Genomic DNA, 57,222 nt, shown 5'->3' with positions numbered 1-57,222 from the left:
GCGACTGTCGGCTGAACTGATGCAGATGTGGGGAGGCCAGTGGTTGCGTGCAGGCAAAGCACGGTCAGATGGGCAGAGGTGATGGGGATAGAGGGGTCATGGGGGTCACGGAGGCTGGACTGACCAATGGGGAGAGGAGGAAGCAGTCAGGGAGCTGGAGGTGGGTGAGCTGAGAGCACAGGGGTTGTGGACAGAGAGAGGCTGATGATGATGATGAAGATGATGATGATGTTGATGCTGATGAAGATGATGAAGTTGATGATGATGAAGTTGATGATGATGATGATGATGATGATGATGATGATGATGATGATGATGATAGTGGCAGCTAATCTCCACCGAAGCCCTGTTCTGTGCCAAGTTCTGGGCCAAACACTTTATGTGCATTTATAACCCTGGTACAGGGCAGGTTCTATGCAAGGCCAGCTACACAACTTGTGGAGTCTGGTGTGAAATGAAAATGTGGGCCCCTTGTTTAAAACAACCCACCAGAAGAACAAAGCTTTCCCCTTTCTTCTCTAGTCTCTCTCTCGATTTGCCCTGGTGTCTTCTATATCAAAGTAACATATTCACCTTTCCCATGTCATCCAAAGTATTGAGGACTTGACATGTTCAAATCGTAGCATGAGTTTTACCATTCACCTTTATGTTGTCCAATGACGGTTTTAAATGCAAATGGACGAGCATTTAACTTGTTTGTGACATCCACTCCACTGTACGATTCAGATGTTGTAGCTCGTCTGTGCACGCGGACTTTGTTCTTACCAGAACAGTGGAAATGCCTCCCAAAACATTCACTTTTTCACTTGTGTTTTTTAGTTTGTTTTTGGGTTTGGGGGGAAGGTAATTAGGTTTATTTACTTATATTAATTTTTTTTTCGGTGGAGATACTGGGGATTGAGCCCAGGACCTTGTGCATGCTAAGCATGTGCTCTACCACTGAGCTATACCCTCCCCCCTGCTATGTTCACTTTTTGATACACCCACGTTCTACCCACAGTCTCTCCTCTCAGCTGGTGAGTAAGGAAGGGCTGAAAGGAAGTGGAGCTGTGAGTTGTCCTGTCACTTGTCTAATTCTGTGTCATCCTACGCTTCAGTCGTTGGTTAGTATAGGCCAGCTTCACGAATAAGAAAAGCTATAATGAGATTTCTTTTTTTTTTAATTGACATATGATTTACAATGTTGTGTTAGTTTCTAGTGTACAGCATGGTGATTCAGTTATACATATATATAGTCTTTTTCATACTCTTTTTCATTATAGTTTATTATAAGATATTGAATATAGTTCCCTGTGCTCTGCAGTAGGACCTTATTGTTTAGGGTTTCTTCTTTTTTTAACCATTTAAAATTTTTATTTTTTGTATTTATTTTACAATATCATATTTTTATAAATTGAAGTATAGTTGATGTACATTATTATGTTACAGGTATACATTACAGTGATCCACAAATTTTCAAAGGTTATACTCCACTCATAGTTATTATAAAACATTGGCTACATTCCCCGTGTTGTCAATACATCCTTGTAGCTTATTTTACACCTGATAGTTTGTACCAATTAATCCTCCACCTCCATCTTGCTCCGCCCCCTTCCCTCTCCCCACTGATAACCATTAGTTCCTTTTCTACATCTGTGAGTCTGTTTCTTGTCTGCTAGATCCACTAGTTTGTTGTATTTTTTTTTAAGATTCGACATGTAAGTGATATCTTACAGTATTTGTCTTTCTCTGTCTGACTTATCTCATTTAGCATAATACCCTCCAAGTCCATCCATGCTGTACGCCAGAAACTAATACAACATTTTAAATCAACTGTACTTCAATTAAAAAGCAAACAAATGACCACCCAAGCCATTTAAAATAAGTGCAGAAGAACTGAACAGATATTTTTCCACAAGAGGAAATGCAGACGGCCAGCAGGAACATGAAAAGTTGCTCAACATCACTAATATCAAGGAAATGCAAATCAAAATCACAATGAGATATCATCTCACACCTGTCAGAGTGGCCATCATCAAAAAGAACACAAATAACAAATGTTGGCAAGGATGTGGAGAAAAGGGAACCCTTGTACACTGTTGGCGGGAATGTAAATTGGTGCAGCCACTATGGAAAACAATATGGAGGTTTCTCAAAAACCTAAAAACAGAACCACCATATGGCCCAGCAATTCCACTCCTGGGCATGTATCTAGAAAAACAGAAATATGAATTCAAAAAGATACATACACCCTGCTATTAACAGCAACATTATTTATAATTGCCAAGATATGGAAGCATCATAATGAGCATCCTACTGTTTAGGGCTTCTTGTTTCTTAGAACACTATTGCTTTCTTTCAAAGTTAGAAGCAAGTTCTGATTTGCATGGAAAGCCTTGTCCCCCGAGGCTCTCAGTGTCTCCACTTACTCAGTACTAGATGTCACACCTCACGCCCACTCTGGGTCTTGCTGAGCTGTCGTGGGTCCACTGAAATTCTGGGCTCACGGGGCATCACAAACGGTGTCAGTGGATCTCCTCTGCTCACCCCATGCTCTGCTGCCCCGTCATACTTCATCCACAGAGCACAAGTTCAAAGGTAACATGATTAAAAACTTCCAGATGGAGGCATTTATGCTAAGTGAAATCCATCAGGTAGAGAAAGACAGATATTGTGTGATCTCGCTTATATGTAGAATCTGAAAAAAAGACAAACTCAGAAAGAAGCAGAGAGTAGACTGGTGGTTACCAGAGTCTGGCGGTGGGGGACATGGGAAGATGCTGGTCACAGGGAAAAAAACTTCCAGCTGTAAGATTGACAACTTTGAGGTCTCATGCAGGACATGGTGATTATAGCTAATACTGTATCACATGCTTGAATGTTGCTAAGAGAGTAGATCTCAAATGTTCTCACCACAGAAAAAGAAACTAAGGAGGGAGGTGGTAGCCAACAATGCGGGGGTAATCATTTTGCAATTTACAACTGTAGCGAATCAACAGATCATACACCTCAAATTTACAATGATGTATCACTTGTATCTCAGTAAAGCTGGGGAGGAAAAAAAATTTCCAGATGGTAACTGTAGAGCATTAAGCCAAGTGGAGGGCTCTTCTGAGCGCGTGGCCCTGGGCAACCGTACAGGCCACATGCACGCATGCTGTAGTTTACAGATGGTGAAACAAGGAGGCGATTTGGCCTAAGTGTGCCCAGCTGGCAAGCGGCTGAACCACCAGCACACACTTCTCTCTCGTTAAAGCAAAATCAGGCAGCATTGTGGAGGCTGGAGTGAGGTTCTTCAGGCCAGTCCTGGGCATCCAGTCTCCGTGGACCAATTCAATAATCACAGCTTATTCTGCAACCACATGTGCTTTCTTTTTGTAAGTCACGTTGTTGGAATTGATGGAGAGAGGGCGTGGATGTTGGTTGGGATAACCTGGGAGCGTTTGTTCACGCATGGTTTTTTACTAGCCTTTTTTTTTTTTTTTCCAGAATTAAAGAGAAAGTCTTAACGAGGTAAATGAGAAAAATCTTATTTAAAATGGAAAAAACTGAAGAGCCACAAAAATGCCTGCCTTCAGGATGAGCGGTAGCTGGGTTCCATGTCTAGGTTCTGTGGCTCGGTTTCACGTTGGGTTCTGTATCTGAGTTTTGTGGCTGGGTTTTATACTGGGTTCCTGGCTGGGTTTTATGGCTGAGTTCTGTGGCTTCATTCCACAGTGGGGATTTGAGACTGGGCTCCATGTTTGAATTCTGTGGTTGAGTTTTGTGTTGGATTCTGTGGCTGAGTTTTCTGTTGGGTTCCATGGCTAGGTTTCCTGGCTGGCTTTTTATGACTGATTTTGAGCTTTAAGAACCTCTAAACCTTCTGCTCTCTTGCCTGGGGAAGTTTCAAGTTCATGTGAAGACACAACAAAGACACTTTCCCCTCATTGAAAGCAATAAATTAATGAAGATATTCACAGGCCGGATCGGATTTGAACTAGGTTAATAGTGACCTCTCCTGGGAGTAATGCCTTCATCTCAAGGGAGGAGGCAGGTACCTTGAGTTTGAGGCCAGAGACTGGACACAGAAGCCAAGAGAGGTTTACCTAGGGTAGACTGGACCAGGATGACCGCTGGCTTTGTTAGTGCTCTGGGCACAAAGTGCTGTGGGCTTGGGTGTTCTGCCCTCAACCCTATTTCCCGCCAATTATTTTTGCTATTAAATGTAATATTTGATTTTCATGTAACATAATGTTATTATAATTAATATCCTCTTATAATATAAACGATGATATTTATGTTATAGTATATAAGGATATAAGTAATATCCTGTTATTTTGGGAGTATGACTTTTCAGAACACAGGCTTTTTTCAGGAAAGCACTGGAATGTTCTGGAAGAAGTATCTGATGTGTGAGCATCTGTGTGCCAGGCACTTTCAAGGTGCTGAGGTCACAGCAGTGACCACCCTGAGCAAGGACCCTGCCCTCCTGGATGTGACACTCCAGGGGACATGGGGCAGATTTTATTTTCCAAAAATAGTGGTAACAATCTCTCCCATGACACTTGCTCTTCTTCAGTGTGACCTTGACACCCTTGGGCAAGAGCTGAGGTCTAGGTCTCCTCCTCTTGCCCCTGGGTGGACCTCTGTGTCTACCTTAACCAGTAGAGTGACATCACACCATAAGGCTAGGTCGTCAGTGGCGATGCAGCTCCTCCCTAGGTCCCTCTGGGGACACTCCCTCTTGGAACCAGCTGCCATGATGGAGGAAGCCCCAGCCACATGGAGCCCCAGCCACATGGAGAGACCATGTGGTAGGTGTTATGGTTAAGAGCCCCCAGCCAGCAGCCAGCATCCATCACCAGACAGGCGAGCCAGAAAGCCTGGAAATGACTCCAGTCCCAGCCTGACTGTGACTACATGAGAAACCTTGAGCAAGAACCACCCAGCTGAGCCCAGGCAACCCCTAAAACTGCGAGAAATAATAAGTTTGGGTGTGACTTGTTATGAAGCAGTGGATAGCTGGAATCGGGAGAGACAGTAAACAAACAGGAGAATGTAAGTCGGTGATACAGAGACACAAGCAGAGTGATGTGACTGCAGGGGGCTGCTTTAGTTGGGGGCACCAGAGAGGGCCTCTTGGAGGAGGTGACATTTGGGCTGAGTCCTGAAGGATGAGAAAGATTCAACCATGATAAGAACTAGGAAGAAAGAAGAGCAAGTGCAAAGGCCCTGAGGCAGGAATGATCTCGGTGCATCGAGGAACAGCAGCGAGGCCAGTGAGGTTAGGGTTGGGGTGGGGAGGTGAGTAGCCGGGAGGTGATGGGGGCCTTGGCTGTGGTCATAAGGACTGAAGTTTTTGTTCTGAGTATGATGGGGACTTGCTGGGGGGTTTTGAGCAGAGACAGGATGGGACCCAATCTCTACACATGTGGCGGTGACAGGTGGGGCTGGGTTTTTCCTGGGAGGAGCGCTCCAGGGTTGCATTAAGGGACCCTAGGCACTTCTGCTTTCATGGTCCCCTTCCTCCATTAAAAAAAAAAAGTTATAATTATATTTAGAACTGCATTGGTATAAAAATGAATATAGTCCAGGCTGCAGAAGGAATGTTCCAGGTTGTCCCTCTTTAAAACCTAAAGAGCTTATCTGAATTGATTTTTATGAATATTCCAGCCAAGAGATGGAGACGAACAAAGCAGTCACTAGTGTCCTGGTGAAACAGTCAATGCCGTGGTGATACACCAGGGGAAAGACATTCCACTTCGTGAATACTCAAAGATCATTGCTGATTCAAAATGAGACATCTTTTTGTCGATTTAAACCATGGCTTTGAAAAAAAAATTACAGAATCTTGCTTTGGCTTGCCGCTTTCAGCATATATGGCAGCCTTCTGGAAAACATTTGGCAACATGTACCAAGAATCAAAAAATGTTTGTCTCTTTCTGGCTAGTATTTCCACCTCCAAGAATTCATTCTTTTGTTAAAAAAATTTTAATTTTTTAAAATTTATAATGTTGTATTCATTTCTGATGCACAGAATAGTGATTCAGTTATACATACATATATATATTCTTTTTCATTACAAGCCACTGAACACAGGTCCTTGTGCTGTACAGTTGGACCTTGTTGTTTATCTGTTCTGTACATAGCAGTTTGTATCTGCTAATCCCAAACTCCCAATTTATCCCTCCCTTCCCCCTTTCCTCCCTGGTAACCATAAGTTTGTTTTCTATGTCTGTTGAGTCTCGTTCTGTTTTATAAATAAGTTCGTTTGTGTCACAAGAATTCATTCTGAAGAAATATGAGAAGTAGGCAAATATTTACACACAACCGTACTCATGGTAGCATTATTTTAATATTCACTGAGCACAAAGCTTAAGGTGGACAATTAAGTAAACTGTGTTACAGTAACACGATCATATCAGTGAGCCAGTCATTACAAATGTTTTTAACACTTTTAACAAACTGGAAAGATTTTTCTAATGCTACAGAGTTTTTTTTTAATGATATGGAAAGTGTTTTTATACAATATTCTAAGAAAATAGGTGCATACAGACGGAATCCAGTATTTTTTTCTAGATTTTTCTATGATTAAAAATCTTGGCAGGGAGGGTGTAGCTCAGTGGTAGAGCATGTGCTTAGCATACATGAGGTCCTCGTTTCCATCCCCAGTACCTCCATTAACAAAATGAAAATAAAAAATAAAAATCTTGTTGCCTATGGAAGAGCAGGACCCTCATTCAGTGCTGGTGAGAAGGCAATACGGTCCAGCCACTTTGGAAGATGGTTTGGTGGGTTTTTTAATAAAGTTAAACATCCTCTTGCAATATGATCCAGCAGTCACCCTCCCTGATATTTACCCAAGTGAGTTGAAAGCTATGTGCACACAAAACCTGCACATGAATGTTTACAGCAGATCAAATCATAACTGCCAAAATGTGGAAGCCATCAAGGTATCCTTCAGTAGGTGAGTGGATAAATAAACCATGGTGTACCCAGGCAAGGAAATATTGTTCACTGAGAAAAAGAAATGAGCTACCAAGCTGTGAAAAGACACAGAGAAACCTTAAATGCACATTATAAAGTGGAAGGAGCTGATCTGATAAGGTTACATTCTGTATGATTCCAACTCTGTGACATTATGGAAAAGACAAAACTATGGAGCCAGTAAAAGGATCAGTGGTCACCAGGGGTTAAGGAGGGAGAGATGGATAAAAGGAGTGCAGGGGATTTTTAGGGCAGGGAAACTATTCTGTAGGACGCTACGATGGTGGATACAGGCCATTATATATTCATCCAAACCCACAGCATGAACCAAACCAAGATTGAACCCTGTTGTCATCTGTGGACTTGGGGTGATTATGATGTGTCAGGGCAGGTTCATGGATTGTACCATATGCACTGCTCCAGTGCCATGTTGATGGTGACAGTTAATATGCTGTGCGTGTGTGGGGGCAGAGTGTATATGGGAACACCCTGTAATTTCTGCTCTCTTTCACTGTGAGCCTATGACTACTCTAATACATAAGGTCTACTGAAAAAGGAAAATCCTGTTACTCTTATGCTGAGTGAAAGAAGCCAGTTTGCAGACACACACTACTGTATATAAAATAAACAACAGAGTCCTACTGTACAACACAGGGAACTATAGTCAATAGCTTGTAATAACCTATAACAGAAAAGAATCTGAAAAAGAGTATGTGTGTAGAACTGAATGACTATGCTGTACACCAGAAATTAACACAGCATTGTAAACTGACTATATATACTTCAAAAAAAAAAAAGAAAGATAATGCTGAATGAAAAAAAGTTGTGTGATGATAGTACAGTGCAATACTATTTATATAAATTAAACACACACACACACACACACACACACACACAGGTGTTGTTTCCAGATACACCTCTGCCTGTGAAAGTAAATACACTTGTTGGAAATGGCTGTCCCTGCTGGAATTGCAGTGATTTTGTTCTGGGTACTTGTGTCTTTCAAGTGTGTTTCCCCACAGTGGCCAGAGAGATCAGGTCACTGTAGATCAGTGACCCCTGGAGTCCACTGGCCAGAGTGGAATATGTAACCTGATGGTCAATGCAGCTGATTGCATCAGTGTGCTGGAGGTGGCCAAAGGGCCCAGAGTGAAGATGGCCCTGATGCCACCATGTGTCCAGCATATATAAGGAGCTCTTAGAAATCAACAAGAAAAAGGCAGAAATGTCATAGGAAAAATGAACCTTTTATAAAAGATAATCTCCAAATGACTGATCACTGAAAAGATGCTTGACACCATGAGTCATCAAGGAAATAAAAATTAAAACCAAAATGTAGTGGGGAGGGTATAGCTCAGTGGTAGAGTGCGTGCTTAGCATGCATGAGGTCCTGGGTTATATCCCCAGTACCTCCATTTAAAAAAAAAAGTATAAGTCAATAAAACAGAATTTTAAAAAATAATAATAATAAAATGATATAACTAGGTTAAAAAATAAAAAAGCCGTGACACCTACTAGAATGGCTAAAATGACAAAGACCACACCAAGTGACACTTCTACTCTGCTGGTGACACTGTAAAATGACACAACCACTCAGGAAAGCCTTGGCAGGATCCGGAAAGCTGAGTAAACACCTAGACTGTGGCTCCCAGGAATAAACTCAAAGGAAATGTGGACTTCTGTTTACCAAAAAGCCGGTAAGAATGTTCGTAACAATTCTGCTTTCAATAACCCCAAACCGGAAGCCATCTAAATGCCTGACAAAAGGGTGTGTCAATAAATTGTGGTGACTTCACAAAATGGAACACTCTACAGCAGTGATTCTCAGCCAGGGGTGATTTTTGTTTTTTAATGGAAGTACTAGGGATAGAACCCAGGACCTCAGGCTAAGCTTGTGCTCTACCACTGAGCTATTACCCACCCCTCAATCTTTTATTTATTTTAATGGAGGTACTGAGGATTGAACCCAGGATCCCACAGATGCTAAGCATGCGCTCTACCACTGAGCTTTATTACCCTCCCCCCTTGATTTTTACCTCTAAGGGGACATTTGGCCATGTCTGCAGATGTTTTTGGTTGTCAGAACTTGGGGAAGGGGGTCAACATCCTATAATGGACGGGGCACACCAAGAAGTATTCAGCCTTAAATGTTAATGATGGTTGAGAAACTCTGCTATTCAACAATGACAATGAACAAAGATTATAATCCAGAACAAGGAAACACACCAACCCAATGCTGCCCGAGAGAAACCAGGTGGAAAGAGAACATCCTGCCTGCTTCCATTTATAGTAAAGTCCAAATGACAGGCAAAGTGATTCTACGCTATTCAAAGTCAAGTCCGGGGTCACCATGGAAGGGAGCGACAGGAGAAGGCATGGCAGAGGCTGCTAGGGGCTGAGATGTTCTGTCTTTGATCTGGGTGCTCTATAAGCACGTTCAAGTTGTGAAAACTTCGTGATGTACATTTGTGACTTGTGCACTTTTTTGTGGACTTGTGCATTTTTTCTCAATGTGTGCTATTTTTTAAAAATATTTTTTTAAATGGAGGTACTGGGAATTGAATCCAAGACTTCGTGTATGCTGAGTATGTGCTTTACCACTGAGCTATACCTTCCCTTCATGCTATATTTGAGTAAAAGTTTCTAAAAGTTAAAAATCTTCCCCCTTCCTTCCACACCTCTGTCCTGTTCAGGCTTTATCAACTTTGCACTGAACAAGTGCCCCTGAGACAGGAGGGAAGGGGGCAAGGCACAACCTGTATAAGAACGACACAGCAATTGGAGAGTCCCCTCCCAGTGGACCGTGAGGCCCAAGATGGCGGGAGATTTGACTTCCACCAGGCCTTGAGCTTCATTATACGCTCATTGTAATATACTGGCATGGTAAGTGACAGTTCCGAGGCTGACCATAAAAGGTGAAAAAGTGGGCGGTGGCCCAGTTCCCGGGAATCCCAGCCCTTTCCCCAGAGTAGCTGGAATAACCCTCCCACTTGTTGGCATATGAAGTTACTGGGCCCGTAAAACTAACGATCTGGCACCTCGTGGTCGCTCTCTCTGGCCATCTGAGACAGTCCACACTCTGTCTCTGGAACGTGCATCTCTGAATACCTCTACTTTCACTCAGCTATGGCTCTCCTATGAATTCTTTCCTGCGTGAAGCCAAGGACCCCCACTTGGTGGGGCACATCCTAGGGATTTGACTGAGACCCTGGGACACAACCATCTTCTCGCACCATTTTTCCTGCAACACCTCCACCCTCCCCTCTCCCCAGTCTATCTTCCAGACAGTAGCCAGGGGAGCTCCAGTGCACACTTAGAAGACCATATCCCTCCCTGCTCTGAAGCCTTCCATGGCTCCCTATTCCCCTCAAGATTAGCTTCAAGCCTTTAAGGAGTTTCTTGGCACCGACCCTGCCTCTTTTGCAGTCTCGTCTCTACTTACCCTCTCTGCTCCTCGCACCATTAGGTTAACCTGCAACTCAGAACACACTGCTTCAAACCTCTGGGTCTTTGCACCTGCTGTCCTCCCTGCTTAACTGCCTCAACACACTCTTGCCCTCTGAGGTTCAGCCCGAGTGCCCCTGCTCCGGAAGCCTCCTCCTCCCTCGTCCCTCCCCTCTCCCCCTGCTCAGATCTAGGGGCCAGGAGGCTTTTGGACCATAGGTGATTTTCCTCTAGTCAGTGCATGGGCTACCCCAGGGCACTCTGGGGCTGAGGGAAACTGAGAAATCCCAGGCATCACACAAAGACTGCCCCCTCCCTCAGTGGGCAAGGGTGAGGCCAGGACTCCAAAGATCCTGAGCTTGAACCCTGCCCCTCCTCTTTCCCTGCAGACCCAGTCCCCTCCCCCAGCTCTGCCCAGCTAGCCGTTGGCTCCCTCCTACCACCTACTTCCGGAGGATTACCCACCCCCACTCTGTAACGGTTGCGAAAGGGGAAGTGGGAGGAGGGGAGTTTCCAGGGGTCGATTTTAGGTCAGTCCGAGCATCACCTCACACCCTCAGTGCTGCACAGACCCCTGGGAGACTCAGCCAAGCCTGTCTCCCATTACCCCTGCCTCCCAGCACATAAACTCATGGAACAGACACTGGGCAGCCTTCATTCAAGGCTGCTCACGTTGCGGACAGTGATGGCCACTGACTCATGACCCAGAGAGCAGAAACAGCACCTGGATTCCAGTTCCACCTCAGCCACTCTCAGGCTATGTGACCTTGGCCTAGTGCCCTAACCTCTCTGTGCCTCAGCTGCCTCCCTTGCAAAAGGATGAGAGTATCGACCTCACAGAGCTGTAAAGGGATCAGATGTCTTTATTTAAAATAGTGTCTGAGTGGGGAGGGTCTAGGTCAGTGGTAGAGCACATGCTTAGCATGAACGAGGCCCTGGGTTCAATCCCCAGTACCTCCATTAAGTAAATAAATAAATAAACCTAATTACCTACCACACCAAAAACAAAAAATAGTGTCTGGCACTTAAATGCCCTGTGAGGCTTTCTGGTTCCCCTCCCAGCTCTTCCTCTGGATCCACACGCCCTCGGCCCCAGGATAGTCTTCTGGCCAAGTTCAAGGTCTGAATCTATCCTTCAACTGCTGACCTTCAGCACATCTGTCTGGCAAAGTTGGACTAGCCCTAGTCAGGCTGCCCCTGCACTAGATCTAACCTTTCCCCTCCCTCCTCCTCTTGCCTTTACACATATAGGTGGGTGGGAGCCATGGGGCCTCCTACCACCCCACGCCTCTCCCCTGGGTTGACACAGGGACACCGCACCTCCAGCTCAAACAGATGCACCGAACCTCCAGGGCAGAGCATGCCTCCCACAGTCATCCGGACTTCCCCCGTCCCATCCAGCCCCTTGCCTCCCCATCTGCTGTCACCCTGTGTGCCCTACTCAGAGACGCCCATCTGGCCGCCCAGCCAGAGAGACATCCTGCTGGCCTGGCCTGCCCCGTGACCTCCCTCTGTCCCCTCTCCTCCCTCCTCTAGCCCCGCCAGCCTGCAGACACCCTCATCTGGGAAACAGGCCCCTTTCACTCTGCTTTCTCCCTGCACCACCCACCGTGAGCCACGTGACCCTCCGAATTGCTAATCAGAGCATGATGCCCTCCTGTAAAAACTGACTGTGGTTCCGTGAAGTCTGAACCCAGGGCCCCCAGGCCTGAGTGGACAGTTCTCCCTTGGGCTGCCCCCTCAGTCACACTGGGTTTTTGTTTCAGTGGAGATCCCTTTTCTCCCCACCCCACATCCCTGCCTATCTGCCCCTTCATCAGGGGGACCTTCTGTGCCATCCTGGGGAAGCCTACCCCCACCTCCTGCCCGCATCCTGAACATCCTGTCCTCACCCACACACATCCCCAGAGACACCCACCACATTGACCTGGAATTACCAAGGGGCCTCCTCATTAGCTCTGGCTCATGGGTCCCAGAGAAAAGTCCCTCCAATTAACAGGGGCACCAAAACCCAAGAACAGGAAATAAAAGGCCTGATTGGAAGAAACTGTAGCCTTCCAAGTCAGAGTCCAAATTATAACAAGGAACTCATTCTAATTTCTAGTGGACAAGATGTGGGTTATAATTGAAACTACAGACTAATTCTTGAAACAAGTTAATCTACTGGGTTTTGGAAACATGGATGGGTTGTTCTGCCCACCACAAATTTGTATTTAATAATTCTCATGTTAATATTCCAATAGCATTCTGGAAAGAGTCATTTTGGGGAAAAACAGATACACACACACACAAAGAAAAGAAAACAAAACAAATGCTTCAAAGGGAAAGGCATTGGGGTATTGAATTGTGTCCCCCAGACAGATAAGCTGAAATCTTAACCCCGGCCCCCAGCCGGTGATTATGATCTTATTCAGAAATAGGGTCTTTGCAGATCTAATCAAGGTAAGATGAGGTCATCCTGGAGTGGAGTGGGCCCTAAATCCAATGGCCGGTGTCCTTATAAGAGAGATTTGGACACAGAGAAACAAATACGGAGAAGTGAAGACAGACGGGAAAGATTCTTCCCTGTGGCCTTTGGAGGTAGCGTGGCCCTTCCAACACCTTGATTTCCAACTTGGAATTTTCAGAACTGCAAGAGAGTAAGTTCCATGATTTAAGTGGTCCAGTTGAAGACACAGGGTTACATACAGCAGCCCCGGGGAAACCACACACAGCTCTCTGGGTCTGATGCATTGTGTCACTCTCCCTGGTGCAGCCTATCCCACCTTCACCAATGGCCGCCTTCTCCATGTTTGTTTCTTGGACTGACCACCAAGTCTTTCTTGGTCAATGATTTACCAGTGTTGTGGTTGTCATTTTTAACTGAAGTTTGGTTGATTTACAGTGTGTTAATTTCTGGTGTACAACATAGAGATTCAGTTATACATATATATATTCTTTTTCATATTCTTTTCCATTATAAGTTATTACAATCTATTGAATATAGTTCTCTGTGATGTACAGTAGGATTACCAGTGTTTTGGGTTCCTCTTCCCTGCCTTTTCCTTCCATCACATGAAATCCAATCAGGTTGGAAGATTTGTTATATCTTTTGCATTGTGTTAGCAGCCTTTTGGGTGAATGTTTATAATACCCCACAACCAGAGAACAACTGATCTAGAAAACAGTCATGTCCCATGGGTAAGTGCAGAAAAAACCTGGAAGTCTGGATGAGGAACTAAATAGTCAAGTTAGTAGTAAAGAGTTTTCATGTTGTGACGACTCTAACATCTCACCACACCTCACAGCGACCCTCCCTGCAGCTGTGACAGCTCTAGGGATCTCCTCAAAACTGCATCTGAAAGATCGATGTTTGTCAACTGGGGAAAAAAAGAAAAGCACAATTTAAAAGTTGAGAGTTATGTTTTATTGGGTGGAATTTTTTAGGACTTCAAGCCTGGGAGGAAGCCTCCCTGACGGCTCTGAGGGACAGCTCCAAAGACATAAGGGATTAGCCAGGATATATGAGTTTTTGCAACAGACTAGGTAGTCGGAAAATCAAAAGATTGCTGCTTTTTTCTTTCTGGAGGGGGAGGTAATTAGGTTTATTTATTTGATGGGGGTACTGGGGATTGAGCCCAGGACCTTGTACATGCTAAGCATGTGCTCTACCACTGAGCTATGTCTCCCCTCCCGCCAAAAAGATTACTGTTAATGAAAGAACACCAGACGTCTCAAGTTAAGGAATTTAGCGCTTTTCTGTGTATGGGAAGATGGGAAAGCCTGGACTCAGTGAAATCATTCCTTTCATCTGCACCTTAGCTATCTAGGGCTAGTATCCTGTTCTTTTCCATCCCGGGTCCCCTCAGGGGGTACCACTGCGGATGGCTGCAGAGGCTGGGCAGCCTGCTTGTCTCCATCCTGAGTTCCCTCTAGCTCACCTTCGGAGGGTGGTGGTAGCAGCTGATGGCTTGATGGCCGCAGCATCCTTTGTTTACTGACATGGCAGGTGATATTTTTCATTCACATGATGCAATACGTGTTGTTGGGACAGCTGGGAAGATACAAGTTGGATCCCTACCTCACACCTCACCTCAACATAAATTCCTATTGGACCAAAGTTGAACATGGGAAAAATAAAATCATCAAAGCACTAAGGGAAAAAAAAAGAAAGCATGTGAGCGGAAAAGGTGGATAAGTCCAACTTTCTAAAAATCCAAACAGAGGTATAGGGAGAAAATATTATAAACCAAGTAAAAATACATCCTGGGGTGGGGGCAGAAGTCTGGGAGTGGATATTGCAGCTCATATCAGAGAAGAAATAGTGTCCTTAATATTAAAAAGAGCTTCTTGGAGGTAGGGGGGTGTAGCTCAGTGGGAGAGCACAGGCTTAGCACAAGGTCCTGGGTTCAATCCCCAGTACCGCCTTTAAAAAAAAAATTAAAAAGAGTTTCTAGGTGTGTTTTACCATAATTTTTTAAAAACCCTCTATAAATAAATGTTTATGTCTGACAACTACTATAGAAAAAATTCCTGGAAAAGACTAGAGATCCACCTTTCAAAGATTGAGAAGATACTCAGCCTCACCCAGAGTAATAAAAATGCAAATTAGAGCTACCTGATTTTTAACCTCTCTGATTAACAGAGCCTGATAGCGCTGCAGTTGTGGAGGATGGAGAACTGGGCTGCAACAGTTATCGAATGCTACCCTCACACACGCCCTGGGTGGCAGTCCTACTTCTAGGAATTTATGATGATTTACTCCCACTGGCTAGACATCAGCTCTGCCCCACGTTACTCGGTACACCGTTGCTTAGATTCGAAGCCACCTTCTTGTCCACAGAGAGGGGACGAGTTCCCTTAAAAAGAACAAGGTTGTAACAGCTGTCTGACTCTGTGGCTATACGAAAAACCCTTGACTTAAACACTAAATTGAGGAACTGGCTAGCGTCATGAATTACATCTCTAAAGCTGTTATAAAAAAAACAATGACAACAAAAACCAAAATTCCCTTCCCCTTTCAAAAACAAAAAAGTACAAGAGTCTTCTTTATGCATTGATATTGAGGAACTCCCAGAAATATTAACTTAAAAACCAAGATTCGGGTGCCTTAAAAATTTAACACAGAATTACCACATGACCCAGCAATTCCTCTTCTCAGTCTATTGCCCTGAAAATTGAAAGCAGGAACTCAGTGAGATAGTTGTACATCCATGAGCATAGCAGTATGACTGACAATAGCCAAAAGGTGGAAGTAACCCAAGTGTCCATCAACAGACAGATAGAGAAACAAAATGTGGTCCAACTATACAGTGGAATATTACTCAACCATAAAAAAGAATGGAGTTCTGATACATGGAATAACCCCAGGTGAACCTTGAGGACATGATGCTGAGTAAAAATAAGCCAGACACAAAAGGACAAATACACTACGACTCCACTTATATGAGGTTCCTAAAGGAGTCAAATTCATAGAGATAGAAGGCAGGTGGGTGGGTACCAGGGGCTGGGGGAGGAGGATGGGGAGCTAATGTTTCATGGGGACAGATTCTCAGTTTGGGAAGATGAGAAAGTTCTGGAGATGGATGGTGGGGATGTTTGGACAACAACATGTATGTGCTTAATGCCACTAAAGTATACACTCAAAGTGGTTAAAATGGTCAATTTTACATCATGTATATTTTGTCTCAATTTTTTAAAAAATCAAGATGCACAGGAATGCACGAGGTACAAGCTTTTGGTTAAAAATAAGGAAGGAATGGGGGCTTCTGTCCTGGCTGTGTCACTGCAGGCAAGTCACCTCCCCTCTCAGTGGAATAACCATCTCGGTTTGCTCAGGCCAGTCCTGATGTGATCCCTGGAAGTCCAGTGTCCCAGGCACAGGTGTTTGGCCACAGTGCCTCCGGGCCCAGGGGCTTTTATTTGCTGAACTGCACAGACCTCGAGGGAGTGCAGGCGAGGATGAGGCGAAATGGCAAGCCTCCCAGACGCCGTGCAGGGTAGTGGGACGCCAGGCAGGAGTCAGTGAACCAGGGCTTCCTGTGAGCCGGAAGGGAGGAGCGGGTGGTGAGTGATGGGTGTACAGTAGGAGCAGGGGCCCTTTCCTGTGTCTCGGCCACAGGGGGCCAGGCCAACCTGATCTCCCAGGGGACAGAGATGGAGGGGGGAGGAGACAACCAGCCCTGGGGGATGGGCGAGTGTGGACTTCAGGAGTGAGCAGTCACACAGACATAGGAAACAGATTAAGGGCACCAGTGGGGAAAGGGAATGGGGAGGGATAAATTGGGAGTCTGGGATTCGCAGATACAAACTACTATATTTTAAAGAGATAAACAAGGCCCTGCTGTAGAGCACAGGGAACTATATTCAACACCTTGTAATAACCTATAATGAAAAAGAATATGAAAAGGAATATATGTAACTGAATCACAATGCTGTACATCAGAAACTAACACAATATTGTAAACTGACTATCCTTTAGTTAAAAAAAAAGTGAGCTGTCTGCGTAAGGGAAGGTGAGGGTCCTCTGTGCCCCAACCCACCCAGCAAAGGGAAAGAAAGCGGGTAGAGAATAAGAAAGAGGAGGAGCTGTGTTCCAAGATGACCCCTTCCTGTGGCTGTGTGGCCTTTGGCAGCTTCCTGCCCCTCTCTGGCCTTGAGTCCTCATCTGGGAAGTGGGAACTTTCAATGCACTTGCTTCACAGACAGGGTTGGATCCATTCATCTCTGTAAAGATCTCAGCACAGCACCTGGCACAAACCTGGTCACGCAACTCAAACCAGTTCACCTGCTGCCCCTGCAGAGCTGGGAGGGCCGGACTGGAGGCGGAGGGAAGCCGGGTGCTCTGAGCACCTACTCTGGGCCGGTGAAGGGGGACACTGAGGCCTGGAGCCAAGAGAGTGCTGGGACAGGGAGGGGAAAAGCAGCAAGACTGGAGAGGAAGAGAATGCTGCTCCAGGCAGAAAAAGCGGGAGATCCACTGCTGAGAACACTGAGGTTGCTTGTGTCCACACTCAGAGGCACACACACAGACACCTCCAGAAACCTAGCCAGATCACAGACACACAGACACCCTCCCCCAGGCAGACTGACACACACACTCCTAGAGACACACCCAGAGGAATACACAGACACACCCAGAGAGACCCACCCTCTTTCTAAGCCTTTCTTGGACAAACTCCATTTCCCCCCTTGCCTCTTTCCAACCTCTCTGCTCTTAATGAACATTTATTTAGCACCCACCATGTGCTGGGCCCTGTTCTAGGTGGCGCAGGGTGGGTTTAACTAAAGGCCCAAAGGGGTGAGGGACAGGACCACATGGACAGGCAGGAAGAGTACTTCAGCAGAGGGAACGGCCAATGCAAAGGCCCCCCCCTCTCCTGTTTGCCCATTCCATCCCCAGCCGTGACTCAGGCTATTCAGCTGGGGGGCAGCAGGGGGAGAGAGTCCCTCTAGGATCCCCCCACCCCCCCGGCCTGCCTATCTTCCATTCCACAGAAGAGGATACCACAGGGCTCAGAGAGGTGTGTCATACACCCTAGGTCACACAGCACAAATGTGGGCTCAGATCTGCCTGCATTGCCATCCTCAGGGAGAGAAACCCCCCACTGAGGGCAGGAACCTTGATGGACAAAGGATGGGCCAGGGAGAACAGCCAGCCACGGGCCTGGGACAGCCGACACCTGGCCAGTGTGAGGGGCGGAAGCAAGAGTCACTGAAGTAGACACTCCAGGGCATGGAGAGGCAGGGACAGACAATCAGACGTCTGGGACTTCAGTTCCCGCTCTACCAGAACAGGGGAGCAGCCACCCCTGAGACCTCCAGCGAGGGCAAAGGGTCCCAAGGAGTGGGTGATAGGAGCACATAGCAGGGGTGGTAGGTCTGACCTGGATGGGTCCTCTGGGTGCTGATTTGGAAACTGTCAAGATAGCAGGTGGGGTACAGCTGAGTGGTAGAGTGTGTGCTTAGCATGTACAAGGCCCTAGGTTCAATCCCCAGTACTTCTAGCAAAAAAAAAAAAAAAAAAAAAAAAAAAAAAAATTGAAGACAGGAGGGACCTGACGGTGTAAGCAGGACTCCGGATGGGAGGTTGGGGCTCTGCCTGAGTCTCCTGTGGCTACAGTAACAAATCACAAACTTGGTGGCTTAAAATAAAATACATTTATTCCCTGACAGTTCTGGAGGTCAGAACCAAAATGGGTCTCACTGGGCTAAAATCAAGGTGTCAGCAGGGCTGGATTCCTTTTGGAAGTTCTAGGGGAGATTGTGCTTCCTGGCCTTTTCCAGCTTCTGGAAGCTGCCTGCATCCCTTGGCTTAGGGCCCATTCCCCCATCCTCAAAATCAACAGTCTAGCATCTTCCTATCTCTCTCTCTCGCTGACCCTACCTCCCTCCCTCTTATAAGGATGCTTGTGATGGTGACAGTGGGTCCACCCAGATAATCCAGAATGATCTCCTCATCTCCAGATTCTTTATTTAATCACACATGCAAAGTCCCTTTAGCCACAGACATTCACATGTTCACAGGTTCCGGGGGTTAGGATGTGTGGACATCCTTATTCTGCCTAGTGCAGGGTCCATTGTCCAGGGTCCAGCCTCCAGGCCTGGCCATTTTGGCCCCAGGGTCTGGAAAAGGCCAATGTAGTTAGGACCAGCCATCTGAGGGGGGCAGGAGAGACAGAGAAGCCCCCAGTTTACCCCCTGGATCAGGGCTTACCAGACCCCAGTCCTCCCTTCCTCTCCCACACTCAAGCACAGAGAGTGTGGAGGGGAGGAGGAGGAAATGAGCTTCCCCTGCTTCCCTAGGGTCACCCCTCCTACCACCCAGACACCCTACATTGGACCTTAGAAATGGCTCCGGCTCCCCACTCCCACCAATCAGGCCCCAGCCTCCTCTGATTCCCCTAAACCCTAGTGATTTTATCTCTGAATCCTGCCGGTCCTTTCACTCCTGCCTGCAACTCCCAGACCAGACCCTGGCCACTCCCACTGCAGTCTCATTTTAAATCTGATCATGCCTAACTTTAAATCTGATTGGGTCTCTCCTAGGAGAGCCCTGGAGGGTCTTTAGTGACTGGCCCTGCCCTGCTGTCCTCGCCTCACTCACCTTTGGAAACCTAACTTAGCTGAATCCCCCACCCATTCATCTCTCAGGGTTCAGATGTCACCTCCTCCAGGAAGCCTGCCAGGAACACTTTATACTCACAGATTGGGTGGGGACAGGAAAAGCAGGGCATGGGGTAGCCAAGGAGCAGCCCAGCTGCAGAAGGCCCAGCCTGCATCTCTTCCTGCTGGGCTGAGCCCTTCCTCCTGCCTCGCACCTTTGTCCATGTGCACCTTCCACCTGAAATCTCTCCCTGACCCAAGCCCACCCAAATCCTCTTTTAAGGGCCTCCCCTCCACTTCTCCAGGGATCTGCTGCTTCTCCTCTGTGGTCTGGAGTGCCCCATTCCACCGTGTCTCCGGTGTCAGGATTAGTGCAAATATCTGCCATGTTCTGAGCACACCTAGGTGCAAAGCCCAGGTGTACCACAGCCCTCTGGTAACAACTGAGAAAAGAGGCTTTATCATCTTCCCTTTTCTGATGTGCAAAGGAGCTCTTGGAGGGTGAGGGAGAGAATAAAAGGGAGAATGTGGACAGATGGTGGGGCAGAGGTCCGGGCTGCAGGGGCCTCTGAGGACGGGACTGAGACTTGAGGGAGAAGGATGCACTCATTTGAAAAGAGAAAGATAGTCCAGCAGAGGGAACGGCAAAGCCTCCACGCTGGATTGAGAGGGACAGATTCACCCACAGTTGCAACAGATGGCTCTGTTGCCCTTCGCCTTTGTATGTGTGGAAATCAAATCTCAGCGATGTGAAGCAACTTGCCTAGGGCCCCACAGCCTGGGCTTCCCCCAGCTCGCCCTGGGTCGGCTTCAGGGAGAGACTTACTGTCCAAAGGTGAAGCCACTTGCCCAGATGACGGTAGGATTGGCCAGCGGCTCTGAACCCTCTTCCCTTCAACTGGCGAACAGCTGGACTTCAGGTGCTTGCCCAGGTGCTCTCAGACCACCTCCGCCTGACCCGGGATTGTCCTGCATTCATGGCTCACCCAGGCTCCCTGCCCCTCTGCGCTGCTGCTGATTCCGGATCCCGGATCACCTTCTGTTCCACTGGGCAAGAGGGAGTCTGGGGCTTCGCCACCACCCACGCTGGCCTAGCTCCGCGCCTTATCTTCCCAGCTCTGCCCCTGCACCCCACCGAACCCCAAGCCTTCGCGCAGCTGTCCTCCAGGCCTCCCAACCCCCCAGGGTGGTTCCTTGGGTTCCCAACTCTGGTTGGTCCCTGAGCGCGTCTCGGCCTCATGAACCACGAAATGAACAAGTTTGGCCTGCGAGCTGGGACAGGTCCCCAGAGTCGGAGCAGCTGGGGTGGCCTCTGAGGCCTGAGGCAGCGTCCAGGCCTTCCCCACAGAGCCCAGCGGTGAGCTCGAGGGGATCAGGGCGCCCGCGGTGTGTTGGCAGATGCGCGGGTCAGAGACGAGCCAGAGAGGGGACCCTGGAGAGGGCCGCGGGGGGCCGTGCTGCGAATTGAGGAAGCGGGGGCCAGGCGGCACGCAGTGGATGGTATTAGGTTCAAAAGCAAGAGTTAGGGACAGGGAAGAATCCGGGGGCCTGATCCTTGCTCAACGCGCCTAGAGGCGGGGCGGGGCCCAGTAGCGCTCCCCGGGGTCCTGGAAGCTGCCTAGTCGCGGGGAGGGGCCCGAGCTCGGCGAGGACCCCCGCCCCGCCGGGCCCCGCCCCTGCCCCGCCCAGCAAGCCTCCGCCCCCGCCCGCCTTCCTCCCGGCTCCGAGCGGAGGCGGTGCCGGGAGCAGAGTCCGGCCGCCTCGTGCTGGCCGCGCGCGTCTCTTTCTCCTCTGCATCTGCGCGCGGCGCGCCGGCCCCCGCCCCGCCGCCGGCCCCCTGTGCGCCCGGTAGCCTGCGCCCCCAGGTAAGCGAGCCCCCGGCTCCCCGAACGCGGCCCGGAACGCCACCCTCGCGGCGAGCTCCGGCCCCGCCTCCACGGCCATGGCGCCGGCAGCGGCCCCCGGACGCAGCCGCTGTCTCCCATCACCTCGCCGGAACGGCCTCCCGGGGCTTCCCATCTGGTCCCAGGCCCGGGCCGCCTCCCCGAGAGAGCCCCGCTCTCCCGAGGGCTGGGGCGCCGCGGGCGCCCCAGGACGCTGCTCGGAAACCGGCAGGCGGGAGCGGGGACGAGCCTAGCACGGTGACGCGGGGGAATCCGGATGTGTGAACGCGAGGAGCGCGACGGTCGCTCACTAGCGAACTCATACGAAGCGCCTACTGGGTGCCATGGACGTGCCGGGGCTGGGGGTGCAGCCGGGGCCCTTGGCCCCGGAGCCCGCAGCCCGGCTACGTAGCCGTCAGGAACCGCGTAAACAGACACATCTTTCCAGCCGGTGCTAAGTGCAGGGAAGACAACACATTTGGGAGATGAATTAGAGTCTGGGAGGGTTTCTGGAGAAGGTGTCCTCCGGGCCGGAGTGGACCAGCCAGCTAGGGTTGTTTAGGCCCAGAAAAGAGCAAAAGATTCTGAGGCAGGGCCCAGACTGGTGTGTTTGCAGGGCGGAAAAGAGGCCAGCGTGGCTGAAGTGAGGTGAGCGGGATCGGAGGTGGGAAGAGGTTAGTCCAGGCCTCGAAGATGGCGAGTGCGTGAATTCCGTTCTCAAGTCTGTGGGGATCAAGGAGGCTTAGAACCAAGTGAATGACATGGTCGATTGTGTCTCAGGACGGTCCAGCAGCGGCTGTGGGCAGAAGAGATGGGAGGAGGCAGCAGGTTTGAACCCAACAGGAAGGGGTGATGAGAAGTGGGTGAACTGGGGTTCGTTACGGCAGAAGAACATCACCTTCATTCTCTGCCTGCTCAGAATTGGGTCACGAAGGAAAGTGCGTGGAGATTTCTGGCATAGGCAGCTGGGGGCTTGGAGGGACAGGAAAGTGGAGGGAAAAACAGGTCTGGGGTGTGGGGCTATTGTGGCTGAATCTGACTTGCAAAACCTGTGAGATCCCACCTGATGGGGGGAGGTTCCTGAAGACCCCACTCCCAGCCCAGGCCAGGTCCCAGGAGACTGAGTGCAGGGGCCGGGCTAGCCCTACTGGGGCAACCTGGATCTGTTGTATTGGCCACCCAAGATGGAAATTCTGGAGTGTAGGCTTGTCTTTGAAGCCTCAGCCCAGTCCCCTTCCAGGAACAGCTGCTGTGAATAAACTTGGTGGTGATGGGAGTGCAGGGTTGAGGGGACCTCACTCCCCACACCTGGGTCTCTGCAGGCCCACCCAGGCTGCAGGGTGGAAGCAGGCAGGACCTTCCTCACCTGCTGTCTCAGCTCACCTACTCCCAGCTGAGAACCTTAGTCATGGAATTAGCCTCCTGGCCCCAGAGGAAGTCTGAGTCTCAGTTTGCCTGTCTGTAAAATGGGTCAGTAGTACCAGTATCTAGGAATGTTGTTTGTTCAGATCAAAGGAAACTTTGGTGAGGAAAGGGCTTGACCCATCCCTGTGGCAGCCTTACCTCTTTGGGGGATGGGGGAGGGCTGCAGCACTGATTGGAGTTTAAGGCCCCGTGAGCCTCTATTTCCTGCTCTGAGAAATGGGAGGAATGCATGACTGCGCCCACCTCCAGGACACACAGCCGGCTGCAGGTTGAGTGAATCAGGCGAGGAAGGTGTTTGGCTGGCCCAGTACCTGTCCGGAAGTGATCCATGGGCCCAGGAGCCTCTGGGATGCTGGTAGTTGGCAGTTAGGAGTTGGCTAGGATTCACTCCTCCCACCACTCCGGGGACGCCCATGGGAAAGCAGGCCCCAAAGGGCACGCTCCTCACTTATCTGGGCACTGCAGGCTGTCCCCTTTCCGGCTTTCTGGAAGCCACCTCTGTCCTTGTCCTACTAGTTTGAATTTAGTGCTCTCAGGCAAGTGACTTCACCTCCTCCTGGCTCAGTTCTGCACCTATAAAATAGGCATAATAACAGGTATCACCTTAGCGGTGAGTACAATGCGCAGATCATAATAGCACCCAGTAAAGCAGAGTGGATGCCCCAGGTGGGGAGAAGGGGAGCCCGGAGAAGTGATCTGGCTCACCCTGGAAGGAGTCAGGGGAGGCTTCTTGTATGCGGTGGCCGACTATTGGCCCAGTTACTCAGGATTATGAAGAGTTGATGGGCAGAGAGACCAGTGGACAAAAATGTGGAGGGGAGGCCTCACCGGGTCCGTGGGAGGAGCTATGGGCAGGAGTCAGGAGGTCAGCATGAAGGCAACTGCACTGATCATAATGGGGCTGGACCAGGTGGAGGCATGGATGAGTGAGAAGTGGGTGGATCCAGGATAGATTTGAAGTGGGGGTGGGGATGGAGTAGCCACTGATTGAGGAGCAGGTTCAAGTGCAAGTCAGCAATCTGTTCCACAGCATTGGGAAATTGTGATGCCCTTAGGCACCCAGATGGAGATAAGACAGAAGGTAGGCTTTGGAGAAGCAAGCCTGGTGTTCAGGAGATACTCGCACCCTGGGGAGATGAAGTGGGGAGAGAGAGAGTGAAAGGAAACCAGGAGTGGGTGGCAGGCCAGAAGCCAAGGAAGTAAGAGTTTTAAAATGTAGGAAGAGGTTAGCCTCAGCCCTGTCTCTGAATCTGTTGCAGGAATAATTCCTCTCTGTGGCAGGGGTCTTACACCCTTATTTGGCTGCCTTCCCCTCTCCCAAACCCACCCCTACCCCCAAGCCATTCAGAATCATCTTTGCCCCCCTTGAATTGGCCTCTAGGACCTAGCCTGGTTCTAACCAGATTGGCATAGAGGAGGCCTTTCTCTTCCCTCAGTCTGGCCTTTATACCTTTGTTAATATGATCCTGTCATACCAGTTCTCCACACTGAACCAGCAGGAGCTCTCCTCTTTCCCCACTTCTTCCTAAGCTCCCCAAACCATATTTTGTGTCAGGATCCCAAGGCTGTATCCTAGGAGTGGGTCAGGTATCTGCCACTATCTATGCCTATATCTGTGTTTGACCCCACCTCCCTTCCACCCTGTCTGTCTGTCATTGATTCATCCAACACGTAATTATGAGGCACCTGTGCTGGGAGGCCCTGGTGACTAGCAGTGAACAAAAATGAAGCTTCCCTTCTGCTCCCCACCTCCCCCTGCCATGGAGCTGATGTTCTGGGAGGAGGGCAGCAGGGAGAGGGTAGGGGCATGAAACCTGAAGGATGAGAAGGAGTCAGCCAGGTGGATATCTGGAGGAAGAGCATTGCAGCGGGACCAGCATGTGCAAAGGTCCTGAGGCAGGACCCAGCCTGGCATGTTGGAGGTAGAGCTAGGAAGCCAGTGTGACTGGAGCAGAGTAAGCCAGGGAGAGAGTAGGGAGAGGGGCAGATGAAGAGACTGAGAGTCCTTAAGGCCCCTCATTCCAACAACAGCAGACCCTGGATGGGTCCTTACTCAAGGGGTGCAAGGTTGTTGGGCCCCGTTGCCGTGCGGTTTGCCAGGAGGTTGCTTTGGCGTTGTGTCCAGTGTGGAGTGGTCACTGTGCCCTGAAGGTAGAGGAAGCTGGCAGGAGGAAGGAAGGGAGGACCAGCCCTTTCCTGGTGGGCAAGGCTTCTCCCCTGAGGAGAGAGGGAGGGGCTGGAGGGAGTGGAGGGGAATTGTGAGGAGAAGGTGCTGAAGGAGGCAGAAGAGATGAGGGTCAGAGGGAGGAGGCAGAGCACAGAGCTGGGTGTTGGGGCTGGATGTTCTCAGAGAGGCTACAGGAGCCCTAAGGGACCCAGGGATGGCCTGGCTGAGCTGTGAGGACAAGCAGCAAAAACCAAAGCAGGTATGTTTTGAGGACGCCCCCATCCCCCCCACCGGCCCATTGTCACTCCCCTTCCAGATGTAGGAGAAAGATTCATGGGGACAAGGACTTGGTCACCTGGGCCCACTCACCCTTCCTACCCCCACTACTCCAGTTTTAGAGGCTTGATGGAGTGGATTCAGACACTCAGATGCCAGGACCTAGATCAGAGGTTCCGCTGAGTTGGGACACTGGGACCAGGACTGTCCCCTGCCCCTCCCTCCAAATTGGGGATGGGTGCGCCTAAGGGCAACTCCTTTTGGCCCTGGTTCAGCTATGACGGTGATGCTGGCAGGTGTGATGGGGCCACAGCTGAAGCAAGGCTAACCTGTCAGGCAATGGCGGGGGACAAGGACAGTGACAGGAGGGGAGAGCAGGCAGGAGGAAGTGTCAGCCTCTGGGTCTCCTTCTCCATCTGAGCCATTGGTTAGGGCGGGTCTGTATATAAGGCTGTCATGTCCCTGCCCTCCTCTCTCCCCACTCTCCCCTCTATTCCAGCCCCACGGGCTTCCTTGTCTTTGTGCCATCTCCCTGCTTCAGGGCCTTTGCACAGACGGTTCCCACTACCCAGAATGCTCTAGCCCCATAGCCTCCTCCCTCACCTCTTTTGCTGAAACATCACCTTCACAGGGAGGCCTTCCAGACCTTCCTGTTTAAAATTACAGCCCTGGCCGCCAGATTCCTGATCTCCTTTTCCCGCCTTTGTTTTCCCTCCCATACCAGACGTAATGAAACAGATGAATAAAATAGATGGTATGTGCCGCCTCCCACCGGCCCCTCTTGTCTAATACCCCCACTCCGTGAGGGGGAGGATCCTGATCAGGTCTATTCTCTGCTGACTCCCCAGTAGGTAACCCAGCACTTGGCACGCTGTAGGCTCCCAGTAAATGAGACGTGCCAACAGGCATCCCAGGAACTTTTGGCCGCAGCCTGGAAGGCTTGGCTTGGTAGGGGAGGGGCTGGAGAGGGTATATGGGGTGGCAGGCTCTGGATCCAGGCAGGCTTAGGTTTGAATGAATCCCAGCTCTCCACTTCCCACCCCGTGCCTCAGTTTCCCCAGCTGTAAATTGCAGACGACAGAAACACCCAGCCTTGAATGCCTGCTACAGCTTCCTGGGGGCCTGCCCAGGGACTGAAAGGAGTTGGGGGCAAGCCAGACCCCCAGACAGGACACTTAGGCCCTTCCCATGTATTCCTAGAATTTTCCAGAAATATATTGAGAGTGGGATAGGGGTGGGGTGGGGTGGGGTGGATGGTTACTTTACTTCTGGTGGTCAGAGTCTCTCTTAAAGTTACTTTTCCCCCCCTCTTCATAGATATTGAATCTCCCACTTTAGGATAAAAAGGAAATTTTTTTCATAGCCCATTTTCCAGGACAAAAGCTGTGACCCTTTATGATGTATATTATCAGTACTGTCCTCGAGATGGCTAATTTCTAATCGTAAAGTCTAGGTTCCCTTCCACTGCTGACTGTCAAGTTTCTTGTGGACTGAGAGTCCAGAGGCTCCTCTGGGCTGCAGATTACAAAGCAATTCTTCCTTTCTTCCTTCCTTCCTTTCTTTCTTTTGCAAAGGGGAGGTAATTAGGTTTATTTATTTACTCTTTTTTTTTTTAATGGAGATACTAGGGATTGAACCCAGGACCTCGTGCATGCTAAGCACATGCTCTACCACTGAGGCAATCCTTGGAGGAGGTGTCAGGCTGTGCCCAGGCACATGCATCCTCTGATGTATTTCTTCTCATTGGCAAAGTCGCGAATCTGAATTTTGAAACCATCGCCTCTTTGATGGATGGAAACAACCAAATTCACATGATGCCACACATCTGTTGAGGTCTATGGCCAAGGGTGCATTGATTTGAATAATACAGGGAGTGAGGTCTCTTGCTTGCAAGCCTGAATTTCTGGGTCCTGGGTTCAGTGACCTTGGCTCCCCGGGTTAAGGATTTTCAGGACTTTTCCAGGAGTACAGCAGGAAGTCTTCCCTGTGCTCTGATGACATTAGGAAGATGCTTGCTGTGAATTTTACCAGTCAGGAGGGCCATAGGTGCTGGCCTATTTCAACTGGTTTCAACCAGCAACAGTATTCTGCCAGGATTCTTGAGTGAGATTCGCCAATTGACATGTTGGCATTTGGTGAAACAGTCTTGCCTTAGGACCTTGGGAAGTCTGAAAAGTACACAAGTCATTTGCATACAATCTTGCTCAAATCTGGCTTAGATATTGGTCCCAGAATATTTAGAAACCATTAAGTTGGGGATATTGGCAGCCACTAACTTTCATTCAGAGCAGTTCTTTATTGAGAAAACAGACTAGCTCTCTTTCTGCGATTACTGGAATCTTCTGTAATCACCCCCCATTGTAGATGTTAGCAGCATTAAAGTTGTGTTTTTGCCCAGGCATTCTTCACTGCCTTATTCATGCTGATGTAACTTGGCTCTTCTGAGGAGGTAATATTTGAACCTCAGCCCAAGTTGGAGCTGGTGATGGACACCCACAGGAATTGGAACTTGTTTACTGCCTCTCCCCACCCCGCCCCCGCTCCCAGCCACCTCCTGCGTTGAGGAGACAGACACCTCCTTGGGCAGTTACAACGCAGGATAACCGGAGCCAAACAAAGGAACCACACAGCCCTGGGCAGCCCTGGAAGGCTTCCTGGAGGCAGCAACAGGCAGGTGGCTTACTTGAAGAACTAGGAGAGGGTGAATAGTGATTCACATGGAGGGAACAGCCCAGCCCAGGCAAAGGCAGTTGCGTTAGGCATCCAGATTCTGCATTAGAACGATGTTTCTGAGATTTGAATAGACCCTGGGCAGGCTGGGGACCCCACGCTGAGAACCGTGGAGTCTGGTGGCTGCAGGAGGTACCGTGGGGGAGAGAGGGTGGTGAGCAGAGCCAGATCACAAAGGCCTCCGTGATGAGATTAGGGTGCCCCTCTCCAGCGGGAGGAGGGATAGTGAGCCGCTGTAGGGCTGTGAGATAGGGATGGGTGGGGAAGGACAGACTGCCTCCCAGAGGAAGTGCTTGACATTCATTTACATAAACACCTCTGGTCCTTAAAGGGCCCACGGACAGAAACCCCTGGGGTTTCCGCACCAGCCCCTCAGGGCTAGGGTAATGACGCGTTCACAGAAGGTGCTGTTAGTCCCCTAGCCCGAGGCCACCTCGCAGGAGCAGATCCACCCAAATCGGCTTCCTCTGAGGTTCCCCGGGCCGCCTCTGTCTCACTCCTCAGCTCTTCTGGGACCTGGACAGGTCTGCAGGTGTCTGTTCCAGGTGCATGTCAAGTCAGGGGGCACCGGGGCTCCTGAGGCCACACCCTCTCCCCATCATCATCCCTCCTGCCTCCCAGACGGTACCTTCTCCGAGTCCCACATCCAGAATTTGCCCAAAAGGGAGTTGTCCTTTCCCACCCCAGGCCGTACGCCCCCAAATTCCTGCACAAGCCGGGAGTTCCCACATCAGGCTGCCCACCCCAGCACACTCTACCCCCAACCCCACTCCCCAAAGATATCCCTACCCAGCTGTGCCCCCAGCACCTATCCCAGCCCCCATCACCCACCCCGCCCCCAGAAGCCAGCCACTGGTGACCTCTTGCAGCACTTCCCTCAACTGTGAAATCCCAAGGACAGTCCCCCTGCCAGGGTTGCCCACAGGAGAATCCCCCCCCCCCACGTTCCAGTGAACATTGAGGCCCAAGGTTCCCACTGTGTCTCTAAGGCTCAGGTGACAGGTACTTGCCAACCTCCCTTCAAACCAGGAGGGCTTAGACCTGGGCTGGCAGACTTGCCAGGGTCCGGTACTGGCCAGGACCGAATGTTACCTTGTTTTCACTGTGTTAGTTTTATGGCTACTGTCTGCATGTGATGCCGCACCTCGCTCTCTCTTTGGGGGAGGGAGATGCAGATAGACAGAGGCAGGGAGACCAAGGCGTAGGTGGCCATGATGACTGAGATGAGAGATGGGGCCTTGGTTGTGAGAATTGATGGAGAAGGAACTAGCTTGATTGTTACCAGGGAGATGGATGCAGGACCTGGTGGGCAGCTGAGTGTCCAGGATGGGCAGGGGGATAGGAGTGTGTGAGGAGGAGTCCGGGGTGACACCCAGGTTCCTGTTCCCAAAGAGTGGGTGGATGGTGGGATCTTGGCCGAGAAGCCTTAGGAGGAAGAAAGCACACTCTGGGTGGAGAATGACTTAAGTGTGATGTGTCTGTGCAACGAACAGCCAGGCGGTGTTGGGGTGGCAGTTGGTGGCATTAGGGGAGAAATCTGGGAGATGCAGGAATCTGGAAAACCGAAGCACAGGCAAGCCAACCAAGGCTTCTGGGTGGGTGAGATTTCCCAGGGAGAACGGCCAGCGCGAGAGGACACAGGGCAACACTGGGATGGTACCGACACTGATGTGTTGGACAGTCCCTGCTATCGTGGACAAGGTGTGCACGAGGCCTGCTGTCCCGGAAGGCAGTCTGAGTTTTGCTCCTGCTTGCCCCTCCCTGAGCTGGTCTCCACAAGGGGGCGGCAGAGGGGACCAGAGGCCCGCTGGCTAGAGCTGGACAGGTGTGAGCCCAGGCTGGGTGGAGGAGGGATGGCCTCGGGGTGCAACGTGGAGCCTAGAATTCCCTCCAGCCTGGAAGGTGGGTAGTGACATCTCCTTGGGGGACTGTACTTGACTGGGAATTGGTTTCTTTCCCCCGCCCCCTGGAGGGGGGAGGTGATTAGGTTTATTTATTTATTTATAATTAATTCATTATTTTTAATGGAGGCACTGGAGATTGAACCCAAGACCTTGTGCATGCTAAGCATGAGCTCTACCACTGTTAGACCCTCCCCCTGTGATTTCCAATTTTTAAAGGTTATATTTCACTTATGGTTACTATAGAACATTAGCTGTATTCCCCGTGCTGTACAGTATATTCCTATAGCTTATTTATTTTGTATCTCTATAGTAGTTATACAACCTTTACAGTAGTTTGTAACTCTTAATTCTGTCCCGTCTTGCCCCTCCCCACTTCCCTCTCCCCACTGGTAACTACTACTTTGTTCTCAGTATCTGTGAGTCTGTTTCTTTTTCGTTCTATTCACTAGTTTGCTTTCTTTCCTAGATTTCACATATGCAATAGCATGTAGTATTTATCTTTCTCTGTCCGCCTTACTTCACTAAGTATAATACCCTTCAAGTCCATCCATGTGGTTACAAATGGCAAAATCTCATATATATATATGAGATATATATAAATATATGTATATATATATATACATTTTTTTTTTTAACGGCTGAGTCCACAGTGCATTATTTCTAGTATTTGTATTTTTCAGGTGTAGAATTTCCATTTGGTGCATTTTTATAGTTTCTGCTTCTTTGCTGAAGTTTCTTCCTTGTTCATTCATTAGGAGGTACTTTTTCTTCACCTCCTTGAGTGTATTTCTGATCACTGCTTCAGAGTCCTTATCTGCTCATTCCAACATGTGGTTCACCTCAGGATCAGTCCGCATTAATTTTCTTCCTGAGTGTAGGTCATGTTTTTCTGTTTCTTCAGTGTCAAGTAATTTTGGATTGTGTTCTGGACATTCTGAAAGATATATTATTGAGACTCTGGATTCTGTTATGTTCCTCTGAAGAACATTGATTGTTTTTTAATGTATTTTTTAAAAGGCAGTTAAACTGTCTGGGCTTAAGCTCCATAGTCTATTTCCCCTGTGATAGGTAGCAGATGAAAGCTTTTTTTCTTTCAGCTTTACCTAGGCTGGTTGGAATCTGCCCTGCATATACTTCAAGGCTTAGCAAGAGACTTGCACAGCATTTTTGTGTAGAATTTGGACCTTTTTTTTTTTTTTTTTTTTTTTTTTACTTTTTCCTTTCTTGCATGTTCTGTCCCATGGTTAAACTGTTGTGATCTCTTTGTGCTCCATCTTCTCATTTTTCCAGCCAGTTTCTAATTCTGATGAATAAAAATGAAAAATGGGAAGCTCACCCCATAGGGTTCCCTTACCATAGATACAGACTCTCCTCCAACTTACACCTATTTTTGGTCACTCTCTAGAGCAGGACTGCCCAGTAGAATTTTCTGCAATGATGGAAATATTCCATATCTCCATTGCCCAATATGGCAGCCATAAGCCACATGTGGCTACTGAGTATACAAATGTTGCTGGTGCAACTGAGGAACTGAATTTCAAGTTTTATTTAATTTTAATTAATTGAAATGGAAATGGCCACGTGTGGCTGGTGGATACCACACTGGACGTTGCCACACCAGCACTTTCAGGGCGTTTTTTGATGTGTAGTCCAGAGAGTGTCATTGGCATCTCCGAGAGGGCTGTCTGATGCAGCTAACTCTGCTATTACCAGAAGCAGAATGCTTCTGGTGGTTTTCTGCTCCGTGAATTATGTTTATCAGGCCATTAGTGTCTCTCTGCATTTTGCTTTCATTTTGTTTTTTCAACTCAACGATCTTCCCAAGTCTGTGAGCATAGATTTTCCTCCTCCCCCCATCCCAATTTGGTAATTTTTGTATTTAAAAAAATTTTTTAAATTGTGGTAAAATACGTATAACAAAAGAATTAACCAGGGGGAAGGTGTAGCTCAGTGATAGAGCTTAGCCTGCACGAGGTCCTGGGTTCAATCCCCAGTACCACCATTAAATAAGTAAATAAATGAATAAACCTAATTACCTCCCCTCCTCCAAAAAAAAAAAATTACCATCTTGACTCTTTTTAAGTGCACAGTTCAGTAGTGTTACGTATATTCACATTTCTGGGAAACCAGTCTCCACAACTTTTGGTCTTTCCAAACAGAAACTCTGCCCCCATTAAAGTCAGCTCCCCATCCCCCTGCTCCGGACCCCCCCCCAACCATCCCACTTCCTCTCTCTGTAAATCTGACCCCTCTGGGGATCTGCTCTAAGGGGACTCAGACAATATTTGTCCTTTTGAGCCTGGCTTACTTCACTGAGCAGCACGTCCTCCAGGTTCATCTGTGTCATAGCTGCCTCCTCCTTTTAAACCCTGATGGACTGTTTCATTGTATGGAATCTTGAGGTTTCTGATTCCCACCCCTCCCTCACCGCTCCCCCACCACCTCCGGCGTTGGACATCCGGGTTGCTTCCACTTTTCACTGGACCAGAGGAGAGGGAGGAAGTCTTAACGGACACGAGGAAATCTCGGGGAGTGATGGGTGTGTTCAGTGTCTTGATTGCGGTGATGATTTCACCACTATGTACATATGTCAGGTGCATCACATCACACTTTACTTTTCTTTCTTTCTTTCTTTTTTTGGGGGGAAGGAGGGAGGTAATTAGATTTATGCATTTATTTGGGGGGGTAATTAGGTTTTTATTTATTTATAATATCTTTATTTATTTATTGCACCCTTAATGGAGGCACTGGGATTGAATCCAGGACCTCGGGCACACCAAATCTACCACTGGAAGGCTGTACCTTCCACCCCGTGTTTATTTATTTTTGACAGAGGTACCAGGGATTGGACCCAGGACCTCGTGTGTGCTAAGTCCGTGCTCTGCTGCTAAGCTAGACCCTCCCCCGAATCGTGCACTTTAAACACATATGGTTTTTGTATGCCAGGAATACCTCAATAGAGCCGTGTGATTCTGGTTTTAATTGTAATGGGCCAAGTGAGTTCCTCTTACACACCTGTCTGTGTGCACGCCCTCACCCTTGCCCTGGCCCCTGCCCTGCAGGTGACAATCTGACCCTGCTGCCTCCGCCCCCGCCCGCCGCAAGGGCTGTGCCTGCCGTTTCCCCCTCAAACTCCAGAGACCTGATCCCCTCTCCTGCCTCAGTCCTTCTTGAAACCACCCTGACTGACCCCACCAGCAACACACACCCACGCCAGGTGATGCTGGGGACCCACGTCATCCGGGCTGGGGGAGGGAGGAGGGACTCAGCCACCTCGCTCTCTAAGCTCTGCCAGGCCAGGCCGGCCAGGGCTGAACAAAAGCTCTGAAGAGAGGCCCTTGGTGGGGCGGCCTCTTGAGTCAGGAATTGAATCTGATCTAGATCTTAAAGACTAGTCGGAACTGGCCCAGTGAAGCTGGTGGAAAGGCCTGCAGGCTGGATGCCAGGGGAAGCTCTTGGGAATCCCAGCACCTGCTGTGGGCTGGTGCAGGGGCTGGGCTGGAGCAGAGGCAGTGGGAGGGAGGGAGCTGGTTCTGGGGAGGAGCGGGCACAGCCAGCCCTCACCAAGGCTCACCCAGGCCCCTGAGCCTGCCAGCTGGCATAGGAGTTAAGAAAGCAAAGTTAGGAAATCATATGCACCTTCCTGGTGCCCTGCTCCCTGGGAAACCCTGATAGGCAGACAGGCCTTGGGAGGCCTCCACCAGGTCCTGTGAGCCCTGAGCCCGCTGGTGGACAGCACCCCCCCCCCCCCCCCCCGCCCACGAGCTTCCAGCCCTGGTTCTCTCCTTGCTGGTGCGGTGACCTCCATCCAGCTGCTTCTTGCTTTGAGCCTCCGTCTTCTGAGTTCTGAAAGGAGGAGACAGTGAACCTACTTTAGGGAGATTGAGCTCACCTTGCCCATTAAAGCAGGTGGTTTCTTTTTCTAGAAAGTTCGACCACTTGAGCCAAAGTCCTCATGTCCACCCACCTGTCCATGTGTCTCTTCTACCCACTCATTCATCCACTTAGCAAACACTTAGTTGGCACCTAATGTTGTGCCAGGCCCTGTTTGAGGACACAGCAGTTACTAAACAGCATTCTCGCCTTGGTGAGGCTTATGCCGTGGGGTGAGGCAGACAAATATGTAAATACAAAAACAGATTAAGTGGGATGAGAGGGCTGAAGGAACTAAGCAGGGTAAGGAGATGGCATAATACACTGGCTTTGGTAGTGATCCAAGGTTTCTCTGAGGAGGTAACAGGTGAGCTGAGATGTGAATAATGAGACAGAGCTAGACAGGAGTTGTGTGGGAGAACAGCATGTGCAAAGGCCCTGGGGCAGGAGTGAGCTTGTGTGTTGGAAGCCCTTCAAGCAGCCGTTGCAGTGAATTGAGCTGGTGGCAGGAGGGGGTTTGTATCAACAGGGCCAGAGTGTGGAGGGTAGGAGTGGGTCTAAATATGAGAGGCTGGAAATAGGCAGAGCCCTGGACTCAGGGCCCTCCTTGGGGTCTTTGCAGGGAGCAGCATGGCAGTGTCTTCTGGACCAGCTGCATCTCTGGGCATTAGCACCCGTCATGGAGCTTCTCAGAGAGGCCTGAGTCGAGGAGCCTGGGCCCAGTGCAGGGGTGGCTGCTGCGATTATCTACAAATAACCCCTGCTCAGCACATCATGTGTTCTCTGCCTGGGCCTCCAGCCAAAGGAGTCAGGTGACCCTGGGCAGCAGGCCAGGCTGCGGGGGCCGGGTGAGTGTGTGTGTATCTGTTCTTCCCTGGGCGGCCCAGACATCTGGAGTCTGAATTGATTTCCTTCTTCACAACCCGGCCAAGTCCTGTGTTTCCAGCTCGATTTAAAGTAAAACAAAACAACCGAGGTGCCCAGACCTGCTCCGCTGGGTGGTGCTGGGGCACTTGGGGGTTTGGGGGAGTAACAGGAATCCTTGCTCATCCTCCCCCCTCTCCGGATCAGCACAAAGCCCTCATCTCTCTTTCCCCCAATCTGGGGGTATTTTTAGCCACTAAGAAGGATTATCAGTCTGGCTCCCAGGTGGCAGTGGCAGGGCTGGGAGCGGGGCCAAAGAGCCTTCAAAAAGCAGCCAGGCTGGGAAACCGGGTGGGGAGTGTGGGGAGGACGGGGTAACTGGGAAGAAGGCTCAGGTTGGTCAGGCTGAATCGCCCACTTGGTGATTCTCCAAGGGAGCCCGTGGCAGCTTTAGCCAAGCCAGCCCTCGGAAGCCTGCAGAGGCCGGGGGTTTCCGGGAAGGACCCCCTAGAACCTGCTGCAGCCCAACAGCCTGCTCTCCAGGCTGCCCCCCATCCACCACCCCCTCTTCTCTACTGCTGATGATTTTACTCAGTGCTCATTCCACCCCAGGCATCATTCCCAACCACCCCGACATGGAGGGGGCTACTGCTATTCCCATTTTACAGATGAGGAAACTAAAACATGGGGCGGCCAGTTCACCTGCTCGAGGTCACATGACAGGTACGTTGCAGGAATCAAATCCATTCAGCTACCAGTGTGGAGTGTTGACAAACTGCCTGGCCTCTTGAGTCTCCAGGCGGTAAAGCAGAAGATCTGGCTGTACCTGTTTTTCAGATGGGCAGCTGAGGCCCTAAGAGGCAGAGTATCACAGGGAAGGAGCAAAGGAGCTGGGGTCCAAAAGAGAAAAAATGAAATTGAAGCTTGGTGAGTTGGACACAGCACATGCAAAGACCCTGGGGCAGGAGTGAACTTGGTGGGTTAGACAAAGCACGTGCAAAGGCCCTGGGGCAGGAGTGAGCTTGATGAGTTGGAAGCCCATCAAGCAGCCCCTGCAGTGAGTTGAGCTGGTTGGGGGAATGGAGTGTATCAACAGGGCCAGAGTGTAGAGGGCAGGAGTGGGTCTAAATATGAGGGGCTAGGGGGAGGCAGAGCCCCTTCTGTGTGCCAGACCCTGCCCACAGGCTCCACATGCGGCCTACTCAACCACAACGTAAGGAGGGCACCTGTCCCACCGAGAGGTGGGAGAAGACACAGGCATCCGGGGCTGCGAGCATGGGAGCTGGGCCTCTGGCCAGTCTGCTGGGTTCCAGACCCTGTTTTCTTCTCAGACCTCAGCGTCTCTTCTTTACCAAGAAGGTGAAAGGGTTGGGGGATCAGACAGACACAGGTTAGAGAGCACAGGACTCCCAGGGCCGGGACCTCTGCAGTCAGGGCATGTCGGTCTGAAGCCCCCTTGGCGGGCTCTCTGGTTTGGAAAGTTCGTTTCTATTCCCCTGTCTGACTTTGGGGCCGGAAAAGGCTGCGCCGGCTTCAGCTGAGGGTCATCGTGCTTCCTTCCTCCTCTACTCTCACTCTCCCAAAAGACTGCCCAGCCAGTTCCCAGTGTCACAGTGAATGAGGCAGAGCTGGCAGAGGGTGCTTTAACTGGATCTGAGGTGGGGGCACTTGGGAGGTGCCTCCAGGAGGTGATGACTGGACTGGGTTTTGAAGGATGCATAGGAGTTTGCCAGCCAGACAAGAAAGATAGGTAAGCCCTGTGAGTGCTGAGACCTTGCTTGGTTCCCCACTATCCTGTATCCTCAGCACCCAGCCTGGGGCAGTAAGTGTTAGCTGGGCATTCTAGGCAGAAGGCAGCATTTATGAAGTCTGGGGTGTGTGAAATCACATAGTATGGTGGGAATAGGCAGTGAATAGTGGGCTTTGAGGCTGGGGACATGGGCAGGGGCCTGGGATTTTGAAATGCCATTGCTCTTGTGTGTTTTCACTCATCCCTGAAGCTCATCAAGACATGCAGGCACCACAGCTGCGGTGGACGCCGATCTGGGCACCCTTGGGTGGGGGACAAGCATGGGGCTGGGGGCCTGGACTCCTGGGCTCTGGCCCCAGCTCTAGCTGGATGTCTGATGAGCAGAAGGGTCCCTGAGGAGCCAGCTGTGGATGCTCTGTGGTGGGTGTGGCTCTGGCTGGGAGGTGGGGCCAGGAATTCCAGGCTGGGCATGGGCCCTTGCGCTCCAGTGGGTGCCTGGGATCAAGCGAGCTTTGCCTGTTGGCAAGGTTCTTTTTCTAGAGAGAGCAGCCCCTTGAGCAAAAGTCCCCACATCCACCTGTCCATCTGTCTGTTCGGCCTGGGCCCCCTGAGCCTTGTGGGGTCTAGGCTAGGCTAACCACTGTCACATACCTGTCAGCTTAAAGAAAAACCACAGGACGTGAGAGCTGTGAGTTTGTTTTATTCTGGGTCTTACTGAGGACTGTAGCCCTGGAAACAGCCACTTAGTATCTCTGAGTAAACTGCTCCGGACCAGGTAGGGAAGGAGCCAGGAAATACATGAATTTTTTTGGCTAGGACATGGACACAGTCAAGCATACATCTTGGTAAAAAATGACTGCTAATCACATAGAACAGACATCTTAAGTTAATGATTTTCGTGCTTTTCTGTGTATGGGAAGATGCGAGAATCTGGGGTCATCGAAATTCTTCCGGGGGTGTGGCTTATATCCTGAACTCCCCTCAGGGCAAACTGTCTGTGGTTGACTGCAGTGGGTTGCAGTTTAACCCTTTGCATAACTGGATGGTGAGGGCTGCTCTGTGTTTTGGGGGGTTTCTTTTTGGACACCCTTGCCCATTGGTCAGGCTGCTGCCTTCTAGTGTCCCTCCCACACTGGAGTGTCCAGTGGTGGCAGTCACTGCTAATCGCGTCACTGATGCCTGAATCTGGACGCCCCACCTCACACCTCCCCTCTACCCGGCATGGTCTCTGGGCTGCCCCTTCAGCTACATCTCCTCCCTGGGGAATTCCATCCATCCCTGTGGATTTAAACAGTCCTCCTGCCCCTGCCCCAGCCCAGAGGAGCTCCTGCCTCCTCCCCGCATCCCAGGGACATCTGAGGTCCCCCCTCCCCCACTGTTTGTCTTATCCAACACCAAACCCAAGTCCTGCCCCCAAATCCGCTCACCATTCTGGTTCACCCAGTTCCCCAGACTCTGATAATTTTTCTTTTTTTCTGTATTTGACATGTGCTATGAGAAATATCTATTTGGTCTTCTGTCCCTCGTCCCTGGTCCCGTCACAGAGCTCCTAAAAACCTTGGGACTGTCCTCAGTGAGGAGAGAAGTGAAGTTGTCTTTTCTTATGCTTATGCAGGGCTTTTGGAAAGCCCACCAGGTCACCTAAGGAAGGGGCCAGTTGCCAGGGACCAAACCAGGTGATCTGAGGGTTGTAACTTTCAGTCCCACCCCCAGGTCTCCAGTGGCCAATGATTTAATTACTATGACTATATAATGAAGCCTCCATTAAAAACCCAAAAGCACAGGGTTCAGAAAGCTGGGTTGGTGAACACGTGGAGGTTTGGGGAACGTGGTGCATCCAGAAAGGGCATTGAAGCTCTGAGCCCTTTCCCCATAACTTGCCCGATGACCCTTTCCATGTGGCTGTTCTTGAGTTACATCCTTTTATAAAAAACCGGTAATCTAGCAAATAAACTGTGTTTCTGTGTTCTATGAGCTGCTGTAGCAAATTAATCAAACCCAAGGAGGGGACTGTGGGAACCTCTGATCTCCAGCTGGTCGGTCAGACACACAGGTGACAATCCGGACTTGTGATGGGCGTCTGAAGCGCGGCAGGTGCAGTCTGGGACAGAGCCATCCACCTGTGTACCTCCAGGTAGCTAGTGTCAGACTTGAGTTGCACTGTAGGACACCCAGCTAGTGTCGGAGAATTGCTTGGTGGTGACAGAAGTAATAACGGGGATGAATCTCGAAAACATGACACAAGTGAAAGAAGCCAGACACAAAGACAGGGTTTGTGATTCTATTTAGACGAAGTTCTGGCAGAGACGGAAGTAATCTGTGATGGAAAAAAAAAATTGGAGCAGAAGTTCCTTTTGGACGGTGGAGATGGAGATTGACCAGGAAGGGGCCCGAGAGAGAGCCTTGTGGAGGGACGGGAACGTTTTGTGGCCAGAAGTTGATTTACACAGGTGCTTGTATTTGTCAAAACTCAGCAACCGTACACCTCACGTGAATTTTTTTTCTCTAGTAAATTTAACCTTGAAAGGGAAAAAAAAAATACTGAATTCTAGTTAATGATCTGCATGCTGAAATATTTAGGGGTGATGTGACTTGATGTCTGCTGCTTGTTTTGAAATGCACCCTGAAAGTGGACTGCCAGGTGGATAGAGGGATGGAAGGATGGGCAGATGTGAAATGAAGCAATAGAGCAAAATGTGAATGGTAGAGTCTAGTGGTAGGTATACAGATGTTCACTGTAAATTCTTTCAACTTTTCTGTAAGTTTGAAATTTTTCATCATAAAATGTTGGAGGAAATTATCCAAATTCCTCCCCATAGCCCACAGACCCTGCAGGATCTGCCCAATCACCTCCCTGCCCTCACCTCCTCCCAGGCTCCCCCTTACTCACTCTGCTCCAGCCACTCGGGAATCCTTACTGGTCCTCCAACACTCGGTCCTGCCTCAGGGCCTTTGCACCTGCTGCATATTTCTCTGGAAATCTCCACCACCGCTACTCTCATTTGCATCAACCCAGGCCCTCCTCATCTCTGGATCTCAGCTCAGATGGTATCTCCTTAGAGACCTTCCTTGATAAATCACACCACCCTGTTTCTTTTCTACTAGGCCCCATCACACTGTGTTATCTCATTTGTTCATGAATCTGCTTACTTGTGTATTGTATTATGAGCTCCATGGGGACAGGAGCATGTCTGCTTTGTTCCCTGCTGTGTCCCCAACACCCAGCATCAGGCTGGCACATACAAGTCACTCAGAGAACATCTTGTGGATGGACGGACAGATAGGTGGGTGGATGGATGGATGGACAGGCAAGTAGACAGACAGGTGGGCAGATGGATGTATGGACAGGTATATATGCATGGATGGGTAGACAGGTGGGTGGATGGATGGATGGGTAGATAGACAGTTGAGCAGGCAGATGACTAGACGGATGGATGGATGGATGAGTAGATGGACAATGAGTGGGTGGATGGATGGATGAACAGACAGGTAGATAGACAGGTAGGCAGATGGATGTACAGATGGGTATACGGATGGATGGGTATAGGTATATGGATGGGTAGATGGATGGGTGTCTAGACGGGTGGATGGATGGATGGATGGATAGACATACAGGTGGGCAGGCAGGTAACTGGATGGATGAACAGACAAATCGGTGGATGGATGCGTGGGTGGATGAATAGACAGACAATGAGTAGGTGGATGGATGGATAGACAGGTGGGTAGATGGATGTATGGATGGGGGAGATGGATAGGTGGGTGGATGGGTAGATGGACAGACAACATATGAATGAACAAACTTCCCAAGTGGGGACCAGTGTGGGGTTTTGGGCACATGTCTTAAATCTTGGGAAAGGGAAAAACTTGGGGGGCTCCTCAAGACGACTGGACCCCACAGGTAGGGGCTGCTCCCCCAGCAGGTCTGGGTGAGAAGCTGGTTCACTGTGATCACTGCTCCACGCAGTGCTCGGTCACGCAGTAGGCGCTCTTGTCCAGCCACAGCCGGGCTGTTGGGACGGTGAGCCAGGCAACATTCACACCTCAAGGGGAATCCACGTTTGGAAGGATGGCCAGGGAGGGGGCTGTGGCGTTCCTTAAATCCTTCATCTTTGGGCTGCATCAAAGGCCTCTTTCTGCAATGTAAGGAAGCCTTTCCCGGCACTTGAGAAGTCAGCCCCTCCCTTGGCTTCTGGCCACCGTCCCGGAGTCTGTAAGGTACAGAATAATAACTACTGTCAGGAGCTGTATTGTGAAGGTCAGTAGGCACCGGGCTAAGCACTTTGTGCACCTTATCAGGCTGGGCTGAGACCTCAGTATTACTGTCCTTGTTTTACAGATGAACTTGAGGTTCAGAGAGGTCGGGTCAGTTGCCTGACACACAGCCCAAGTCTGTCTTTAACACTGGTTGGAATAAACTCCAGGTCGCCAGGTGTGCTGTGAGGGACGAGGGTTGGGTGATGGGCTCTCCCGCCCCACCCATCCTGCCTGCCGACCTCTCCATTCACCGGACCCTATGTCTACAGGATGTGGTCCAGCCTGAACGAGTGGCTGTGGCAGGACAGGTTCTGGCTGCCAGCCAACAACTCATGGGCTGACCTAGAGGACCGAGATGGCTTGGTCTACCCCCACCCCCGGGACATGCTGATGGCCCTGCCCCTGGCGCTGGTGCTGCTGGCCGTGCGCTTTACCTTTGAGAGGTGAGTATCCGCTGTGCCCTGGCACGTCGTCCCTCGTGTTGTGGCAACCACCTGGTGCTGCCCCACCTGCATGGTTTCATCCTAATGTGTCCCTGGTTGGAGCCTGGCTTTGGTCAAAGTGCTTTTCCTGACTCCGTCCTGCCCCCAGCTGCCGCCACTCGCACTCTTCTGATCGCTGATGCCCGGTGTTGTGGACCACTGCCCAGAGCTCTGGTCTGGGCCTGCCAGCGTCTTCAGAAAATGAGTAGGGGGCCTGGAGGGGGATGTACCCGCTTTGCTGCCCATGGACAGGTCTGCAGAGGCATCGTTCCTGCCCCCTCCCCACTCCCTCAGCACCATCTGGGCACCTCTCCCCCCACCACCCCGCCCTCTTCCCCACCCTCTTTCCCTCCTTGCTTTTTCTAACACCTTCCAAAGGTAGCCAAAGGAAGAGGCATGGGCACTCCAGCTCCTTGTGGTCCCCTCCACTCACCCCCAGCCTCCTGCAGCCTGGCATCCGGCCCCTGAGTCTATGCCACCTGCCCAGATTCCCAGTGACCTCCTGGTTGCCAAACCCCGTGGATTTTCAATCATTTCTCATGTACCCCAGATGCTGCCCCAAACTGGGGTCCATCCTTTCCCTGGCTGTCCATCTCCTGGACGTGGGTATCTCTCCTGAGGTCCCTCTGTCCCAGGTGGTCGTGCCCTTTCCCACTTGATCAACAGCTCCCAGACCCTCCTTGCCAGGCCCTTTCCTGCCAGACTGCCTGCAGCCCTCCCACATGGCCTGCCCCACCCCGCCAAGATTCCCCCTCCATACCCTAGGGCCCCTCCCCCTCCTCCACTCCTCACGTGTGATTTCAGGCCCCCCACCTTCTTGGCAACCCCCTGGCCCTTGCACTCACTCCCCTGCGGTTCCTTCCAGGCTGGGTTCCCAGGACTCCTGCCCCTCCCCCTACAGAGCCCTTCAGCCCTCCCCCCGCCCCCACTTTGGGTCCCCTCCTGTGTCCCACCCTGAGTACAGGGACACGGGAGCATCCTGCACTTTGGTCTGGCTTCTGCACTCATGAGGAGCCTCCTGGGGCCTGGGCTCCCTGGACGCAGGCTGGACCCAGGGAGCCCAGGGAACATTCTTAAACATGGTATTTAACAGACGCTGTTTGAGCTCTTACACTGGGCCAGCCACTGCTCTAAGCAGTTCAGCGTCTTAACTCAGCCCTCATTGCAACCCTGTGAGGTGGAACTGTTATTAACCCCATTTTATGGGAGCGGCACTGGAAGTACAGAGAGGTCAAGTGACCTGCCTGAGGACACACAGCGGGTAGGTCTGCAGGGCTTGAGGCTTTGCCTGAGGAATTCAGGGAGGCCCAATTCAGCCAGGCCCTGAAGGACGGGTCTGTTTCCTCACGTATTTAGCTGATGGCTCCAGCTGAGGTGGGGGTGTTAACTCGCCCCAGAGGCGCCCCTTGCCTTTCCGAAGGGCAGTGGGATTGGAGGCAGCTTTTCTGGGGTCAAAGGCAAGGGTTTTTCCCGTTAAGTGAAGGTGAACCCTGGTTTCCATTTCCAGGTCTGCCACTCACTTGGGTGTATTTCTGACCTCTTTGAGCCTCAGTTTGCACATCAGGACAATGGGGACAATAATAATAGGGCTTAGTGAGCCAGCACGTGAGGTGGACTTGGACACTAGCCTGGAAGATCATAAACATTCAATAAACATGTCATGTCCATTCTTACTCTCCCCACCCCACCCCTGCGCCCCAACACAATTGAGTCTGACACAAGTTCTTGCTGGGCCACCCAGAGCCTCAGTTTCCCCAAATGAAAGGTGATGTTGGCAAGGCAGACAGGAAATTCCTTCCTGACCCCTGGTCTTGGGGGCCCCCTTGTGGACAATTTGGTGATTGACTGACCAGGGTCCTGGCTCCTCCCAGTGTCTAAGCTGGAGGAGGGGTTGGGGTGCTGGGAGGAGGGAGGCCAGAGAGGAAGCAGAGCTGCTCCTGCCCACAGGGAGTCCCTAGCCTGGTGGGAGGCACCCAGGACCCAGGCCACCATGAGGCTGGTGGGGAGGGGACTCTCATCCCTGTTTTGGGATTGACAGTGCCTGGCTACCCCAAAAGTTGCCCTTCTTCCTCCATCCCCAAGACCATTCCAGCTGCCTTTCTTAAGTTTGGCCCCATGCAGTGGTCAGGCCACCCCCTCCAGGTTCCCAAGACGTGACCTGGCCCCTCTGGGCCTCCATCTCCCCGCCTGGACTGATGGGCTGTCTCCCCTACACGCAGATTCGTCGGCCTGCCCCTGAGCCGGTGGCTGGGGCTGCGCAGTCAGACCAGGAGGCTGGTGAAGCCCATTGCCGCTCTGGAGAAGCACTTCCTGACGGAAGGGCAGAGGCCCACAGAGGTGAGGTCCCCCGACCCTCTCCTCCAAACCCAGTGGCCTGCTGGGCTGCCCTGGGAGCAGTATGTGCCCAGTTGTTGGGGGTAGGGAAAGGCCAGGGCAGCCTCTGATACCCCCACAGTGCCCCACCACCACCACTTCACTGGGACCTGCATTGGCAGGCCTGTTCTGGGGGCCCCCCACTCCCAAAGGCGGTCCTGTGACCCTCCCTCTAGTCCCATCCGCAGTGGGTCTGCCTGGTGGGCAGGGTCTGGGCTGTGGGAGGTGCTGGGCTGGGTCCTGGGGGAAGCAGGGAAGGGGGCGTCTCCATCCCTTGGGCGGGGGTGGTAGGCAGCTCCTGCTGAACAGAGTGCCTGTGACCCCCCCCCCATTGTCAGTCTCCCTCCACAGGTCGGAGTTGGGGTAAGGCCTGACTTCTGGAAGGGGTGCAAGAAAACCTCTGTGGGGGGCTGCCCCCCCAGCCTCTTTCTTAATCCCAGTCCCCATCAGTCAGTCACCTGCCTGGGAGCAGAGATGGGTTTTTGTAAGGCTTATCCTGGGGGGGCCCCACCCTGTGAAGCCCCCTAGTCCCCCACCTCCATAGGCAGACAACCCCTCAGGTGAGGTCTGGGGCCGCAGGGGATGGCCTGCCTGTCCCATGACAGAGGCAGGAAGCCAGCCTCTGTGACCCTGGCCCCCATCACCCCCTCCCCAGCCCCAGATGACCCTCCTGGCCACCCAGTGCGGCCTCACGCTGCGGCAGACCCAACACTGGTTCCGGAGACGCCGGAACCAGGACCGGCCCTGCCTGAGCAAGAAGTTCTGTGAGGCCAGGTGAGCGCAGGGCGCGCTGGGGAGGGGGTGTTGAGGGGGCAGCGGCAGGGGCGGGGGAGGTCTGCCCCTCTGACAGCTGCCCCGTGGGCTCCGTCCCCTCCCACAGTTGGAGGTTCGTCTTCTACCTGTGCTCCTTCATCGGTGGACTCTTGGTCCTGTACCGCGTGAGTGTCCCTGACAGCTTATCTGCCCCTCTGCCTATCCCACAAGCACCTACTCAGTGCTAGACCTGGACTGGATGGGGGAGGGGGCTGTGGGGTTCAGGCAGAGGGGAAAACACATGCAAAGGCCCAGAGAGGGTAGAGAGAACATGGCAAGGTCAGGGTGAATGTTCACTCAGTGGGTGCCTACTGAGGACCTACTGTGTGTCAGGGCTGGGGATTCTGTATAAGCACCTTGTCTACAGTGAGAGCAGCACACCGAGGGCCAGGGAGCCCTGAGGCGGCTGGGGTGGGGGGCTGGGTTCTAAGCTTTGGACAGCCTCAGACTCCCACATCCCTGCAGGAGTCATGGCTGTGGACGCCGGTGATGTGCTGGGACAATTACCCAAAGCAGGTGAGTGGCAGGACGTGTTTGCAGGCTGGTGGGAGGGTCAGGGTGCTCAGAGTTCCTGTGGCCACAGGCAAGCGAACCAAAGCTGGACATCATACCATAATTCCCCTCCGATTCCCACTCTTATTTTTGCCTTCCCTGTGGAATGGAGAGGGGCCAGGAGTCGGGAAACTCAGAGCAGGAGCTGCCACAAGACTACTGCCCTTTATTACCTCCAGGGATGGGGGGCTTATGCCTTCCTCACTCACTGGGATTCAAGTGTCGTGGGTTTGAGCAAATGGGGAGGAGCCTGCCCCATGCCCCCGCCCCACAGGAGCCTCCACTCCCCATAGCTAACTTTGCACACCCCACCACAGACCCTGAAGCTGGCCCTGTACCACTGGTACCTCATGGAGCTGAGTTTCTACATCTCCCTGCTGATCACGCTGCCCTTCGACATCAAGCGCAAGGTGAGGCCAGGCCAAGAGTCCGTCTGAAGAAGTGAAGCCCTGGAGCGGTCATGACCCGCACACCCTGAGACCCTTGGTGCCTCTGGCAGGAGGTGCGGAGTCCACTCGCCAAGCAGCCCCCTGGAAGGGCCTGTCCCCAGCCCTGAGGGCTGTGATCCCTCCTTGGTCTCCCGCAGGATTTCAAGGAGCAGGTGGTGCATCACTTCATAACCATCACCCTGATCGTCTTCTCCTACAGCGCGAACCTGCTGCGCATTGGCTCTCTGGTGCTGCTGCTGCACGACTCCTCCGACTTCCTGCTGGAGGTGGGCCCGCCCCTGCCCTCCCAGGGCCCCTGGAGCTGAGGTGCCTCCTCCCCTGTCAGTCTTCCTGGGCAAAGAAGCTTCTCCCACTCACAGACACACTTCTTACGTTTCTAGGCAGTTCCTAGAGATAAGACCCTGCCCTGACTCACCTGGCCCAGCCGCACAGCACCTTTTCCTTGGGAGGAAGGCCCCCCGCTTCTCAGCCCTGCCCTCCCCCTCCTGAATCCATTTCTCTCTGCTGTCCTCCCCAGGCCTGTAAGTTGTTCAACTACACGCACTGGCGGCGCACTTGCGACACTCTCTTCATCATCTTCTCCTTGGTCTTCTTCTACACTCGCCTTGTGCTCTTCCCCACAGAGTGAGTCAGCCCTCCCGCTGGGCGTTGGAGAGATGGCCGGGTGTGGCTGAGATACCTCACCCTTGGTTTCCTGATCCAGGGAGCTGGAGTTGTTGGCTGGGAGGCTTCCAGGAGGAGGCAAGGCAGGGCATTCCCAGCACAGGGCGCAGGATATGCAAAGGCCCAAGGGTAGGAGAGACAGAAAACTGGGCTCAGTCATCATCCCGTGTGCATGGAACATGGGTTAGGAGCCAGGGTTGGACGCCAGCTCGCCCAGTCAGCCCAGTGCTGAGCCTCACACACCAAGCCGAGGGAGCCATGTGAGGGTCCCTGCTTGCTTGGAGCTGACACTGGTGGGTGGGGAAATAGAATAAACAAGGCAAACAAGTACACTGTGGAGTACATGAGGGAGTGATCGTGCTAAAGAGAAAAAGTTGGGAAGGGCAAAGGAACTGTGTGGATAGTTGGAATTTGGGTGGTCAGAAAAGACCTCACTGATAGAGTTCATAGAGACTGGCAGGAAGTGAGGGAGAAAATTACTGATCATAGGGGAAGAGTGGTCCAGGCAGAGGGAACAGCATGTGCAAAAGCCCTGAGGCAGGACCGTGCCCAGCATGCTGGAGGAACAGAGAGGCCTGTGTGACAGAATCAGAGTGAGGCAAGAGGGAGAGGGAGGAGGTGATAAGCCAGAGTAAGCGGGGCCTTCTGGGCCTTGGGGAGAAGTTGGGCTTTTATCCCAAGCTAGGTAGGAGCCCTGGAGGGTTCTGAACAGAGGTGGGGTGGGACCTGGCAGTACTCACGGGCTCCCTCTGGTGGCTGCAGGGGGAATAGCTGGTGAGACATTCGAGCACGAGCTGGGGGCCAGGGCAGAGGTGACTGCCCTGGTCCAGGTGGGCAATGATGGGGCTGGACCAGTGTAGGTGAGAGAAGTAGGTGGACTTGGGGAGGGTGACTCAAGGGCCATGAGTTGCTGCTTGAGGATCAGAAGCTCAGCTCTGGCTGTGCTGGGGTTTGAGGGACCTGCAAACCGCCACCAACTACCACCACTGAAATGTGGAGGAAGCAGTGGACACCCACCTGGGGTTCTGGGGAGAGACGTAAATGTCCAGTATTCGTAGCCACGAGACGAGTCACCAGGGACCAGGCATGGACAGAGAGGCCCAGTCCTGGGGTCCCCTGATGTTTGCAGGTCAGGGAGGCCTGCAGGGATGGAGAGGAAGCAGCCATGAAGTGGGGAGATGGGAGCGTGGGTCCCTTGGCAAGCTTGTGTGTTCTACTAACTTAATATAACCAGGTGAGGGAGGTACTTAAATGCCCAGCTGAGGGACACAGGTATCAGTCCGGGGTGGGTCACGGGGAGCCATAGAAGGTTCTAGAGCTGGGAAAGTCACACACGTTAGTGCTTCCTAGGACAGGGGCCTGCCACAGCTGGTGAACCCCGGCCTCTCGCTCCTCGCCCACTGTAGGATCATCTACACCACGTACTACGAATCCATCGCCAACCTGGAACCCTTCTTCAGCTACTACTTCTTCAACACGCTTCTGATGCTGCTGCAGCTGCTGCACGTGTTCTGGTCTTGCCTCATCCTTCGCATGATCTACAGCTTTATGAAGAAAGGCCAGGTAGAGCCGGGCTGGGCAATGGTGGGCTGGTGTGGGCCTCCCTGGAGCCTCCAGCCCAGCCCCGCGCCTCACCCCTCCCTCCTCCCGGTTCCCCAGATGGAGAAGGATGTTCGCAGTGACGTGGAGGAGTCGGATTCGAGCGACGGGGAGGCGGCCCCAGAGGTTCCGCGGCTGAAGAATGGGGCAGCTCACCAGCCTGGAGCAGCCCCCACCGATGGCCCTCGGATCCGGGCAGCCGGGCGGGTGGCCAATGGGCACACACGAGCCACGTAGATGGCCAAGGACTGGCCGCGAGGGGCTGCCCCAGCACCCGGCAGCTTGGATTTGTGAGGTGGCTGGACCAGCGGCCCTGGGGCCAGCTGTGTGGAGACAGGGAGGGCCCTGCCCCCAGGTGGCGGGGAGGGCTGATGATCTGTCTCCAGCCCCTTCCTCTGCCCACCCTCCCTCCTTCCCTCAGGTAACTGGACAGCCGGGGGTGGGCAGTCACAGGCTCCTGAGGTCCCCCAGAGCCACCTCTGGGGCCTGGGGATTGTGAAGAGCTCCGGGCAGAAAGGGGTCCAATAAAACTTGAACGGAGCCACCTTCTCTGCCTGAGAGTCTGCATCCCTGTCACAGCTCCTCAGCCATCTCCTGGGGCCCCATGGCAGCCAGGACTTTGTACCTCACCAACAGGACATTCACAGCCGCCCACCCCCAGGGACCCCCGCCTCAGGCGAGCCCCAGGCCCCCAGCCAATGCTTTAGCCAAGCCACCTCCCTCCACCCCAGGGCAGCCCTCAGCCAGCTACTCACAGACCAAGGACAGGTGAGCAGGTACAAGGCTCAGACAGGTGGAGTCCTTCCGCCAAAGGTCACATAGGACCGTGCAAGAGGGTGGAGGGGAGGCTGAGCGCCTGTCCCTGCAGCCCCTGCGTGAGGCAGGCAGAACCCTATCCTCAGGGTCTCCGGGGCCTCCCTGGAGACAGTGAAGTACGAGCTTCCTTCCTGTAGGATTCCCAAGGTCCACCTGGGTGAGTTCAGTGTCTCCTCAGGAGCTGTGCGGGAAGGTGCCCTGACCACACCCCAGAAGTCACAACCACAAGGTCCCACGCCAGGCCAGAATGTGCTGCCTTCAGGGGGATACCAGAGAGAAGGGTCGGAGGAGAGTCAAGAGATGGCTGAGGGGCAGCAGGGAGAGGAGACACACAGCCGGGATGGGGCTGATGGACACAGGAGGGAGGGAAGGGGGAAGGGGGCAGGGGGCGGATCTCGTCTCCTGTGCTTCTCAGCAAAGAGGAGAGGGTGGGAGGGAGAGAGATGGCAGACAGGAGAATGTGTCCACTGAGAGATGAGGATGGAGGGGAAGAAAGGCAGAGAAAGGAGATTCAAGAGGCAGGCTTTAGAGATGCCGAGAGAGGAGCTGGAAAGACGCGAGAGGGGAGAACAAATAAAAAGAGCTGCAGGTGTCATGCAACAAACAAGCAAACAGGAAAAGAGAAGGAAGGGACAGTGGGGGAGGCGGAGGGAAAGGAGGCACTGGAGAGAAAACAGATGAGAGATTGGACTAGGAGCATGGAGAGAGGATGCAGAGACCAGGAGGGAAGGAAGGGGGGAGAGAGATGGGGAAAGAAGAGGAAAAGCCAACACGATGTGAAGGGGGATCAGATAGAAACGGGAAGGAGGAGCCGTGAAGAGAAAGAGCAACAGCTCCTAAGAGGAGGGGAGAGGAGTGGAAAGGTGAGCAGGTGGCCCACAGGGGAGAGGCAGACAGCCTGGATGCACATGAAAGGACGCTCAGCCTCACACAATATAAGCAAAGCGCAAATTCAAACTACCAGGAGACGTGCTTTCTCGCCAGCTGTCGTGACAAAAGGCAGTGACAGCATCCTCTGTTGGTGAGATTTGCAAGGAAGATGGACCAGCCCAGGATCACCCCCTAATGGGGAGTATCTGGCAATGACCAGAAGTGCAAATGCCTTTCCTCTTCATCCCTAAAGGTAGACCTAGATCTTCCTAACACGCCAACAGATCAGGAAGAAAAGGACAACCGACTTCAAAATAGGAACAAAAACCAGAGTGGACATTCACAGAAGAGAAGACACTTAGGGCCAATAAACTTATGAAGACTTAACTGAAATCTCATGAATAATCAGGAAAATGCAAAGCAAGACGATGAGATCCCACTTTAGACCCATTTGATTGGCAAAAATGAACTGGCCAAAGCAGCAACTGTCGGGAGAAGAGAGAAATCAGCAGGCTCACATATATGACTGGGGGCGGGGGCAGGGGACGGTAAATTGGTAGAATCATTTTGGAAAACCATTGCCCATCATGTGAAATTGTTGATCATTCTATAATGTTCAAAAGCAACTCCAACAAAATGATGTATTTTTGAGGCATGAACATCTATCTAGTGGAATTTTTTTAATAAACAGAAAACAAAATTCAGAATAGTGATAAGTTCCCTTTGATCTTGGGAGGTAAAGGAAAGGGACTCAGATCTAAATTGCGGTCACTGTTCAAGGATCAGAAGTTGTGAGGTGTAGTGACAGACACATAATATTATTAGTCAGTACAATTTAAAAGGAATATGCAAAAAAGACAAGCTGCAGGACAGGAGAAAACATTTGCAAACCATGTATCTGAAAAGGGTCTGGTATCCAGGATATATAAAGAACTCTTACAACTCAACAACAACAACATTTTAAAGATGGGCAATATTTTAAAGATGGACTTCAATGGACATTCCTCCAAAGGAGATCTGCAAACAGCCAATAAGAACATGAAAAGGCACTCAGCGTCATTAGTCCTAAGGAAATGTGAATCACAACCACGAGACACCTCTTCACACCCATAACCATGAATACAGCAAAAAATAAAATAACCATTGTTGGTGAAGATGTGGAAAAGTTGGAACCACTCTTATATGTGCTGGTGGGAATGTAAAACAGTGTGGAACAGAGTTTTGTCATTTCTCAAAACATTAAACAGATTCACCATGTGACCTGGCAATTCCACTCCTATGTATATATCCAGAGGATTGAGAATAGGGACAGAGATAAATACCTGTATGTGAAATGTTCATAGCAGCACTACTCCTAAGAGCCAAGAGATCAAAACAACCCAAATGTCCATGATGAGTGAATGGATAAACAAAATGTGATATATATCAAAATGGAATATTATTCAGCCATAAAAAGGAAATACTGATCAATGCTACAGCGTGAATGAACCTCAAAAACATTTGCTAAGTGAAAGCAGACAGACAAAAGATCACACATTTTATGGCTGCTTTATTTATTTTTTTAATTAAAAAAATTTAATGGAGGTACTGAGGATTGAACCCAGGACCTCATGCATGCTAAGCACACACTCTACCACTGAGCTATACCTGCCCCACTATGACTGCTTTTATATGAAATGTCCAGAGCACCTAAACCTATAAAAACAGAATGCAGATTATGGTTGCCAGGGGCAGGGGGAAGGGGCAATAGAGAATAACTGTTTCACAGGTAGAGTTTCTTATTTTGGAGAGGGAATCTTAATAAAGAATTCCCGACTATCAATGAGAAAAAGAGTTGCCCTGAAGAGAAGAGGCCAACAGAATATAAACAAGTCACAGGAGAGGAATTTTTAACACATGGGAAAATACAATGGAATACAATTCAGTCTTACAAAGGAAGGAAATTCCAACACATGCTATGACGCAAATAAACTTTGAGGACATTATGCTCAGAGAAATAAGCCAGACACAAAACGACAAATACTGTGTGATTCCAGTTACGTAGCTAAGTAGTATCTAAAGTGGTCAGGGGCTGGGGGAGGGAGGAATGGGAAGGTATTTAAGAAATATAGAGTTTTAGTTTTACAAGTTAAAAAGAGTTCTGGGAGGACTGGTTACACAATAATGTGAATATATTTAACCCTACTGAACTATACACCTACAAATAATTAAGATGGTAATGTTTATATTGTATTTTTTTTTACAATTTTTTAAAAATGGGAAGTTAGTAAACTATGAATAGAGAGGAACTTCCTCGACTTTTAAAAAGTATCTACCAAAAAACAAAACAAAACAAAACAAAAACCCTACAGCTAGCATCGTATTTACTGTGAGAAACTCACAGCTTTCCCACTGAGATCAGGAGCAAGGCAAGAATGTCCCCTGTGCCATTCAACATACTGGAATTTTAGCTAATGCAATAAGACAAGACAAGGAAATAAAAGAGACACAGATTAAGAAGGAAGAAATAAAACTGTCTTATTATTGTAAGATCATCTATGTAAAAAATCGAAAAGAATAAACAACAATGAAAAAAAAAAAACCCTCCTGGGACTAATAAGCCATTATAACAACATTGCAGGATACAAGGTTAATATACAAAATTCAATCACTCTCCAATGTACCAGTAATTCAAAAGAACTATTTGAAATTTAAAACACAATACTCTTCACATTAGTAGCACTACCCCCCAAAAATTAAATACTTAGGGTAAAAATTTAACAAAATATGTACAAGTTCTACAAGAGGAAGACTACACATTTGATGAAAGAAATCAAAGGACTAAATCAATGGAAAAATAGTCCACGTTCATGGATAGGATGACTCAATACTGTCAAGATGCCAGTTCTCAGCATGATCTATACAGCCAGTACAATTCTGATCAAAACCCCAGCAACTTATTTTATGGATATTCTCAAGTTCTGGGGGAGGTAAAAGACCCAGACTAGTCAGCACAATATTGAAGGAGAACAAAGTTGGAGGACTGACACTACCTGACTCCAAGACTTTCTATGAATGTACAATAATCAAAATGGTATAGTAGTGGCAAAAGAACAGACAAATAGATCAGTGGGGCAGAAGAGAGAGCCCAGAAACAGACCCACATAAATACAATCAACTCATCTCTGATGAAGGAGCAAAGGGGGAAAGAGAGTCCTCAATAAATGGTACCAGAACTGGACATCCACATGCAAAAATGAATCCAGACCCACATTTGATACCCTTCACAAATTAGCTCAAAATGGACCTCAGACCTGAGTGTAAAATGCAAAACTATAAAACTCCTGGAAGACAACATCAGAGAAAACCTAGATGACCTTGGGCTTGGGGATGACCTTTTAGCCATGACATCAAAGACAAGATCTGTGCAAGAAAGAAATGATAAGCTGGATTCATCAAAATTAAAATTTTCTGCTCTGTGAGAGACACTATTAAGAGAAGATAAGCACATACTGAGAAAAATTTGCAAAAGACATACCTTATAAAGGATTGTTATCTAAACTACACAAAAAACTCCTCTGGTGCAGCCACTATGGAGAAAGGTATGGAGGTTCCTTAAAAAACCACACCTCAATTACACCTTAATAAAACTAGAAGGAAAAAAAATTTTAAAGAAAGCAGTTTCATTGTATTATAACATTCTATCTTTAAAGGGGGCATTGATAAATTATTTGCATATTTTAAAGGAAAACACACAGAAAATAGAAGCAAACATATCAAAAATATTAGCGGTAATTAACTTGGGGTGGTAGAAATATCCAATTATTATTTTCGTTTTTTGATTAAAACTTGTTTTTCAGATTTGCCAAAATTCAAGTAAAACACAAGGGGAGAATGAGCTTTTTCCCTAAAAAGTGGGCGTAAGCAGGTGTTCGCTTGATAATGATTCATGATATGTTTGGGTTTTGTGCCTTTTTATATCTGCCATGTTTCACAGGAAAAAGTTTTCGAGAACTGCGCCCCGGGGAGCATGCCGAGGGCAGTGGGCAGGCTAGCAGTGCTGAATTCTCCTTCCCCACGCCAAACTATGGAAATCATGTGAATGAGTTTTTTATTATACATTTTTTGATTGAGGTGAAGTTCCCATGAAATAAGTAATTTTAAAGTGGACGACGCAGGGCCGTTTGGTACATTCGCAATGTTGGGCATTCACCCCCTCTATCTAGTTCCAAGACATTTTCATCACCACCCTCCACCCCGATACGCACACAAAAATGCTGTGCCCAAGAAGCCATCGCTTCCCACCCCTCCCTCCCCCAGCCCGTGACAGCCACCCACCTGCTCCCTGTCTCTGTGGATTTACCTATTCTGGATATTTCATATAAATGAAATCCTCTTTCTCTAGGACACGCAGACACACCAGCAGCACCTTCAGCCTCACCCACCTCCACCGAGGCAGTGAGCGCCTCCACTTCCTGAAATGTGAGGGTGGAATTCCAGCCACCTTCCCAGTGAGAAACAAGGTTAGGGCATTAGGTCTTTTCTCTGTTCACCCCTGAGTCAGCATTCCTGGATCTTGCCTGACCTGACGGTGTCCTGTCCATCTAGTGCTAGGTGCCCCTGGACCACTGGTCCCTCAGCCTGACATAGGAATTCTGGTAATTTCCATTCACGGAGGCTTACATCCTGCATGTGCTCGTGTTTGTTCCCCAGAGTGTTGTTCTTTGTGTGTTTTTTGCCACATTCTAGTGACTTAAGCATGCTGTCCCACGTGTCTTCATGTGTTCTATGGGCTCACGCATATTATCACGTGTGTGTTTCTGTGATGCCTCTGTAGAGGCTACGTTTTATTCTATACAGGGCTGTGTGCATCCTTACAGGGGGCCTACATGGAGAACCCAGGAGACTTCTCCAAGGTGCTGAAAGTTCACCATGCAAGACCCACGTCCAGCCAATCTCCCCACGGAGGCAAGGTTACTCCTCCAGGAAGCCTTCTCAGATTGCCCCCACCTCTTTTTCAACTGGTGGGTGCAACAACCACTGCCTGTGCCTTCAAGCCCCTAGCCCCTCCCCACCACCTGGCCCTGCAAAGCCTGGCCTCAACTGTGCAGATCCTAGATTCACAATCCAGGAATGGGATTCACAATCCAGGAATGAGGACCTCCTGACCAGACAACAGCCACCCAGCCAGGCACTCCCATGGAGGAAGGCTCAGCCAGAGAGGTGATCTGACACGAGACCAGTGCACAATAGACAAAACCCAACAACACGAGAAAATAAAGAAACAACACAGATTAAAGCAATTGGCAAAACAGAGAGGAAGAGGGAAGGGAGGAACTGGAGCAGCCACTTAACGAGTAGGGGGTGATGGAAATATTTTGAAACTAGACAGAGGGGACTTTTGCACAACATGGTGAGTATACTAAATGTCCCTGGATCATTCGCTTTCAAAAGGTTAACTTTGTTAATGTGAACTTCACCTCAACAGGAACAAAACAGGTAAGAGTATGGAACACGATAGGAAAATTCAGGCCAATTTTCAATAATGTCCAGAAAAGCACAGATGAATCAACCTCAGAAAAATCAGGGAGATTTATCTCTGTCAGCCGATGGACTTGCTTCTGACCTGGGCACTTGTTCCGGCACACATGTGTTCTATAAACTCACACCTGAGAATGACAGAGCTCATTCAGACACAGCGCTTGGGCAACTCAATATCCTTCTGAGCCTGTAAGCTGAGCGTTAACACAAGTAGAAAGTAACTTAAGAAATACGCTAGCAGGGTTTCAAAGTTATCTTTTTAACTGTTACATTTCTAATAAGCATACAGAAATATAAACCAGAACTTGCCTTCTTAACAAATTCAGATTGTGACACCTGCTACAACATGGATGAACCATGAGGACATGATGCTGAGTGAAACAAGTCAGACACAATTCCATTTATATGAAGTCCCCAGAGTAGTCAGATTCTACAAACAGAAAGTCACATGGTGGGTGCCAGGGGCTGAGGGGCGGGGGGGAGGAGGAGGAATTAATGTTTAATGGAGACAGAGTTTCAGTTTTACCAGATGAAGAGTTCTGGAGATGACTGGCGGGGATGGTTGCACAAGGTGGATGTACTTAATGTTACTGAATCATGCACTTAAAAATGGTAAATTTCCGGGGGAGGGTTAGAGCTCAGTGGTAGAGCGCATGCCTAGCATGCACGAGGTCCTGGGTTCAATCCTTAATACCTCTATTAAAAATAAATAAATAAACCTAATACCCCCCCAATTTTTTTAAATGGTAAATTTCAATGTTATGTATAATTTACAAAAAGAAGAAAGAAAAAAGGGTGAAGGTGGCTTAAAGGGAAAGAGAGTGAGGAAGGTTCCAGGCAAAAACAAATGCATAAATACTGGGGAGAACTGCAAAACAAGCCAAAATCAGCACGTGGTCAAAAGGAATCCCACGGGAGTTTGGGGAGAAGGAGGGAGGGAGGAGTGAACAGATGGAGCACAAGGAATTTTTAGGGCAATGAAATTATTCTCTACGATACTATAGTGGTGGCTACATGTCATAATGCATTTGTCAAAACCCATAGAATGTACAACATGAAGAGTGAACCCTAATGTAAACTATGGACTTTGGTTGATAATAATGTGCCCATGTTGATCCATCGATTGTACCAAATACGCCGCACTGGTGAGGGATACTGAGGGTAGGGGAGTGTATATTTGTGGGTGGGGAGGGATATGTGCAAACTCTTTGTATTTTCTGCCCAATTCTGCTGTGAACCTGAAACTGCTCTAAAAAAAATAGTCTATTCCAAAAAAAAAAAGGGGGGGGGGAATCTCATGGGAACACTCTTTGACATAAATCACAGCTGTATTTTTTTGCACCAGTTCCTAGAGTAATGGAAATAAAAGCAATAATAAACAAATGGGATCTAATTAAACTTAAAAGCTCTTGCACAGCTAAGGAAACCATCAACAAGATGTAAAGACCACCTACAGAATGGGAGAAAATATTTGCAAACTATGCAACCAACAAAGGACTAATTTCCAAAATATACAAACAGTTCATACACCTTTAAAAAAAAAAAAAAGCAACCCAATCAAAAAATGGGCAGAAGACCTAAATGGACATCTCTCCAAAGAAGACATCCAGATGGCCAACAAGCACATGAAAAGATGCTCAATATCTGCTAATTATTAGAGAAATGCACATCAAAACTACAGTGAGTACCAACTCACACCAGTCAGAACAGACATCATCAAAAAGTCCACAAACGATACATGCTGGAGAGGGTGTGGAGAGAAGGGAACCCTCCTATGCTGCTGGTGGGAATGTAAACTGGTGCAGCCATTATGGAAAACAGTATGGAGACTCCTTAAAAAACTAAAAATAGACTTACCCTATGATCCAGCAATCCCACTCCTGGGCATATATCTGGAAGAAACTGTAACTGAAAAAGATACATGTACCCCAATGTTCACAGCAGCACTATTTACAACAGCCAAGACATGGAAACAACCTAAATGTCTAACAACAGATAAATGGATAAAGAAGACGTGTTACATACATACAATGGAATAGTACTCAGCCATAAAAAAGAATGAAATAATGCCACTTGCAGCAACATGGATGGACCTGGAGACTGTCATTCTAAGTGAAATAAGCCAGAAAGAGAAAGAAAAATACCGTATCATTTACATCTGGAATCTAGAAAAAAAAAAAAGACACAAATGAACTTACATACAAAACAGAAAGAGACTTACAGACAGAAAATAAACTTACGGTTACCGGGGGAAAGCAGGTGGGGAAGGGATAAATTAAGAGTTTGGGATTAGCAGATACAAACTACTATATAAAATAAATAAACAAGTTTCTACTGTATAGCACAGGGAACTATATTCAATACCTTCCAGTAACCTATAATGAAAAAATATGAAAAGGAATATATATGTATATGTATGACTGAAACATTATGCTGTACACCAGAAATTGATGCAACATTGTAAACTGATTATAGTTCAATTT

The 57,222-nt window shown here is 50.0% G+C and overlaps 2 protein-coding genes across 6 annotated transcripts; one reads left to right on the top strand and one right to left on the bottom strand.

Annotated features, from left to right (window-relative positions):
- The first annotated feature begins 21,184 nt into the window (after positions 1-21,184).
- Positions 21,185-48,078, top strand: CERS4 (ceramide synthase 4). Of its 5 annotated transcripts, none has more exons than XM_032466299.1 (12): positions 21,185-21,341; positions 40,685-40,777; positions 40,872-41,045; positions 43,304-43,421; positions 44,113-44,231; positions 44,338-44,395; positions 44,736-44,786; positions 45,140-45,232; positions 45,409-45,537; positions 45,789-45,895; positions 47,341-47,497; positions 47,594-48,078. In XM_032466299.1, the coding sequence occupies exons 3-12, from the start codon at positions 40,873-40,875 to the stop codon at positions 47,768-47,770; spliced, it is 1,182 nt and encodes a 393-aa protein (XP_032322190.1). In that variant the 5' UTR covers positions 21,185-21,341; positions 40,685-40,777; position 40,872; the 3' UTR covers positions 47,771-48,078. The 5 variants fall into 5 exon arrangements, with proteins under 5 accessions (XP_032322190.1, XP_032322189.1, XP_032322191.1 ...); XM_032466296.1 differs by lacking the exons at positions 21,185-21,341; positions 40,685-40,777 and adding exons at positions 35,261-35,321; positions 35,436-35,525; XM_032466298.1 differs by lacking the exon at positions 40,685-40,777.
- On the bottom strand, positions 39,504-41,749 carry LOC116659098. The gene is made up of 2 exons (XM_032466313.1): positions 41,037-41,749; positions 39,504-40,556 (listed from the first exon to the last, which is right to left on the bottom strand). The coding sequence occupies exons 1-2, from the start codon at positions 41,123-41,125 to the stop codon at positions 39,599-39,601; spliced, it is 1,047 nt and encodes a 348-aa protein (XP_032322204.1). The 5' UTR covers positions 41,126-41,749; the 3' UTR covers positions 39,504-39,598.
- Positions 48,079-57,222: the final 9,144 nt, after the last annotated feature.

Source organism: Camelus ferus, chromosome 22 (genome assembly GCF_009834535.1).
Source record: "Camelus ferus isolate YT-003-E chromosome 22, BCGSAC_Cfer_1.0, whole genome shotgun sequence".
Taxonomy (NCBI): domain Eukaryota; kingdom Metazoa; phylum Chordata; class Mammalia; order Artiodactyla; family Camelidae; genus Camelus; species Camelus ferus.
The sequence above is the reverse complement of the archived record's forward strand: the minus strand, read 5'-3'. Positions and strand labels throughout refer to the sequence as shown.

Excerpts from the sequence above, each read along its gene's own strand:
- CERS4 (XM_032466298.1), top strand. The coding sequence starts at position 40,873 with ATGTGGTCCAGCCTGAACGAGTGGCTGTGGCAGGACAGGTTCTGGCTG. Across the intron at positions 45,538-45,788 it reads CCTCCGACTTCCTGCTGGAG|GCCTGTAAGTTGTTCAACTA; the intron begins GTGGGCCCGCCC and ends TGTCCTCCCCAG. Across the intron at positions 45,896-47,340 it reads CTTGTGCTCTTCCCCACAGA|GATCATCTACACCACGTACT; the intron begins GTGAGTCAGCCC and ends CGCCCACTGTAG.
- LOC116659098 (XM_032466313.1), bottom strand. The coding sequence starts at position 41,125 with ATGAAACCATGCAGGTGGGGCAGCACCAGGTGGTTGCCACAACACGAG. Across the intron at positions 40,557-41,036 it reads CGGATACTCACCTCTCAAAG|ACTCCGGGACGGTGGCCAGA; the intron begins GTAAAGCGCACG and ends TGTACCTTACAG.